The 66,520-nt window shown below is 63.6% G+C and overlaps 1 protein-coding gene across 1 annotated transcript; it reads left to right on the top strand.

Moving 5' to 3' along the window:
• The first annotated feature begins 9,017 nt into the window (after nt 1-9,017).
• TMEM132D (transmembrane protein 132D) lies at nt 9,018-59,839 on the top strand. The gene is made up of 9 exons (XM_045576117.1): nt 9,018-9,142; nt 23,705-24,637; nt 27,853-27,999; nt 45,718-45,898; nt 53,914-54,057; nt 56,010-56,215; nt 56,591-56,864; nt 57,362-57,553; nt 58,499-59,839. Exons 1-9 carry the CDS (start codon nt 9,018-9,020, stop codon nt 59,702-59,704), a joined length of 3,408 nt encoding a protein of 1,135 aa, XP_045432073.1. The 3' UTR covers nt 59,705-59,839.
• The last annotated feature ends 6,681 nt before the right edge of the window (nt 59,840-66,520 follow it).

Genomic DNA, 66,520 nt, shown 5'->3' with positions numbered 1-66,520 from the left:
TCTGTCTCTCTCTCTCTCTCTGTCTCTGTCTCTCTCTCTCTCTCTCTCTCTCCCCCTCCCCCCCCTCTCTCTCTCTCTCTCTCTCTCTCTCTCTCTCTCTCTCTCTCTCTCTCTCTCTCTCTCTCTCTCTCTCTCTCTCTAAATCAAAGGAGAAGTGCTCGCCGCTGTGGATGGAGGAAAAAGCCCGCTGGCCGCTGGGGAAGGGCTCACCTTCCCCCAGCCTCAGCCCCGGTGTGTCTGAGCCGCCCTCCCGACCTCTGAAAAAGTCCCGAAGGTGAAACTTCAGGAGAAAAAGCTGAGCCTGTGTCTCTCGCCTTTAGTTCCCTGTCACCGCCCTCCCACCGAGGCGAGGGGGCTCTGTCTCTCTCTGAAGCAGCAAAGCTCACAGGATCAGCCATGGCCCCAGCCCCCACCCCCAATCCCAGCCTCAGCCCTGGCCACGGCCACGGCCACGGCCACTGCCCCACCCCCAATCCCAGCCTCTGCCACGGCCCCGGCCCCGGCCCCAGCCACGGCCCCCACCCCCAATCCCAGCCTCAGCCCTGGCCACGGCCACGGCCCCAGCCACGGCCCCCACCCCCAATCCCAGCCTCTGCCACGGCCCCGGCCCCGGCCCCAGCCACGGCCCCCACCCCCAATCCCAGCCTCAGCCCTGGCCCCGGCCACGGCCCCAGCCACAACCGTGAGAACAGTGTGGGATCAGACAGCCCTTGGCTGGGCTCCCTGGCTGGCTACGGGAGCGTGGGTGCTGGGCGGAGTCTGGGCTCCAGGGGAAAAGGGGCAACGTGGTCACCCCGATTCCCTCAGACAGGGGGCCCCTCGTTTACGGCCTTTCCCGGCCCCCGAGGGCCTGTGAGTGCGGATCGTCGGGGCGAGAGCCAGCCCGCCCGGTTCCCTCGCCGCTGTCAGAGCCCCCGCCGCTGGGCGAAGGCCCGGAGCCGCTGAGGTGACCGGTCGCCTGTCCTCCTGGTTCCGATCATCCGATCAGCTCATCGGACCGGGCTCTGGGGAATCCCCGGGCGTCTTCCACCTCCCCCTGCCCCCCGACCTCCCCCTTCACCCCAGAGCCCTCCTCCCGTCCCCTCGTCTCACTCCTCCACTTATTTTACTTTGTTTTTAAAAAATATATTTTATTGATGATTCACAGAGAGGAAGGGAGAGGGATAGAGAGTCAGAAACATCGATGAGAGAGAAACATCGATCAGCTGCCTCCTGCACATCCTCTCCTGGGGATGTGCCCGCAACCAAGGTCCATGCCCCTGACCGGAATCGAACCTGGGAACCCTCAGTCCGCAGACCGACGCTCTATCCACTGAGCCACACCGGTTTCAGCTTTTTAAAACCAACCCTCATCCCAGGACAGGGTTCCCAGTGAATTTTACAGAGAGGGGAAGGCAGCGAGGAGGAAGGGAGAGAGAGAAACATCAGTGATGAGAGAGAATCATGGGCCGGCTGCCTCCTGCACACACACACCCCCCCTGGGCCTGGGCCCTGACCCGGGATCGGACCCGGGACCCTCTGGTGCCCAGGCTGTTGCTCTAACCACTGAGCAGTCCAGGGTGTTTGGAACTGGAAAGGCACAGGCCGGCCGGAAAAGGAGACGCCTGCCTCCTCCCAGCCCCGACAGCCGGCGCCGAGCCAGACACGGCGTCTGGGGAGCCTGTGAACCCCGCCCTCGGCCGCGGAATCTGCTCTTCCCCGTTTTACTTCGCGGGGCCTATTTTCGGAGCCAGATGTGTGCCTTTGTCTTGCGCTTCTGTCTGCTGTTCTGGGAAAACGCTGAGGTCGGCAGCCGCCGCGCGGGAGGGCCGCCCGCCTCGGCCGGGAGCCGGGCTCGGACCCGGGACCGCGGCGAGAGCTGCCCCGTCGGCTCGCAGAGGCCGCGGCCCTTGGGGTCCCGGATGGAAATGACACGGGGAGGAGCTGGGGCCTGGCGGGCGGGCTCAGGGGCTGACATCGGCCCGTGAACCAGGAGGAGGTGAGGGTTCGATTCCCCGTCAGGGCACAGGCCAGGACTGGGGGCTCCATCCAGTGGGGGCTTGCAGGAGGCAGCTGGTCCAAGGTTCTCTCTCCTCATGGATTTGTCTCTCGCTCTCTCTTTCTCCCTTCCTCCCTGACATCCACACAAATACATAAACGACAACAACAACAACAAACAAAACACCTGGAATCTCTGCAGTTAGACTGGGCGGTTCCCTGGTCACTTTCAAAGTCTCCTCGACCTTCGACCTTCGACCTTCAACCTTCCTGAGGACCCAATGGTGTCAGAGTCCCTCCAGGCCATGGGTACAGCTCTGCTTTTCCAGGGCGCAGAGGGAGACGCTGTGGCCTCTGGGCCTCGCTCTGTGTCTCCACCTCTGCCCTCCCCCCCTCCCCAGGGCGGCAGGACGAGGAACCATCGGTGCTGTCAACACATCACGGACGTTTGCACATCTCTCCCGCCCGGACCTCAGCGGCGCCCAGACTCCCCGGTGCGGCTCCGTGTCCTGTGGTTCCTGGGCGCAGCGTCCGAGGTCCAGCCTGGGGGGGGGAGGAAAGCGATCCCATGACCACAGGGGGAGATGGCTCAGGGCACAGGCCCGGGTTGTGGGCCCGGTCCCATGGGGGGCGTGCAGGAGGCAGCCGAGCCTTAATTCTCTCTGATCATGGATGCTTCTCTCCCCTCCCCCCCTCTCTGAAGTCAATAGAAATATATATATAAAATGCTCATATATCATCTGAGCCGTAAACTCAAACGCAGCCCTGGGCCTGGACGCGGAGGGCACAGGGTGGGAGCAGGCGGCCTCAGACGCTCACTTGGCGGCCCCTCCCAGAGGCCCGGGTGACCCAGGGGTCCCTCTAGGCCAGGGGTCGGCAAACCGCGGCTCTCCAGCCACAGGCGGCTCTTTGGCCCCTTGAGTTTTCAGCCAAGGCCAGCTCAGGAGTGCCCTCATTAAGGGAGTAACCATGTACCTGCCTGTACAGTTTCGGTTTCCAAAGTGTGGCATCGCCGTGCTGGTGGTGTTGGGCTCCGTGGACGGATGGGTTTGCCGGCCACGGCCCGGGTCCAGGGGGCGGGGACAGAGACGCCTCCTGTGGGCGGGGCTGCGGAGACCGCGTGGAGGAGGGGGGCCGGGGCGCAGGGACCGTCTGGGAAAAGAGCACCTTCCAGCCCAAACCGGCCTGGCTCAGTGGATAGAGCGTCAGTCTGTGGACTGGAAGGTCCCGGGTTCGATTCCGGCCAAGGGCATGTACCTTGGCTGCGGGCACATCCCCAGTGGGGGGCGTGTAGGAGCCCGCTGGTTGATGTATCTCTCTCTTCCATGTTTCTAGCTCTCTCTCCCTCTCCCTTCCTCTCTGTAAAAATCAATAAAATATATTTAAGGAAAACAAGAGCGCCCTCCTGTGAGCGCCCCGGTCTGCGGTCAGCGGGTGGGGAGCGGGGACACCGGCCGGGGGCCGCGTCCCGGCGTCCTGTGAGCCGTGGCTCCTTCCCTCGCCCCGGAGTCCTGGCTCCGACCCAGCCTGAGGCGGGTCCGGGCAGGGAGCTGGGGAGGAGGGCGGGGGGCGGGGGGACAGCGCACCTTCCCTGACCCGGGAGCTGAAGGTCGCCTCTGCCTCCAGGACCTCTCTCTGCCCCTGGATCTCCGGCGGGTGAGGGGCCCCGGCGTCTGCAGAGGGCGCCCCCCCCCCCCCCCAAGGAGCCGCCGCCGCCTCCGGGGCAGACGTGACACGAACGCAGCATCACCCCGAACTCGGCGTCTGACACCGCGCCCCGCGCAGAGGCGCCGCGCCCGGCGCTCACGGCACCGCAGGCGCCTGTCACGTCAGCGTTTCCCATGGGGCGCCGCCCCCGGGGCAGCCACGGACCTCCCGGCGCCCGCAGCGCCCGGAACGCGGCCGCCAGGAGGTGCCGGTGGGGGGAAGGTGTCGAGGGGGGGCAGGAAAGGAGAGAGATGTACTACTACCCTGTCTCCCCGAAAATAAGACAGTGTCTTATATTAATTTTTTTTTCTCCCAAAGTTGCGCTAGGTCTTATTTTCAGGGGATGTCTTCTCTTTCCATGAGCTAGGTCTTATTTTCGGAGGATGTCTTATTTTCGGGGAAACACGGTATTTGTAATCCTTCAAACAATGAAAAAATAAAAATAAAAACAATACAGGGAGAAAATACAAAAATGAAACAGGAGGTGTGGGTGGGGGGTTGTTACTGCTCCCCCTCCTCACCCCCCCAGCCCCGGCTTTCTCGGGGAGAAGAGAAAAGCGTTGGCCCGAGCAGAGCAGGTCCCTGTTTCGTATGAACTCGGAGGGGGGGAGGGGGAGGGGTTGCAGGCACTGCCCCCGGCTCCGGGGTGGGGGGAAGGTTTTAGGGGTTGTGCAGCTGGCGAAGCCTGTGCTTCTGAGGTGGAGTCTCATGGCTTTGACCTTGAGGGAAGGCAGTGAATCATGTGGGCGGGCAGCCAGGGGCCTGGGGGAAAGCACGTGGCATTAAAAAAATATTCTTATTGATTTCAGAGTGGCCGGGAGAGGGAGAGAGAGAATCCTCCGTGATGAGAGAGTCACTGGCCGGCCGGCTGCCTCCTGCACGCCCCCCACTGGGGATGGAGCCCGCAGCCCGGGCCTGTGCCCTGGCCGGGAATCGAACCTCGACCTCCTGGTTCCCAGGTGGCTGCTCCGCCCCTGAGCCACACCGGCCGGGCAAAGGGGATCGTTTTTAACGCCAACCGTATCCATGTTCCTTGGTGACAGCGGGGGAGACGCTGGTTCATTTGTTTTGGGACTGTGGTCGGCAAACTCATCCGTCCATAGAGCCAGCTATCAGCAGCACCATTGAAATTTCTTTGGAGACCCACATTTTTAAAACGTAAACTTCTTCCAACGCCACTTCTTCAAACTAGACTCGCCCAGGCCGTGACGTTTTGCGGAAGAGCTACACGCAAGGGGCCAAGGAGCCGCCGTTTGCTGACCACGGTTTTGGGAGCAGCTGGTGTCCGGAACGGCCACGCTCTCGCCACCAGGGGTCGCTGCAGGACAGCGGATGCCGCTGTCCACGGTACTGCCCGCGGTGGTCCGGCCGCCTGGGGCTGTCCCGGGCCTCGCCCTGGGGTTTGGGGGACCCGGTTCCGCTCCCCCACCTTCGATGCATGAAAACCGCCTCCCCTCCGCGCCCCAGAGTTCACCGTTTGGGGAGCAATTGGAAGGGATGTCCAGCCGAAACCGGTGTGGCTCAGCGGTAGAGCGTCGGCCTGCGGACTGAAGGGTCCGGGGTTCGATTCTGGTCAAGAGCACGTACCTTTGTTGCGGGCACATCCCCAGTGGGGGTGTGTGTGGGAGGCGACTGATTAATGCTTCTCTCTCATCTATGTCTCTATCTCTCTCCCTTCCTCTCTGTAAAAAAAAAAATCAATTAAAAAATATATAAAGAAAGTGATGTCCATTCCCTGTCTCTGAGGGCAGCAGCGTACCCCACAGACACCTCCGGGGATCCCCCTTGCCCCCTCAACCAAAAAAAAGGTGGACAAGCCAAAAAAAAGAAAAGAAAATCACAGAGGAAGAATTGAAAGTCTGGATTGAAGGATGGGAGAGCATGGTCTTGGGGCGCTGGCGCCGCGGGGTGAGGCCCCCTGTGGGGCGGGGCGGCGTCTGTGGTCGGACAGACATGGAGGCCGCGGGTCTGCGGCTCCAGATGGAAACCCCACGGGAGCCGGGGCGGCCAGAGAGGGGAGCCAGCCCTCGTGGAAATTCACAGCCCTCGCAGCCCTGGCTTCCTCGGGGACTCTCACTAAGAGGAAAGTAACAGCCAGGCCGGGGTGGCTCAGTGGTGAGCGTCGTCCTAGGAACCAGGAAGTCAGGGTTCGATTCCCGGTCAGGGCACAGGCCTGGGTGGCAGGCTCCGTCCCCAGTGGGGGCCGGCAGGAGGCAGCCGGTCTATGATGCTCTCAGGATGGATGTTTTTCTCTCTTTCTCTCCCTCTGCCTTCCTCTCTGAAGTCCATAAAAATATATTTTATTTTTTTAAAAAAAGAGGAAGAAGGAAGAGAGTTCTCCTAATCCGGAGGTTTTCCCAGCCAACCCGGCCCCCGGGGAGCCTGTGGGGATGTCTCCTGCCCCCACTCCCGACGTGGCCACTCCGCCCCCCCCGACCGCCCCCCTGTCCTCTCGGGTGCGAGTCCGGCGGTGACGGAGGGGGTGTGAGCCACACCTGGCCCGTCCCTCCCTCCGGCTGCAGGGCCCCCGCCCGCCCCCCGGCCCCGCCTCCGCCCGGGCCAGGCTGGCAGTTCTGGAAGCGGCTGCTCAGAACATTTGTTTTATCCAAAGACAGCAGCCCAGCCGCCGTGTCGGAGCTGGCTGCACACAGCACGACCAATTAGCGCGATTTAATTACTGACAGAACGGCTTCCAAATTGATTCCCGGCCGAGGAGGGAGCACGCGGCTCCGAGGGAGGCAGAGGGCTCGGAGTCAATGGGCGGGAGAGGGGGCGGGCGCGGGCGGGTGGGAGCCGGCCGCTGGGGCCTCCCTCTCCTGGGGCGTGTTAGGGTGCTGGTTCCCGAGCCCCCCCCCCCCCACACACACCAGGGGAATCAGAGACACTGGGGGGGGGGGTCCCCACTCCGGTATTAACACGCGTGCAGAGTGCGGGGGCGCTGGCTCAGGGTTCAGACCCCCAGGACACGGATCTCTTCTGTTATTTGCCTCACGCAGGCCGGGGAGCTTTTAGGGGAGATGCACCGGGAACAGGCGGGCGTTTAGGAAGTCAAAGGGAGCCGGCCGGGGTGGCTCAGTGGGTTGAGCATCATCCCAATCACCGGGAGCTCGAGAGGTCCCTGTTGGGTTCTGGGTCCAGACACCTGCCTGGGTTTCGCAGTCAGTCCCCCAGCAGGGGGCGTGCAGTAGGCAGCCGGTGGCTGTGGAGCGCTCACATCCATGTTTCTCTCTCTCTCCATCCCTCTCCCTTCCTCTCCCTCCTTCAAATCAATAAAAACTTATATATAAAAAAAAAGAAATAAAAGAAGAAACAGACACACGTACGCCCCACATCCAGGAAGGCCAGTCTGGAGCAAGCGGGGCTGTCTCAGCGGGAACGCCGGGGCCTCTCACTGGCCTTCCCCAGGCAGGCGCCCGTGTCTCCGCCATCGTGGGCCTGAGGGGGACCCCTGCCTCCCCCTCCGCCCCCATCACAGGCCCGAGGGACCCCTGCCTCCCCCTCAGCCCCCATCACAGGCCCGGGGGATCCCTGCCTCCCCCTCCGCCCCCATCACGGGCCCGAGGGGACCCCTGCCTCCCCCCTCCGCCCTCCGAGGTGGTCCCCCGGGCTCCTGGCAGCTGTCCGCCATCGTGGGCGCCCGCACCTGCTCTGAGGTCTGAGCTGCTTGGTTCAAGGCCCCGGAGGGACCCTGACACTCAGGCCGCTGCCCTGGCCCCTCCCTCCCCTCCCCTCCCCTCCCCTCCCTCCTCCCCTCCCCTCCCTCCCTCCCCTCCCCTCCCCTCCTCTCCTCTCCCCAATGCCTAAGGCAGTGGTTCTCAGCCTTCCCAATGCCTCAGCCCTTTATACAGCTCCTCATGTCCTGGTGACCCCAACCATAACATGATTTTCCTTTCTACTTCATAGCTGTGATTTGCTCCTGTGCATGCATCGTGATGTAAAATCTGTGTTTTCTGACGGACTTAGCTGACCCCTGTGAAAGGCTCATTGGGCCCCAAAGGGGTGCGACCCGCAGGGTGAGGGCCTGAGGCCCGGTGGCTCCCGGGGGAATTCCTTTTAAAAACGCGTCTGTACCCATCTCAGAGCGGGAGAGACACATCCATGACGAGAGAGAATCCGCTGCCTCCTACACGCCCCCGCCCCCCTCACTGGGGATCCAGCCCGAACCCGGGCCTGTGCCCAGACTGGGAATCGAACCCGGGACCCTTCAGTCCGCAGGCCGACGCTCTGTCCGCTGAGCCGCACCGGCCGGGGCTCCAATGGGGATTCTTTTAGGGTCGCTGACCCCGGCACTCATTCCCCGACGGGGTGAGGGGCCCTCAGGATGGCAGGCCTGAGGTCAGAGGTTAGACGCTCTGCCCAGAGATTGCTGGGCCTGTGGGGTGCGGGGTGAGGGCCCCCCGCAGAGATCCCTCCCCCGCTGCCCCCCTCATACGCCCCCCGCCCCCCTGCCCCCTTCCCCCCCGCCAGAGGACCCCTCCCCTGGGTCTGGGGGAGAAAGGAAGGACACCTGTTGGGGGCCCCCCCGGGGCTGACCAGGCCCCCCGCCCCCCGCAGCCCCTCCCGCCAGCGCTCCGGGGAGGGGCGCGGGAGGGGGGCGCGGGGGCGGGCGGGGGAGGTGGGTTCACTCTGCGGATTGGGGCTCCGGGCTGTCACTCCGGGAGGGTGGGGCTTTGGGGGAAGAAAAGGGCAATTTACCGCGGAGCGCGGAGCCGCGCGGGGCACTCGGGCGGGCGCTCGCCTCCGCGGCCGCGGCGGGTCCTCCTCCTCCTCCGCCGGCGCCGGGCCGCCGCCTCTGCCGGGAGCTCCGCGCCGGGGGCCGGGCCGGGGGGGCCCTGGGCTGCGCCCCAAACTTCGGCGTCACCCCTCCTCCCCGGGCGCGGCCGGGAGGGATGGGGCCCCGCGCTCCGCCCCGCCGCCCGGCCCGGAGCCCCCGCGCCGCCCCCGCCGCCGCCCGCGCGCGCGGAGCCGCCCTCGCCGGGCCCTCCGGGGGCCGGTCCGCGCTCCGGTCACCGGGGAGGGACCCGGGCCCGCGGGGATCCGAGTGAAAAGCCCCGGAGGAGCGGGAGCGGGTGGGGGTGGGGCTCGCCCGCGCGCCGGGCTGTGAGAGAACTCCCGCCCCCGGGGCCATGGACACGCGTGCCGGGCGCGCAGGGCCCCGCGGCCGCCCGCACCCCTAGCGCACCCCCTCCCTTCCTCCCGGCCCCGCACCCCGCTCCCCCCTCCCGGCCTCGCTCCCCCCTCCCGCCCCCAGCCCCGCGCGGGCCTCCGGGACTCGGCGGCCGCGTCCCCCGCTCCGGACGCGCCGGGGCGGCGGCTCCGCCTGCGGCTCCAGGATGCGCCCGCCGCGCCGGCCCCCCGCGCTGCTGGGCCTGGCCGCCCTGCTCGCCACAGGTGAGGCCCGCGGCCCGCGGCCCGGGACCAACTTCGCGGGGAGCGCGCAGGGAGAGCGCGTGGGCGGGTGCGGGCGGGTGCGGGGCCTGGGGGTGGCACCGAGGGCTCGGGGGTGCGCGCGCGTGGCCGGCGAGTCTGCGGCCCCTTTGCGGCAGGGGCGGCCCCTGAGGACGGGGAACCGGGGGGAGGGGAGACCTTAGTCCGGTCCCCCCAAAGTGTGATCTGCGTGGGGGCCCCGGAGGGGAGCGGGCAGGGCGGGCGGAGTGGAAGGGGGGGGAGGCACCCCAGGACCTGCAGGAGGTGAGGGGCTGCCCGTCCCGCTGCGGGTGCGGGTGCGGAGGCCGCCGGGCTCCGGGCTGCGGGACCCGCGTTGCTTAGCGCCCGGTGTGCAGCCTCGGGCGCCCGCTGGCCCCCCCCTCTCCCCGCTCCGCTGCAGCCGCCAGCCCCAACTTGTCCCCCGAGTTCCCAGCAGAAGGGGTGGGGTCCCCCTCAGCGCCCTGAGCCTGGGCCAGCTCTGCATTTGTGTGTGACCCCCTTTCCGACGGGGCCCTACAGAGAGCAGGTTCTGGGGGTCCCCGTGCGCCCCCAGTTCCTGGAAGCAGAGCCTCCCCGAGCTCCCGCGCAGGGTCTCACGTCGGGGGGCGGGGTGGGGGTGGATGGGGGGAGGCTGCTGCGGGAGGGACGGCGGCGTGGTCGGCGGCTCCGATGATGTGTTAGCGCCTCGGGACTGAGGGAGCCGGACCACCCGGAGGAGAGAGGCCATGGAGTCAGATGGACCCCGGCAGGCGGAGGTTAGAGACCAAGGCCACCCTCCCGCCGGCAGTGAGCGTCACCTGTGACCCAGGAGGTCAGGGTTTGATTCCCGGTCAGGGCACAGGCCCGGGTTGTGGGCTCCATCCCCAGTGCGGGGCGTGCAGGAGGCAGCCGGTCCGTGATGCTCTCTCATCACGGGTGTTTCTCTCCCTCTCCCTTCCTCTGGGAAATCAATAAAAATATATTAAGAAAAGCCAAGTGCACATGCCAGCAGCCTGACAGACAGACAGACACACACACACACACACACTCACACTCACACATACACATATGCACACACATACACACACATTCACTTACACATGCACACACACATACTCACACACAAACATACAGATACACACACACACACACACACACACACACACACGGCTCCCGGGCGTGTCTTACTGGCTGTCACGGCCTCTGGTTGTGAGGAAGGGACAGAACGGCTCGTCCTCGGGGTCTGACCGGGCCCTCCCGGTGGTGGAGGGGCTGCCGGCGGGGCATCTTCCGGAGACAGAGCCGTTGGAGGAGCCGGTGTCTCCCAAGTTCCCTCCCCTCCCCCGCACCTCCGGGCTTTTCCAAACGGAAACCCCGACCAGTCCTGGGCAGGAGGAGCCGTGACCCGCAGGTGGGCGCGTGGCAGTGACACGGAAGCCGGGACACGTGGCGTGGGACGTGTCGGTGTGTCCAGCTCAGAGACTCGGTGCCGCCGTGTGCACAGGTGTGACCGAGCGCGGTCCTGGGCCCGGGGAAGCCGTGCGGGGCCGTTCTCACCCCGCTCCCGCCCCTCCCGCAGCGCGGCACGGACTTCCTGTGCGGATGGCACTGCCCCAGGCCGGCCCGCCGCTCCCGTCCCGTGTGTCCGGCCGCTCCCCCCGCCCGGGCCTCCGCCGCCCGGAGCTCGGCGGCCTCACCTCCACTGCGGACGGATCGGAGGGTGTGAGGAGGCCGGTGCTGAACCGCCGAGGACACAGCTCCGGAAAGGGGCCGTGGGCGCTGGGCCGTCCTAAGCCGGCGTCCTCCCACGCTCCGGGGGTCATAATTTTCATTTATTTAAAAAATATTTATATGGCTTTCAGGGAGGAAGGGAGAGGGAGAGGGAGAGGGAGAAACATCGACGGGAGAGAATCATGGACCGGCTGCCTCCTGCACGCCCCCCACTGGGGATGGAGCCGGCAACCCAGGCCTGTGCCCGGACCGGGAATCGAACCGGGACCTCCTGGTTCCTAGGTCGATGCTCAGCCCCTGAGCCAGGCCGGCCGGGCACACAGACTCTTTCGGGTCTTTTTATCGGAAATTTATGAAAATCTTTGTGGTGATTTTGCTCTTGAGAGTCATTGCTTACACGCAGTCTCACACGGGGAGCGCCGGCGGTGGCCGGTTTGGAGGTCCGGCGAGGGCTGGCGCCTCCCTCGGCGAGCCAGGACGGGAGGGGGGCCTTCAGAGCTGGGAGCCCCCCCTCTCTCGGGCTAGAAAGTCCCCGCTCCGCAGCACCGCGTGGTTTGACTACGTCCTTCCTAACAACGGGTTTCAGTGCGGACGCTGCGTGACCGCCTCGGACCCGAGCCTCCTCTCTCCTGGACCCACGCCCCTCACGCCCCGCCCCCCACGGCTCCACGTTTTGTGTTTCTCCTGGCCATTCCCACCCCTTTCCTGTGTGATTACATAAGGGATTTGTCAATACCGTGCATTCTGGCACCTGGCGGTTGTCAGTGCATCGCTCCAGGGGTCTCTGTGTTCGTGCAGGGTTTGATTTATGTCTCGCGTCCCCAGGGGGTCTCAGTGATGTACGGGCTGGAGTCTCGCTCTGATCGCCGGCTGTTGCATCATAGTGAGAGTCCGGCAAATGTGTGAAAAAGTCAGTCTGGGTGGACTTCGATATTTTATTAACACCACGCTCTACCCCACTGAGCCGCTGGCCAGCTTAGACGTCAATCTTTTAATAAGAAGTCTTCTTTAAATTGTTTATTATTCAATCATACTCATTTTTTTTAAAGTGTTATTTTTTTATTTAATTCTCAAAAAAAAAAAGTCATGTGGAGTGATAGGGGGCGTGGTTTAGATCAGTCAGTCTTTGGAGAACCGTCTAAACGTGGTGTCTTCAGCCCGGCCGGCCTGGCTCAGGAGTGAGCGTCAATCTGGGAACCAGGAGGTCATGGGTTTGGCTCCCGGTGGGTGGGGGCACAGGCCCGGGTGGCGGGCTCCATCCCCAGTGTGGGGCGTGCAGGAGGCAGCCGGTCCATGATCCTCTCTCCTCATGGATATTCCTCTCCCTCCTCTCCCTTCCTCTCTGACACTCACACCGTGTGTATTTGAAAACGGCATTAACACAAGGGGCCTCGTTACTGCTGACGGGGGGATGGCGGCTGAGGCCAGAGGGACGCGCTCCGGGCGGAAGTTGGGGGGCGAGGGGGGCGTCTCCCCAGGAGCGAGGCGCAGGGCTGATTAAAGTGGGATTTCATCGCGGCTCCACTCCAATCCAGGGAAATCAGAGTCACCGACCTAATTAGACAGTCTGCTGGGGCCGGAGACGCCCCGGGGCGATGGCTCGCCCTCCTTCTCCAGCTCAGAGGCAGTCTGCGGTCTGCGGGACCGGCCCCCCTCTCCCCGCAGTGCCCCCTGCAGGGGGCTGGGCGACAGCACCCTGAGGCCTGCGAGGCTGCCAGGGCCTTAAACATGAACCTTTCATACGTGCACACATGCAAACGCATGGGTGTGAGCTCGTCCGTATGGCATATGCACGAGGCAACACACTATGCGTTACAGATGTACCCGCGTACGCACACGTGTACATACCGTGCACTAGCTGGTGCGATATGCATGTAAACATGTATACATATTTAACATATGATGTGCTGCGTGTACACGTGTGCATGCATGCGTGTCTATGAAATGTAATAGACCCATAGAACAGGTGTATGTGTGTGCATATGTGTGTACTAGTATATAGTGTGTTACATATGTATAGTGTATATATATGTGTATATATACATACATACTGAGTGGCCAGATTATGATGATCTCTGAACACAATAATCTGGCCACCCCGTGTCTATCCTATAGAATAAAAGGCTCATATGCAAATGGTCCCCTTGATCAGGAGTTCGACCAGCAGGCAGGCTGGCCAACCGTCCATGTCCCCTCCCCCGGCCAGGCTGGCCGACCCCACCCATGCACGAATGCATGCACCGGGCTACACACACACACACACACACACACACACACACTGAGAGGCCAAATTAGTATGCGTTCAGAGATCATCATCATCTGTCCACTCAGTGTCCGCACTGTTTCCAAATTTGAGCCTCAGCTCTGTGATCAAGTTGAATGAACTTAACCGATATTAAAACTTTTATCTTTAAAACATACTTTCATTGATGTCAGGGAGGAAGGGAGGGGGAGAGAGAGGAACATCGGTGATGAGAGAGCATCATGGATCGGCTGCCTCCCGCAGGCCCCCCGGGGACCAAGCCCGCAGCCGGGGCCTCCTGGTCCCTCGGCCGGTGCTGGGCCGCTGAGCCTCGCCGGCCGGCAGCTTTACAGATTCCTAAACGGAGCGGTGTGGACGGGGAGGGGAGGGCTGGGCCGCCTCACCTGCTCTGAGAGGTCAGGGCTGAGCGCTCACCGCTCGGCTGAGACGTGGGTGGTGGAGGCAGCTGCACCTTTGAGTCTCGGGATTGGCCGTGATTGGGGTCTCCCGCCCGCGGGATGAGGATGTGTCCCGTCACCGTGCTGAGAGGGAGGGCAGGGCGGGAGCCGGGGGTATCCTCTCCGGGGCTCCCGCCTGGCCCCCGTTCCCCAAACGAATGCTTTTCTAACGTCTCTTTTCATTTGTGTGCGGCCCTCTCTGGAACCCGAACCTTGAACCGGAGCCCTGAGCCACGGGGGACGTGAAAGGGGTTCCCACAAAACACTGACGGGTAACACGCTACACGCGTCAGGTGTGCCATTCCGGGACTCGCCACCACGTGTCCTCGGCGAGGCCCCCTCCCGCGTGTCCTGGGACCTGAGCATGGACGCCCGTGTGCACAGAGGACGACGTGCACACACATGTCGCAGACACAGGCCCTCGGCAGCCACTCCACGATTTTCTCTCCTCATAGGCGTTTCTCTCCCTCTTCCTTTTCTGAAATCAGTAAGATATATTTTAAAAAACAGACTAGGTCTGGAGCCAGGCTGTAGGCCCAGCCAATGGCCTCTGCCCCCAAATACCACGCAGGGAAGCGAGGCTGCGGGATTCCTTTTTCTTTCTTTCTTTCTTTCTTTCTTTCTTTCTTTCTTTCTTTCTTTCTTTCTTTCTTCCTTTCTTCCTTTCTTTCTTCCTTCCTTCCTTCCTTCCTTCCTTCCTTCCTTCCTTCCTTCCTTCCTTCCTTCCTTCCTTTCACATATTTTATTGATTTTTTTACAGAGAGGAAGGGAGAGGGATAGAGAGCTAGAAACATCGATGAGAAAGAATCATCAATCAGCTGCCTCCTGCACACCCCCCACCGGGGATGTGCCCACAACCAAGGTCCATGCCCTTGACCGGAATTGAACCTGGGACCCTTCAGTCCGCAGGCCGACGCTCTGTCCACTGAGCCACACCAGTTTCCGCAAGGCCGGGATCTCTGAGCGGCGTCTTTGTGGTGAAATGAGACCCGCTGTGAGCGATGGCGGCAATCACCCCGCACTCCCAGCAGACAGCGGGGCCTAATGATCTCTGAACGCGCAACAGGACACGGCGCGGCGTTTATTAATTGTTTCCGTCTGAGAACAGGCTCCAGAACATTCTCTGGCCCTGGGGTCTCCCAGACACAGCCAAGGGGGCGGGTGGGCTCGCAGAACCTCTGCCCGGAACCCCTGCCCCCGGCGGGGGCGTGGCCACGACACACACTTTGCATGTCATTTGCATGTCGTTTGCATACCAATCCTCCGCCCGGAGGAGGAACAGCGTTAATGACCGCGCCCGCGCCTGCGCGGAGGAAGCAGAAGCCCGTCAGTCAGCGGAGTCTGTCTCCCGGGGAATACATTAGCATCCGCTCATCCTTCGTTAGCAAGCCGTTAGCATCCATGTAAACAAATGCACGGCGTTTCCTCACTGGGGAGAGGAGCCGGGAGCCGGGGGCCGGACACATCGTATCCCAGACGGATGCGCCTGCCCCTTCGGACACATCGCATCCTTTTTAAAAATATATTTTATTGATTTTTTAGAGAGGAAGAGAGAGGGATAGAGAGAAACATCGACGAGAGAGAAACATCCATCAGCTGCCTCCTGCACACCTTCTACTGGGGATGTGTCCGCAACCAAGGTCCATGCCCTTGACCGGAATCGAACCCGGGACCCTTCAGTCCGCAGACCGACGCTCTCTGCACTGAGCCACACCGGTTTCGTCCACATTGCATCCTTGGATGGTTGCGCCTGCCCCTCTCACAGCCATCAGCCTGGATACATTGTGTTCCTGAGCGGCTGCGCCTGCTGCGCCTGCCCCTCCGCACACCGTCCTGCACGCTGGGAGGCGCCTCCTGGGGCGCGGAGGGGGCTGGGAGCGAGCGTCTCCCGGGACACGCAGCGCCTCCCGACAGCTTGCTCCGCGGAGGTCTTGCTCTGACGCCTTCGCTAAGGGCGTCCCGTGCAGGGCAGGGATGGCTTAACATCCAATTTACCGAAATGTCAGGAGAGCAAGCCAGGCGTGGGAGGGAGCTTCTCCGAGTCGCAGGCCGGGAACTTGGGTTCCAACAACTCATTTAGTTAGCAGGGGCCTGAGTGCCTGTGGGGCCGGCCGGTGGCTCAGGAGTTGAGGATCCACCTAGGAACCAAGAGGTCAGGGTTCGATTCCCGGTCAGGGCCCAGGCCTAGGCGGCAGGCTCCCTCCCCAGAGTGGGGCGAGCAGGAGCAGGAGCAGCTGACCGATGGGGCTCTGTCCTCCCCCTTCCTCTCTGTAAGAAATCAATAAAATGTATTTTTTAAAAAGCCCACGTGCCCGGTCGAGGGGGTTTTAACCACCCGCCCGCCTTCGTCTGTCCACCTGGAGGGTGTCCCGCTCGGGCGGGGATGCCCAGGGCTTTCCGGAGGTGATGGGAGTCCGCCTGGGGCGGGGCGGGGCGGGGCGGGGCGGGCGGAACCTTCGGTGTTGCTGGTGGCGCCCCGAATCCGCAGGATGTTGCTGGCTCTGCCTTCGGCGACAGGGAGGACGGAACCCAGAGGCGGGGGCTGCTCTGGACCAGCCAGACCAGACGACCCCGCAGGGGGGCCGAGGGGACCCTCCAGGACGGGACAGTGTCCCACACGGAGGGTTTTTCTTTGTCTGTTTTGTTGTTTAATCTATTTTTATTGATTTTAGAGAGGAAGGGAGAGGGAGAGACATCAAGGATGAGAAAGTCACTGATGGGCTGCCTCCTGCATGCCCCCTACTGGTGATCAAGCCCACAACTCTGACCGGGAATTGAACCCGGACTGCAGGCGGACGCCCCATCCGCTGAGCCACACCGGCCAGGGCTCCTGAGCCGGTCCCGGGAGCCGCTGGGGGGGGGGGGGGCACAGGCGCCGGACAGGAGGCCGGACACAGGCTCTTTCATCGCTGCGGGTGGCGCGGGGACAGACGCGTCTGTGGGAGCCGGCGCGCACACAGGCGGCCTCTCTGTGCTCGGCCTGGCCCGGAGCGGGGACAGGCTCCCCCCGCGGGCCCGCCCCTCCGCTGGGCTCCGCCCCGAGGAGACCGAGCAGAACACGACCGACTGCACAGCCAGGGGCCTGGGAAGGAGAGCTGGTCCGTCCTGGGGCCCAGGCAAACCCCATTTCTCCGTCCTGCGGAGCCCCGCCCCGGCCCCCGACTCTGATCCCCAGAACACACGGCTTCCGGCCAACGAGGAAGAGGGAGAGAGGTTCCTGAGGAGGAAGAGAGAGGAGGGGACCACACAGGAGCTTTGAGAGAGAAGGACCGGCGTCTTTAACAAAACAATAAAATAAAGAGGGTTCAGCCAGGCTGGGGGCTCCATGGTGCAGCGTCAACCTAGGAACCAGGAGGTCAGGGTTCGATCCCGGTCGGGGCACAGGCCCGGGCTGCGGGCTCCATCCCCAGTGAGGGGCGTGCCGGAGGCAGCTGGTCCATGATTCTCTTTCATCTTGGATGCTTCTCTCTCTCTCTCCCTCTTTTCTTTTAATCCTCACCAGAGGGTATTTTTCCATGGATTTTTAGGGGGAGCGGAAGAGAGAGGGAGAGACGAAGAGAATACATCAGTGGGACAGAAACACATCGATGGGTTGCCTTCTGCATGTGCCCGACCAGGGCCTCGGCCAGGGAGGAGCCTGTAACCAAGAAATATACCCTTGACTGGAATCAAACCCGGGACCCTTCAGTCCACAGGCTGACACTCTACCCACTGAGCCACACCGGCCAGGGCTCTCATCATGGATGTTTCTCTCTCTCCCCCTTCTTCTCTGAAATCAACACACACATAGTTTCACAAAATAAAGAAAGCAGGGGGAGGTGGTGGGGTTCAGAGGGGCGGGTGGGGGGGGAGGAGGCGGGAGGCCCAGGGCAGGTGGGGGGGTCCTGGGGGGACACGATGGGGCTTTCCCTGAGCTGGGAGTCCCATGGAGTCCTCTGGGCAAAGCTGGGCGCCATCCCATGTGCTCGGAGGAGAAAACGGAGTCTCTGGGGGCCGGGGCGTGGCGGAGGGAGCGGGTGACTCGGGGGCGATGTGGGCTGGGGGGGCGGGCGGGCGGGCGGGCGGGAGAGGCCCCGGCGGTGAGCGCGGGCGGGAGGCGGCGGGGACCAGATTGGCAGCCCGGAGACAGCGCCTCCGGGGGAGCAGGTGGCACCCGGCCAGGGTCTGGCGCTGGGGCGGGGTTTTGGCTGAGACGCCGTGGGTGAGTCACGGCGTTGGAGGTGGCATTTGGAACCAGAGACGCAGCCGGAGCACGCGGGACCTCCGACCCTCGCCAAACGCAGGAGATGAAGGAAAAAACCTGTAACGGCGATGGCCTGACACCACCCCACGCCCACCGGCCGCTTACCATCGTCCCCGCGGGCTGGCGAACAGGCCTGCGTGCACACTCCTCTTTTCAAGGATATTTTACTTTAGCCCTGGCTGGTGTGGCCCAGTGGCTAGAGCGTCAGACTGGGGGGGTCCCAGGTTCAATTCCGGTCAAGGGCATGGACCTTGGTTGCAGGCACATCCCCAGTGGGGGGTGTGCAGGAGGCAGCTGGTCGATGAGTCTCTCTCATCGATGTTTCTAGCTCTCTCTCCCTCTCCCTTCCTCCCTGTAAAAAAACACACAAAAAAACCAATAAAATCTATTTTAAAAATGTATTTATTTATTTATTTCAGGTAGAAAGGGAGAGGGAGAGAGAAAGGGAGAGAGATAGAAACACCCATGATGAGAGGGAATCATGGCCCGGCTGCCTCCTGCACACCCCCTGCTGGGAATGGAGCCCGCAACCCGGGCCTGTGCCCTGGACCGGAGTCAAGCCAGTGACCTCTTGTGGCCTCTTGGTGACCTTTTGGTGACCTCTTGGTGCTCAGAGTGCTGCTAAATCCATGGAGCCATGCCGTTGGTCTGCTGCCTGCTGCCTGGTGTGCGGTCCAGACCTCATTCAGCTGCACCGCCCTTTGCCCAGGCCCCTCCCTGCACCTCCTGCAGGACGGGATCCACACGGAAAAGCCCGCTTGGACGGATTCTTGGTGCGGGACCCACGGAGTCCCCAGAGATCTCTCCCAGTCCCTCCGGCTTTAAGACCCCCCCACGCCCGGGGGAGGGGTTCTGTCCTCCCCCTCCCCCCCCCCCTACGCCACCCCCAGACTCCCCAGGAGGAGCTCGGGGCAGCAGGCGGCGGGTGGAACCGCCCTCAGGGGGAGCCGGGAGCGCAGCGCCCGGCAGGGCCTGGGGCCTCGTGTGTCAGACACGGAAGCCTGGGGCCTGCTGTCTGTGTGTTTCCGCCCTGACCCCAGGGGCCCAGGCCCGGCGCCCACGGGGGCTGGGGGGCTGGTGCCGGAGGGGCGTCGGGCGGAGAATGAAGCCCAAGGTCAGGGCAAGTTCAGACCCGTCTGCCCGGCCCGCGTGGCTCCGTGGCTGAGCGAACACCTGTGAACCGGGAGGTCAGGGTTCGATCCCGGTCAGGGCACGCGTGTCGGGCTCAGTCCCCGGTGGGGGGCGTGCAGGAGGCGGCCGGTCCAGGGTTCTCTCTCATCATGGATGTTTCTCTCTCCCTCTCCCTTCCTCTCTGACATCAATAAAAATATTATTTTAAAAAAGGAAAAGAGCCAAAACCGGTGCGGCTCAGTGGATAGAGCGTCGGCCTGCGGACTGAAGGGTCCCGGGTTCGATTCCGGTCAAGGGCAGGTACCTTGGTTGCGGGCACATCCCCAGTGGGGGGTGTGCAGGAGGCAGCTGATGGATGTTCTAACTCTATCCCTCTTCCTTTCTCTGTGTAAAAATCAATAAAATATATTTAAAAAATACCCCCCACACCCCCACGGCCGCTCCCTTGGGGTTCAGAGATTTGCCCTCAGCACCTGGGGTTCCCCTCACGGAAGGATGGAACGCGATGAGCTTCCTGCCCCCAGCAACCAGGGCTCCTGTGCCCGTGACTGCACACACACACACATACACACACACGCACGCACACATATACACACAGGCACACACACACACACAGGCACACCCATACACACACGCATGCACACACACGTACACACATGCACACACACATACACACGCACACACATGCACGCACACACACGCACACACATACACACACCGCCGCTCTGTGGAGGAGAAAATGGAACATTCTTTGTTCAGACCACAAAGCGCACGCCCACCCCCACACCTGCAGCTCCTTCCCTCCCTCCCTCCCTCCCTCCCGGCCGCGCTCCTTCCGGCTCCGAATCCCCCGGCATCTTCCCGTCTCCCCTCCCCCCACCGGGGCCAGGGCCTGTGGGCTTTGTTCTTCCTGCGTCTCCTGATGCCCCCTCTCCTCCGCCCCCCTCCCCCATTCCCCTCCTGGCTCCTCACAACCCACCCCTCGCCCCCACGGGACAGGTCTGATTCTAAAAGCCAATGAGACCAGCCCTGGCTGGTGTGGCTCAGTGGTCAGAGCGTGGGGGCGTGCACGGAAGGGTCCCGGGTTCGATTCCAGGTCAAGGGCACGGCCCTGGGTTGCGGGAATTTCCGTCCCAGGCCCCGTCTCGGTGCGGTGGGAGGCAGCCCTTCGAGGTGTCTCTCCCCGGCGAGGAAGGCCGGGCTGGAGCCCGCGAGGTCGGGGGTGATCGGGGAGCCGACCGGCCGCTGCTCGGAGCGGGACGGGCGCCGCTGCCAGGGAGGGGGGACGTGCGGCGTCCGGAACGGCCGCCGCCGGGCGGACACCCTTTCTGTCTTCGCTTGAATTCCGGGCGCCTGACGTGATACATCACAGCCCCCCCCCGCCCCCCGCCCCGCCTTCCGCTCTCTCTGGAAAGCGAGGGGCAGGTATCCTCGGCGACGACTGACAAAAAGAAAAGAAAGAGAAAAAAAAGAAACATTGAATAAACGAGGGAGAATGCATGTCTCACGGATCATGGACGGCGGCGTGAAGGGAAACACACGCTCGAACCCGTAACCGATGCTGTGAGTGTACCTGAGCCAGCGGCCGGGAGGCAGGGTCTCCAAGGATGGGGATCAGGCTCGGGGATGTCTGCTTTTTTAAAAAAAAAAAAAATATATTTTATTGACTTTTTACAGAGAGGAAGGGAGAGGGATAGAGAGTTAGAAACATCGATGAGAGAATCATCCACCAGCTGCCTCCTGCACGCCCCCCACTGGGGCTGTACCCACAACCAAGGTCCATTCCTTGACCGGAATCGAACCCGGGACCCGTCAGTCCGCAGGCCGACGCTCTGTCCACTGGGCCGCAGGGGGCTCGGCTGTGTGTGTGTTTGTTACCGGGTGGTGGGCGTCAGCCTGAAGAGGAGCCGGAAGTGGCTGCAGGCGTCCATGGCGATGGGAGGAGGCGGAGCCTCAGGGCTGGACGGGAGGAGAGGGGAGGCACGTCCTCCTGTCGCTCGGGGGCGGCAGGACCGGGAACAGGCGGCCGTGGGCGCGGGGGGTGTGGGGTCCGCGGGCGGGGCCTGTGCGTGGAGGGCCGGGGGTGGGGGAATCACGTTCACGTTCAAAAGATCCGTTATCGTCGGTGGGAAAGGACCGCAGGCTCCGAGACGGTCAAGATGGGCCTTTGTCAGGGGAGATCCCGGCCGGGATCCTTCCGCCCGCAGACCGACGCTAGGCCCCGAGCCACGCCGGCCCCCGAGCCACGCCGGCCCCCGAGCCACGCCGGCCCCTGAGCCACGCCGGCCCCTGAGCCACGCCGGCCCCCGAGCCACGCCGGCCCCTGAGCCACGCCGGCCCCCGAGCCACGCCGGCCCCTGAGCCACGCCGGCCCCTGAGCCACGCCGGCCCCTGAGCCACGCCGGCCCCCGAGCCACGCCGGCCCCTGAGCCACGCCGGCCAGGGCCAGCAAACTGCTTTTCAATGAAAAGCTTTTCCTCTGGGGCCGTCCCCTGTAGCGACGTCAGGTCTGAGTTTGCAGGGCCGCCAGCAGGCCTCCCCGGAGCCCGGCCGGTGAGCACGCCGCCCCTTTCCTGGTGACGCCCTGACTCCGGGCCCCGCCTCCCGGGGGGGGGGGCAGAGTGACGGTTCCTCCCGCCTCGCGGGTGTGTCCACGTCTGGCTACAATGTACCGGGCGCTCCCTCTTCTGTAACCTCCGGCGCCTTGATATGGCTGCCTGTGAGACGGGGGTGTACATTGTTGCAATCACATAGACCCTGCTTCCTCCTGCTGCCCTCTCCTCTCTCCCCCGACCCCGGCCTTCCTCCCCTCTCCGTCCCCCTCCTCCCCTCGCCATCCCCCTCCTCCCCTCGCCATCCCCCTCCTCCCCTCGCCGTCCCCCTCCTCCCCTCTCCATTTCCCCTCCTCCCCTCTCCATCCCCCTCCTCCCCTCTCCGTCCCCCTCCTCCCCTCGCCATCCCCCTCCTCCCCTCGCCGTCCCCCTCCTCCCCTCTCCATTTCCCCTCCTCCCCTCTCCATCCCCCCTCCTCCCCTCTCCGTCCCTCTCCCTCCCCCTCTCTCCATCCCCCCATCCTCCCCTCTCCATCCCCCCATCCTCCTCTCTCCATCCCCCCTCCTCCCCCCTCCATCTCCCCTCCTCCCCCCTCCTCTTCTCCTGAGAAGTCCACTCCCTCTAGGCGGGAGGCAGGGCAGTCTGCTCAGACGCAGACAATAGATATTTTAATTCCGTTTACTCCTCCCGAGGCCTAATGGGGCCACTTAGGAGGAGCAGGGGGAACCTGGTTCCATTGATCTCGGGCCCTGGGGAGGATGTTACTGCTCGGCCTGTTAAGTAGGATTTTTTTAAACGAATACAGGAGCCATTTAATCTCCCTGCTTGTTCCGTAATAGCCGATCGATACCGCCAGCCGGGGACGTGCTGCAGGCCCGACTTCACCAGGGAGGTTACCTCGTAGGTTATATCAGGGGACGGCCATCGTTTTCTTAAAAATGTCACTTTGTAAAATGAAAACGTTTTTATTGATGTCGAGAGGGAGGGAGGGGGGAAGAGAGAGAAGCATCAGTGATGAGAGAGAATCGCGGGCCAGCTGCCTCCTGCACGCCCCCCACTGGGGATGGAGCCGGTAACCCGGGCCTGGGCCCTGACCGGGAATCGAACCCAGGACCCTTCGGTCCCCAAGCCAATGCTCTATTCCCTGAGCCAAACCGGTTAGGGTTTTGTTTTTGTTTTTTTTAAAATTATTATTATTATTGATTTCAGAGAGGAAGGAAGAGGGAGAGATAGAAACATCCATGATGAGAGAGAGTCATGGATCGGCTGCCTCCTGCACGCCCCACACTGGGGCTGGAGCCTGAATCCCAGGCCTGTGCCCCGATTCCTGGGTCTGACCTCCTGGTTCCTGGATCGAGGCTGAGCCCCTGAGCCAGGCCGGCCGGGCGTGCTCATTTCTGTCACTGACCGTTGGGTGACGTGTCTTAAACGCCCTCTGACGTTGTACATTCCCGCACAGTGAGCCCGAGACCCTGGCTCCCACCCTCGATCCCAGGAATAGCAGGACCCAGGCCCGCGTGCTGCAGGGCCCGCGAGCCATACACCCTCTCCCCTCAGCGCTGCCCAGTGGTTAGTGCCGAAGGGCGTCTTACAGTCGTAATGAAAGCCATTGGGGTCGGCCCAGTTGTCCCTGGTTTAGCGGGGGCAGGGGAGGGGGGGAGCTCACCTGCCCAGGAGAGTGTGGGCGGTTCTAGCCGGTGGCGTCGCCGTCCAGAGAACAGTGGTGCGTTGCCCTGAGACTAAGGTGACCAGACGCCCCGCTTTTGGCGGGACAGTCCCGGGGCTTTTTTAAAACGCCGCGGGACACAGGACAGATTGTTAGAAATCGGGGCTGTCCCGCCAAAAGCAGGGCGTCTGGTCACCTTACCTAAGACAGACATGACAGCGTTGGACACCACAGCGTTATGGCATGGCTCCGGCATGGCGCTACCGCAGGACGAGGTTACAGTATTGCGACTTGTAACAACATTGCAACTCTTGACAACATCGCAACTTGTAACAACATCGCGACTTTGTAACAAACATTGCGACTTATAACATTATTGCAACTTTGTAACAGCATTGCTGCTTACAACAGGAAATCACAGCGTTATTACAGGACTGCATTACCAAGCCTGCGGGATGGTGGCCCACAGCCGGTTTTTGGGTACAGCGTGTGGGGGGGCGGTGGCCTGGGGGACAGTGTGGGGGGGCGGTGGCCGGGGGGACAGCGTGGGGGGCGGTGGCCGGGCACAGCGTGGGATGGCCTGGGGCACAGGTGCCCCCTCTCACGCCCTGCGTTCCCCGCAGTGACGGAGGCCCGCGGCCTCGCGGACGGCGCCCCGCGCCCCTCGCCGCCCACCTTCCTGCCGGCGAGCCTCCGCGTGGACGCCGACGCCGCCCTCCTGCTGCGCGAGGCCCACCAGGACGAGATGCGCAACGCCAGCCTGCGGGCGCGCGCCGAGGCCTTCCTGGTGCTGCGCGCCCGGCGGCCGCCCACGCTCCGCGCGCGCTACGGGCCCTTCTCGGCGCGGCGGCCGGTGCCCCGCGACCTGCTGCTGCCCGGCCGCCCGGGGCCCCCGGGGCCCCCGCTGGGCTGGCGGCTGCGCGCCCACGTCCTGAGGGACCAGCTGGACCCCGGCCGGCCGGTGGCGCAGGTCCTGTTCCAGGTGCTGGGCCGGGACTGGGCGGAGCCGGAGCCCTCGGACCCGGAGCCGCTGCCCTGCCTGCGGGCCTTCGCCTTCCGGGAGACGCGCGAGGTGCGGGCCGGCTGCCGGCCGCGGGGCGCGCTGGCGCTGTGCGTGGCGGAGCTGCGGCTGCCGCCCGGCTGGTTCGGGGCCCCGGCCGCGGTGCCCGGACGGCGGCGGCCGGCGGGCCCGGAGGGGGGCAGCCCGGTGGAGCTGTACTATGCGGTGCACGCGGCGGACGGCGGGCCCGGGGGCCGCGGGGACTGCGTGCGGGCGGAGCCGGGGGCCCGGGCCGGCGGCGCGGGGCGCGTGGACGTGGACGAGGCGGATGAGGAGGGGCCGCCGCTGCGGAGGATCGGCCGCGTGTTCCTGCTGCCCGCGCCCCGCGGGCCGACGCTGCGGGCGCTGCGCCTGGACGACCACGTGGCCGTGCACTACCCGCTGCGGAGCGCGCGGCCCGGCGAGGTGCTCACCTTCCCCGTCTCCATCTCCGCCAACTGCACGCAGGACCGCTTCACGCTGAGGTGAGTGAGCTGGGGAGGAGGTTTGGGGGGGCTGTGTGCTCCCAGGCTCCCCATTTTCCCTGCAAATCAGGCCGGTTCCATCCGAGCGGAGCGGGGTGTCCCTCTGGCGGAGGGGATCCGATCCATCCGCCGTCTAAGCCCGGGATCGGCAACCTCATCCGTCCACAGAGCCAGACACCAACAGGACCACGATGGACATTTCTTTGGAGAGCCCCGTTTTTAAAACATAAACTTCTACTTTTTTTTTTTAAACACACACATATTTTATTGATTTTTTTACAGAGAGAAAGGGAGAGGGATAGAGAGTCAGAAACATCGATCAGCTGCCTCCTGCACACTCCCTCCTGGGGATCCAGCCCGCAACCTGGGCCTGTGCCCTGACCGGGAATGGAACTTGGGGACCCTTACGTTCGTGGGCCGGCGCTCTATCCACTGACCCACACCGGCTGGGGCGAGGCCAGGTTTTCATACCCGACGCGTCCCTCTCTCCGAGGGCCGTGCATTCCGTTGTAAAGTGGAATGACCTCTCGTCAGATCCCCGCGGTGTCTCCATGAGGAAGGAACCCGGGGCTGAAGGAGGGAGCGGGTCTCTCCACCGCCCGCCCACGGAGCCCTCGGAGCCGCGTCCCACGGGCCCGCGCCTCGCACGCCCGCCCGGAGCTGGCGAGGGCGCCGGGGGAGGAGCCGTCCAGCGAGGGGCATTCATTCCGGACGCCTTCCTTCCCCGAGTTAATTGGGTTTAAATGAAGCCATTTGGCGGCGTTAACACATCACACACACGGGCAGGGAGGGTGGCGGAGACAGACGGCGCCTCTGGAAGGGAGCGCATCGGGGAATTGGCAGAGCGGCTGGCCGGCGGCGGCGCCCGTGTTCACCGAGGTGACCGGCCTCTGCCGGAGGGATGTCCCCGCCGGACATCCGGTCTCCCTCCGCAGGCCCTGGGCCCCACGCGAGACACTGGCTGCTTGCAGGTGTACGCTGGCCCGCCGGCGGGGCTCCGGGGCTGAGCATTGACCTAGGACCCAGAAGGTCAGGGTTCGATTCCCGGTCAGGGCCCAGGCCCGGGCTGTGAGCTCGACCCCCAGCGGGGGGTGTGCAGGAGGCAGCCGGTCCATGATTCTCTCTCCTCATTTATGTTTCTCGCTCTCTCCCTCTCCCTTCCTCTCTGAAAAATAATTTAAAAATTTTTTTTAAATAAAAATATGTAATTGCACGTAGAGGCTTCTGGGCACAGGGAAAGCTGAAATCGAATTGTGTGCGTGTCTTAGTTAACAGAGGAGGGCGGCAGAGCGATCGATAAGAGACTGTCTGACCCCAAAACAGGGCGCGTTGGGGAAAAATTCTGAGGAAGGCCCCCAGCGGACCTGCGAGCTAACAGCGGCAGATAAATGGATAAATAAGCGCACAGCCCGCGCCCGGCGCAGAAGGGGCTGCGTCTGAATGTTTTAAAGACGCGTCACGGAGGGGGCCGGCCCGCGCTGGTATTTAGACTCCGGCGGAATTTTTAGGAAAGCCACAGAACAGTTTAATTTTAAAATGTCAATAGTTACAGGGAGCCGAAAACGCAACCTTTGCCGCTTGGGAGGGCGGGCTTTAAATGTCATCCTTAAAATGCGCCCGGGGATGCGGACTTCCGGGAAATTACTGCGGAGCGTCAACCGCCGGAGAAATCCTCCGCAGAGATGGCGTGGTTCGGGCCTGCGGGGTCCGAGGGGCCGCCCGGGCCGCGGGTTAGGTCCTGCGGGTGCCGGGCCCCAGGAGCCGGGAAGGGAGAGGGATAGAGTTAGAAACATCGATGAGAGAGAAACATCCATCAGCTGCCTCCTGTACCCCCCCCCCCCTTCCACTGGGTACATGCCCTTGATGGGAATCGAACCCGGGACCTTTCAGTCCGCAGGCCGCGTTCTATCCACTGAGCCACGCTGTCTGGGCAGCTGAACATCTTTAAATACGTGGTCATATCCCCGTGACAATCCCTTCTGCCTGACGCCGAGGCCGGCCTTGCTGGCCCCACACTCCGGATCCCGCTCTGGTTTTAGCTCATCCCTGGTACATTGGAGCGGGCTCAGGCGGCGGGGCTGGCTTCCGTCCGGAGCCTTCGCAGCCTCCGGTGCCCTGCTCAACTGCCCTGGAATTATCCCAAGGGCTCCATAAGCAACTGCCTTCTTCTTCTTCTTTAAATTATTATTATTTTTTTTAATCCTCCCCCGAGGTTATTTTTTCCCTTGATTTTTAGAGAAAGTGGGAGAGGGGAGAGACAGAAACATTGATGTGAGAGAAGCACATCGATGGGCTGCCTCCCGCCCAAGCCCTGACCAGGGCCAGGGTGGGGGAGGAGCCTGCAACCCGGGCATGTGCTCTGGGCCGGAGTCAAACCCAGGATCCTGCTGTCTGCAGGCCGGTGCTCTGTCCACTGAGCCACACCGGCCAGGACTAAACCTTCACATGTTTAAGTCATTTCACTTTTCTATCTGGTCTTCATGGTCTGGGGCCTTCCAGGTGTTCATGTTTAAAAAAACAAACACAGAAAAAATAAAAAATAAAAACCCAAACAAATTGGAGAGGATTATGCTAAGTGAAACAAGCCAATCAATGAAAGAAAAACACCACCTGATCTCACTCATTTGTGGATAATAAAGAGCATTACAACCTGATGAACAAAAAGATAGACACAGAGGCAGTAAAGCACGGAACAGACTGTCAGATTTCGGCGGGAAGGCTGGGGAGAGGAGGGGGCGATGGGAGATCCACCGGAGGACTGGTGTGCGTGCATGTGAGCACACCCAACCGATGCAAAACTCTGGGGGGTGAGGGCGTGTGCGGGGGCGGGGGAGGGGGCAATGGGGAGAGATGTACACATGTAATACCTTAATTAAAAAATGGGGAAACATCACATTGAAAAAATAACAAAACAAAACAAACACACACAAAAGCCCTCCAGCAGGCGCATTGCTGCACGTCTACGCATGTCCGCGGCGCTTGCTCGGGTTATGCGCTGTCCTGGCGCCTCCGTGAAAAGTGGGGGAAGGCGGGGGACAGGGCAGGGGCACTGGGAGGCGACCCCGCGGTCAGTTGGGATGCAGTCACATTGTATCCAATCACAGTTACATTGTATCCAATCGCAGTTACATTGTATCCAACGGGAGCTCCCAGCTGCGGGGCAACAATGTCTCCCCGGCTCCTTGGCCTCAGCCCCGCCCTGTCTCCCTCCGCAGGGCCAAGGCCAAGCGGGGCGTGCACATCGCCGCGGTCCGAGCCAGCAGCCCGGCCGCCTGGGAGGTCCAGGCGAGCGCGGACCAGGCTGGCAAGGTGGCCCCCGCCGTCGTCGTCTGCCGCAGGAAGGCCCCCGGCCCGGCCCACGGGTGAGTCCCCCTCCCTGGGCTCTGGCCCCAGGTCCACGCGGGTCCGCGGTGGGTGCCACGGTCTTGGGGGCGCGCCTGGGGAAGGCGGAGGGACAGGTGGATGGAGCCTTCTCCCTCTGAGTCTCCCAGCCGGGACCCACCCGAGTTCGGGCCGGTTGTCTGCGGTCGGTGTTCTCCCCGCGTGGGCTCCGTGTCCCTGAAAGTCCCCCTCGTGAGCGTGGGTCCGAGTGGAGCTGGGAAGAGAGACCTGGGAGGCAGGAGGCAAGAGGTGCCCCCCCCCACGCTGGGCTGGCTGCTCAGCAGAGACCGGGGCGTGGCCCCCATAACCTAAGCGGGATCCGGAGTGTGGGGCCCGCAGGCCGGCCTGGCGTCAGGCAGAAGGGACTTGTCACGGGGATGTGACCAAGTGTTTAAGGATGTTCAGCTCTGCCGGGCTGGCGTGGCTCAGGGTTGAGCATTGACCTAGGAGCCAGGAGGTCCCGGTTCGATTCCCGGTCAGGGCACAGGCCTGGGTTGTGGGCTCGACCCTCAGTGTGGGGCATGCAGGAGGCAGCCGGTCCATGATTCTCCCTCATCATGGATGTTTCTCTCTCTCATACCCTCTCCCTTCCTCTGTGAAATCGATACAAATATATGTTTTAAAAGAGATGCTCTCGCCGATACCGGTGTGGCTCAGTGGATAGAGCGTCAGCTTGTGGACTGGAAGGTCCCAGATTTGGTTCAGGTCAAGGGCATGTACCTTGGTTGCGGGCACATCGCCGGTAGGAGGTGTGCAGGAGGCAGCTGATCAATGACTCTCTCTCAGTGATCTTTCTAACTCTCTATCCCTCTCTCTTCCTCTCTGTAAAAAATCAATAAAACACACTTTTTAAAAATAATAATAATAATAAAAAGATGCTCTCGTGGATTACAACGCGTGACGCTGCGTCGGAATGGTCCTCCCCGCGGAGGGAGGCCCCGTAGGTTCAGGCGCCTACGTGCCGCCGTCTCCCTCCGCCGAGCGGTGACGAGAGGCGAGACCCCGTCTTCTGTCCTCGGGCCGGCGGCGGCCTCCATGGACGCTGTGAGGCCCCACGGGGACCGGCGAGCGGGCAGACACACGTGTGGAAACGCGGCCTCCGTCTGCGGGCGGCTTTTGGGGGATTAAAACAAGGACTGAGTTCCGTGTGGACCGGCAGCCCCCAAGGCCTCGCCTGCTGAGCCGCGGCCCCCCGGGCGCGGGCGGCCACGGCGGCTGCCGGGAGCCCCCCGGGCGCAGGCGGGCCGGGCTGCGGGTTTCCTCGTTGTTGGTGGAGTTACGATCTGTCAGGAGCGCTTTCCCGCCAGCGCATTTTTTTTTTTAATATATTTTATTGATTTTGTACAGAGAGGAAGGGAGAGAGATAGAGAGTTAGAAACATCGATGAGAGAGTCATCGATCAGCTGCCTCTTGCACACCCCCTACCGGGGATATGCCCGCAACCAAGGTACATGCCTTTGACCGGAATCGAACCCGGGACCTTTCAGTCCCCAAGCCGACGCTCTATCCATTGAGCCAAACCAGTCCCGGCCGCCAGCGCATTTTAATAACTCCCGCATCAGGGCCGCGGCAGACCTGGCGCCGCCCGCTCCAATGCGTTTCTCTCCTCCGAGGGCCACAAACAAAGATGCAAAAATGGCCCGTCTTCCCGGGAAGGAGGGGCTGCGGGGCCGCTGGCGCCCTGCGGGGCGGGGCGGGGCGGGGGCTGGGAAGGCTCGCTCCCCGTGGAGCTGTGTCCGTGGGTATCTGGCCGATGGGTCTCACCCCTGCCTGCGCGTGACCCTCACACACGTGCCTGCACGTGACCCTGAGGTCACGGGTCTGGGGGCATCTCCTCTGCTAAACGCTTCAACACAGACGTGGAGAGTGAGCAAGCGTGCGTGCATTTTTATTAGTTTCTATGCGCACCAGAGGCCCGGTGCGCGAAGATTCGTGCCAGAATGGGCCCTCCCTCCCCCGGCTGCCTTCCCGCCTTCCCGCTGCCCGGAGGCCCGGAGTGGCCGGGGGTGAGGAGGGGGTGCAGGCGGCGAGCGGGCCAGGCTGGCTCCCCCCGGAGCCCTCGTGTTGTGCCCGCTGCTCGCGGTCCCGCCTCCGGTAGAAACGGGACGGAGCCGGGAGGCCGCGGCAGCGCAGTGACGGGAATTATGAGCCAATTCCGCGGAAACCGCCCCTCGGGCGGCCTCGTTACCGCGTCCGACGGCCCTGCAGCCTGCAGCCCGGCGCGGGGGGAGGGAGGGCGAGGGCCTGCCTGGGTCTCCCCGCTCCGCTTCTATCGCCTCATCTATCAGGTGCTTAGCTCCGTCTCCGGCGAGCCGCTTAGGATGGAATTACGTCCGTGTTTAGGGTGGAATTATGTCCGTGTTTAGGGTGGAATTATGTCCGTGTTTAGGGTGGAATTACGGCGCAGCCGCCCTCGGCTCCCGCGGGCTGGGTGAGTTACTGCCCGCGGCTCCCCCGCGGGAGGCCTGGCTGCTGAGCGGCCCCCAGCGCGGCTTCCCCGCTGCAGCTGCGGACACGGCAGCACGGACGCAGCCTCAGCCGCGCCTGCCCCAAACGCCTGTGGGCGTGGCCGAGGCCGTGACGTCACCGAGGCGCAGGGAGAGAGAAAGCCCGTCATTCCTCGCGGTTACCCAGCAGTCCGCGGGAGCCAGCTGCGGGTGGGACCAGGCATGGCCCTGAGCGGACCAGGCTGCTGTGCGTCTCACGTGGGTTTCTGGACCAGCAACTTCGGTGACCGTGTGTGAGATCATACAGGCATGTGCTCACGTGTGTGCGTGTGTCACAAGAGTATGCATGGGTGCACACATATGCGTAGCCCTAGAGACCCCCGCAAACATGGAAACAACAGTAAGAGCCCTGCAGGGGAAAGATGTCCGCATCATTGTAGCCGTCCCGTAGCTTAATCTCTGTCGCCCTGTCCGCCTCCACATCAGAGCAGGTCTGTGTTCACATGTACACAGGTAATCACGACACACACATGTACACAGGAAAGCACGACACACATATGTATCGCTGTCCCGCCCTCAGCCCCCCGACCTGCCTCCCTTCTCCGCCCCCATCTCTGCAGCGAACCCGCCGGCCTCCCGGGCTCCTGGCCCCCAGGCCGGGCTGTGCGCGATCGTCTGTCTCTCAAACGCCGGGGAGCAGCTGGGCGGAGAGCGGTGTTTCACGGAACATTAAAAACAGAAGCAGAAGCGAAACGGCAGGTCCCCCCGGGAGGCGGGATTTACGGTCCCACTGGAGCCGCGATGCGGCTTCTGAGGTTCCTCGCAGCTTCGCTCGGCGTTGCTCTTCCCGCCAGCGCCTCGCGTTACCAGGCGGCCCGTGCGGCTGCCCCTTTGTTTCTGAAAGTTCCTCCGGCCGCTCCCGGCCGCCAGGCCGCGCGGTGAGCCCACGAGGTTCCCCCGCGACGTCCTCGTCCCCGAGCCCCGTGGCGGACCTTGTCGCCAGCTGGCCCGGCCCAGCTGCTCTCCCAGGGCCCTTGTTGAACTTGGACATCGTTGGAGAAATGAGCGACAGGTCCTGGGCCTCCTCCTAGCTCCTGCTGTTCTCCTTTTTTTTTTTTTTTTTTTTTTTTTTTTTTTAGGATTTTGAGTGATGACTCATAGCCCCCGACAGACACCAGCGGACAGTATGCAGCTGGGTGAGTGGTAGGAAAAGAACTTTGTGGGTCAAGCATCACACAAGCTAGTTCGCAACCCTCCACCACTGGGAGCGGTCTCCCGGGCGGGAGCTAACCACTGTGTTACCAGCTCAGATACAAAGCTGCAAACGACAAACTAAGCTACAAAGCTACAAACCACCAGCTCAGATACAAAGCTGCAAACGACAAACTAAGCTACAAAGCTACAAACCACCAGCTCAGATACAAAGCTGCAAACGACAAACTAAGCTACAAAGCTATAAACCACCAGCTCAGATACAAAGTCGCAAACCACCAGCTATGATACAAAGTTGCAAGGGAGCACGTTGAAGCCTTTGAGAAAGGCAACAGGCAGCCTGCCTTCCACCCGAAGTGAACACCTGCTTGTCACACCCCAGCGAGCCGGGTTCCTGGTCCCCCTGCAGGCCGCAGTCTCGGCGACCTTTCCGGCTCTCGGGTGACATTTTACAGCAAACAGAACTGTCGCGCGGAAATGCTAATCAGGGAGGAGGCGTTGCGTGGCCGTGGCGTGTGCCTGGCGCCGGAGGACACGGCAAACCTCCCGCCCCTGGAGACGGGCTGGTCCGGGCGACACACGGCGGGCAGTCGTGGCAGCCAAGTGCCCAGGACTTTGCTTTTAAAGACCGAGAACCGAGCCTGGCCGGCGTGGCTCAGTGATAGAGCGTCGGCCTGCGGACAGAAGGGTCCCGGGTTCGATTCCGATCAAGGGCATGGACCTTGGTTGCTGGCACATCCCCAGTGGGGGGTGTGTACGGGGCAGCTGGTCAATGTTTTTCTCTCATCGATGTTTCTAGCTTTTCCCTTCCTTTCTGTAAAAGATCAATAAAATATATATATATATTGATTTCACAGAGGAAGGAAGAGGTAGAGAGAGAGAGAACAACATCCATGATGAGAGAGGATCATGAATCGGCTGCCTCCTGCACACCTCCCACTGGGGATGGAGCCCGCAACCCAGGCCTGTGCCCTTGGCCAGGATCAAACCTGGGACCTCTCAGTCTGCAGGACGACGCTCTATCCACTGAGCCACACCAGCTAGGGCATCGCTGCTTGCTTTCTGTGTTGGATTATAACCACGGGCGCCTCTTTTCATGCGAATTCTCACTTGTTCACTGAATGCGCGTTTTTAGGTCATACTGAGGCCCTGTCAGCACCCGGGACAGCTCCCAGCCTCAAAGGGCATTTTCGCCAACTCCAGGGCGAGGTGTGCACTGGGCGTATCTGGGCGGACTGCCCGGAGGCGGGGACACAAGGGCTGAGTGTGGAAGGAGGAAGGGACTTTCCTCCACAGGGGCGGCGGGGAGGGTTGGCGAGCACTCCAGGCTCGGGAATAACGTGTGAGGAGGGGTGAGAGCCAGCACAGGGCCTTAGGGCCGGGGGTGGGGCGGGGGCTCCTAACTCATCGGCTGGACGGCCGCCCGCGCTCCCTGCAGAGCTGGGACGGCGCCCGCGGCCCGCGGCCCCGGGGGCGGTGATTGATGGTGTTGGCGGACGGAGGGAGGTGATGAATGGACGGCGCCCGCGGAGCTGTCGCAGGTGGTTACGGATGCGTAGCGGCTGCCAGGGGAGGTGGTGGATGGCGGCGCGGCCAGATAAATTGTCATTAGAGAGAACATCGCCTGGCTGGACCGGGCGGCCCGCCGAGCCGCTCTCCGCTGGCAGGCTGGGGGCGGGGGGACCCGTCAGTCCTCGCCGTCCGAGGGTGCGGGCGTGGGGAAACGAGGCCGGGGGACAGCAGGGGGCCCCCTCGGTGCTGGGGACGGTGCTGAGCCATCCCTCCCACGTGTCAGCCACTGATATGGAGGGCTGAGGGTGGAGGGGTGGGGCGCCCTGGCCAGGTCCCCTCGGCTGGGGTGGCCCTGCTCACTCAGAGGCCGGTGCCAGGCAGGACTCTCTGTCCAGGGCTCTCGCCCAGCCCGACCCACCGTCTTGGGAAAAGGTGACACAGCTGAACCCGGTTTCCCTTTAAGTGAAGGATCTCAGGCCAAAACCGGTTTGGCTCAGCGGATAGAGTGTGCACTGAAGGGTCCCGGGTTCGATTCCGGTCAAGGGCACAGGCCCGGTTTTCGGGCTTGATTTCCAGTAGGTGGCGTGCAGGAGGCAGCTAACCCATGATTCTCTCTCATCATGGATGTTTCTCTCTCTCCTTCTCCCTTCCCCTTTGAATGGATAGAAATATTAAAAGAACAAACAACAGTAAAGATTCGGCATGTTGCGCATGGTGACAGAGGATGCCTAACCCAGCCTTGGCCTATCAGAACAGCCCACCCCCTGGGCCGCAGGGATTGGTTGAGGGAGGGTCATGTGACATCAGCATGGCCAATGGGATTCCTTCCCAGGATTTGGGCGGAGCCATTGGGAAGGAAGCAGCTGCTTTTCAGGGAGGGGGTGGAGCCGAGCTCACCTGAGCCTGAAGCTGGGCACCCGGGGGTGGGGTGGGGGAGAGTCACGTGGAGACAGAACCGCAGGCCCTGAGCCCGTCCTGACTACAGAGCTTGCACCTGGGTTCTGCCCGGTCTGGAGGGAGACCCCATTGGAATTGGACGCCAGAGGAAGGCGATGTGCCCAAGGTCACACAGCTCTTCAGAGGACGTGGGTCTCTGAGCTACATGACACGGTCTGCCAGGAAGACTCAGCCAGGGGACACATGGAACACGCATGTTGGAGCCTGGGCCAATTGCTTATTCTCTCTGTGCCTCAGTTTTACCATCACCACCATTACCATCATCCTCACCACCACCACCATCCTCACCATCACCATCACCACCATTACCATCACCATCATCATCACCATCACCACCATCACCACCATCATCATCACCATCATCACCACCATCACCACTATCATCACCACCATCACTATCATCACCACCATCACCATCATCCTCACCATCACCATCATCACCACCATTACCATCACCATCTCCATCACCACCACCATCCTCACCATCCTCACCATCACCATCGCCACCATCACCATCACCATCATGATCAAACTGTTTATCACCCAACAAACACAATACTCATGGAGAAGAGCACATCTTTGAAGAGACGATTTAAAGCCAGCTGGAAACTTGTTTTAATTTCCAAAGATGTCAGCTATTTCCTCAGCCCACGCCGCCCAGGAGACCCGCCCAGGAGGCCGTGTCGGATGCGCTGTTTAATGAATCGGGCCTCACGCCTGGAAGGGTGATGACCGGGAGATGTGTTTGTGAAAATTAAGACGCAGCGGTCTTGGCTTGTCAGAGGCAGTGGCGTGTTTTTACTGCTCATCGGCGCAGCACCACAAATGGCGTCCGGCCCCGTGTGCCTGAGAGGACGCCCACCGTGCTGGGCCGCCCCCTTTGGGACGCGGTGTTCCCGTTACCCGTCACGGAGGGTCTGTCGGGAATGGCACCTCGAAGTGGGTGGGCGGGCGGCCTGCTGGCGGGCTCCAGTGCCAGGCCCCGCCCTCGCCCGGGGAGACACTGATGTGAACGGGGACGCTTCCCGGAGCCCTGGCCCAGCCCCGGCACCCGCACCCACCAGCCCGAGGCAGCTCCTGGGTGAAACCCATCTGCCAGCCTCGCTCTAGATGAATCAGGTGGATAACGACAAGGTGACCAGCCATCCCGCTTTTATCGGGACTGTCCTGCCAAAAGCGGAACAGGGGGGACAGTGCCTCCTGTGACCAGAGGGGGCAGACACTCCTGGCTTCACCGGCGGACAGACTACAGCACAGCCGTCACGCTGTCCCTGTGGCTCTCCCACGCGTGGCTTGATTCTCTATTTTATTTTATTTTTTAAAAACACACTTTTTTTTTTTTTTTATTGATTTCAGAGAGGAAGGGAGATGGGGAGAGAGAGAAAGACATCAACGATGAAAGATGCATCATGGATCGGCTGCCTCCTGCACGCCCCCTACTGGGGACCGAGCCCACAACCCAGGCATATCCCCTGAGCAGGAATCGAACCCTGACCTCCGGGTTCACAGGTTGACGCTCAACCCCTGAGCCACGCCGGCCAGGCTGACTCTCTCTTCACAGCACTTTTTCACGCAGAAGAGGGAGAAGGGAAATGACAGCCACGCCTGCCTCAGTGTCTGCAGTGCGGGGCGTTAAAAAAAAAAAAAAGAATAAACTGAGATTTACTTTCATTTTTTTTTTAATCTTGAAAACACGTCCTGTATTTTCTTCCAGATCAATGCCTATCGATCGGAAGCTTTCTTTGTTAAATATCTGCATAACAACCAACCGGCCGGTTTTACCATAATTTATTCCACCAGAGCGGATGGTGCCTCGCAAATATTGTCGTGGCCATGAATAATTCCGCACACACCCCCGACGCCCGAGGCTTTATGCCCGGAGACGGATTCCCACGTGGGATTTACGGGCGGAGGACGGGGCGAGTTTTACGACGGACGCCCGGATTCATTTCCCAGACGTGGGGCCCATTCATTGTTCTGACGGCAGCTGGGGAGGCACCGACTGCCCGCGCCCCACTCCCCTTCCGTCTGCGTCTCCTGGTTAGGGATGAAGGACACCCCTTCAGCCCAGGCGGGGCTCAGGGGCGGAGCGTCAGCCTAGGAACCAGGAGGTCAGGGTTCGACTTCCGGTCAGGGCACAGGCCCGGGTTGTGGGCTCCATCCCCAGCAGGGGGCGTGCAGGAGGCAGCCCATCCGTGATTCTCTCTCATCATAGATGTTTCTATCCGCCTCTCCTTCTCCCTCTAAAAACATATCCTATATAACACAAGGCTAATATGCAAATGGACTGAACGGCTGCCCAACCGGTCGCTAGGATGCCCACTGACCGCCAGGGGGCAGAGGCTCGAGGCAGGAGCTGCCCCCTGGCGGTCAGAAGCCAGGCTCACAGCTGAGGAGCACAGCGGTGGTGGAGCCTTTCCCGTCTCGGTGGTGATGCTGAGGATGTCCGCCGGCAGCTTAGGCCTGCTCCCGGAGGGGCCCGGGCTGGGAGAGGGCAGAGGCCAGGCTGGGGGCCGCCCCGCTGCCCCGAGTGCAGGAATTTTGTGCACCGCGCCTCTGGGATTTTAGTAAACAAATAAGCCAAAGCACAAGGCAAAGATGCCGTTTCCAATCGGAACGAATGTTATGGCGTCAGGAGGAAGAGGCTCCACTGGGTTTCCACTAGCGAGGCCGGGGGCCGGAGGCCGGGATTGGGGGTCGGAGGCCGGGATTGGGGGTCGGAGGCCGGGATTGGGGGTCGGAGGCCGGGATTGGGGGGCGGAGGCCGGGGGTTGGGGGTCGGAGGCCGGGATTGGGGGTCGGAGGCCGGGATTGGGGGTCGGAGGCCGGGATTGGGGGGCGGAGGCCGGGATTGGGGGTCGGAGGCCGGGATTGGGGGTCGGAGGCCGGGATTGGGGGTCGGAGGCCGGGATTGGGGGGCGGAGGCCGGGGGTTGGGGGTCGGAGGCCGGGATTGGGGGTCGGAGGCCGGGATTGGGGGGCGGAGGCCGGGGGTTGGGGGTCGGAGGCCGGGGTTGGGGTGGGGGTGCTGGGAGGCCGGGATTGGGGGGCGGAGGCCGGGATTGGGGGTCGGAGGCCGGGATTGGGGGGCGGAGGCCGGGATTGGGGGTCAGAGGCCGGGATTGGGGGTCGGAGGCCGGGATTGGGGGTCGGAGGCCGGGATTGGGGGTCAGAGGCTGGTGGTTGGGGGTCGGAGGCCGGGGGTTAGGGGTCGAAGGCCGGGGGTTGGGGGTCGGAGGCCGGGATTGGGGGTCGGAGGCTGGTGGTTGGGGGTCGGAGGCCGGGGGTTAGGGGTCGAAGGCCGGGGGTTGGGGGTCGGAGGCCGGGATTGGGGGTCGGAGGCCGGGATTGGGGGTCGGAGGCCGGGATTGGGGGTCAGAGGCTGGTGGTTGGGGGTCGGAGGCCGGGGGTTAGGGGTCGAAGGCCGGGGGTTGGGGGTCGGAGGCCGGGGTTGGGGGTCGGAGGCTGGTGGTTGGGGGTCGGAGGCCGGGGGTTAGGGGTCGAAGGCCGGGGGTGGGGGGGGGAGGCCGGGGGTTGGGGGTCGGAGGCCGGGATTGGGGGTCGAAGGCCGGGGGTTGGGGGTCGGAGGCCGGGGGTTGGGGGTCAGAGGCTGGGGTTGGGGTGGGGGTGCTGGGAGGCGGTGGGAGTGAGCCAGGCTCACAGGTGCGGGTCCGGTGAGGACAGCGGGCGGCCGGCCGTGGGACGGGAAGGAGGACGGAGGGTGGAGGGGGTGGGGGTGGGATGGGGGTGGGGAACGGTCGGAAGGAGCCGGGCGGCAGGCGGGAACAGCTGCGCCCGCTCGCTGGCGGCCGTGGGCGTCCTCCGGGGGCCGGCGGGGCCGGTCTAAATAACCGGGTATTTTTAAACGCCTCTCCCCTGGCATCTCGCTGGTGTGGCATGGCAGTCCACACTCCTCCTATGGCCCTGGCCGTGTGGCTCAGTGGATAGGGCGTCGGCCTGCGGACCGAAGGGTCCCGGGGTGGATTCCGGCCAAGGGCATGGACCTCGGTGGCAGGCTCCTCCCTGGCCCAGGCCCTGGTCGAGCACACGCAGGAGGCAGCCCATCGATGTGTTTCTGCCACGTCGATGTTTCTCTCCGTCTCTCCCTCTCTCTCCCACTCTCCCTGTAATCAATGGGAAAATACCCTCAGGTGAGAATTAACCAAAACAAACAAAGAAAAACCCTGCTCATCCTGTGCTGTCCAGTGTGGATGCTGCTGAAGACTAAGTTACAATTAAATTTAAGATCCTGCCTCTCGGCTGCACTGGCCACATTTTAAAAAATATCTTTTTATTGATTTCAGGGAGGAAGGGAGAGGGAGAGAGGGAGAGAGGGAGAGAGGGAGAGAGAGGGAGAGAGGGAGAGAGGGAGAGAGAGAGAGAGAGAGAGAGAGAGAGAGAGAGAGAGGAGAGAGGGAGAGGAGAGGAGGGAGAGAGAGAGAGAAAGAGAGAGAGAGAGAGAGAGAGAGAGAGAGGGAGAGGGCGCACGTCACGGGAGAAAGAGCGGGAGAGGATCTCCGCAAGAGATCGACGAGAGAGATATAGATAGAGATCGATAAGAGATATGACTGGCCACGTGTTAGCACTTAGTAGCCACACGTGGCGAATGGCAGTGTGATAGGAAAACATGAAGTTCTGAGTTCGAAGTTTAGGGTCAATTCAGGTCTCTGACACGGACATGAACAAATCTAAGGCATCTTTCCCCAAAACAGTTATTCTGGAGAGACAGAGAGAGAGAGAGAGAGAGAGGATGAGAGAGAGAGAGAGAGAGAGAGAGAAAGAGAACTCTTGTACTGAAGTCCTAAGACATTCTTTTTGCATTGTGACATTTGAGTTTGAACACGTACCAAAATGTTGTGGTTTTTGTTTTTGTTTTTTTAATGCATAACGTCTGAGACAGCAGTGCGAGGGAGAGGAGAGTCTGGCTGCTCCTGTGAGCGAGGAGGACGGAGAATTCCGGAGGAAAGGCTGCTGGGCAGAGCTCGTGGGGAGGAGCGAGCATCGCGCACACCCGCCGCCCTCAGCGGGGACACGGGGACGTGGCCGGAGCGGGAACCACAGGCATTTCCAACAGATTGGGGGGGGGGGGGATGGCGGGGCAAAGTCTTCATCCTCATTCCTGAGCCAACGATCCCGCGACCGCAGACAAGCCTCACCCCATTCCGCACCAAAAGCAAGCCAGGCCCGGCCGCGGGGCTCCGTGGCTGAGCGTTGACCTGGGAACCTGGAGGTCCCGGCCGGGGCACAGGCCTGGGCTGCAGGCTCGATCCCCAGTGGGGGGCGTGCAGGAGGCAGCCGATCATGATTCCTTTATCAGGAATGTTTCTCTCTCCCTCTCCCTTCCTCTCTGAAATCAATAAAAATACATTTTTTAAAAGTATCCTATCTAATAAAGAGGTAATATGCAAGCTGATCCTCCTGCCCTCACACAAGATGGCCTCCCCCGTGTGGTCAAAGATGGCCGCCACAAGATGGAGGACAGTTAGGGGCGATCGGGCGGGCAGAGGAGCAGTTAGGCATCGATCAGTTAGGCTGGCAGGGGGGTGGTTAGGGGGTGATCAGGCTGGCAGGGGGGTGGTTAGGGGGTGATCAGGCTGGCAGGGGAGTGGTTAGGGGGTGATCAGGCTGGCAGGGGGGTGGGTAGGGGGTGATCAGGCTGGCAGGCAGGCGAGCGGTTTGGGGAGCCAGCCATCCTGGATTGTGAGAAGGATGTCCGACTGCCGGTTTAGGCCCAGTCCCCAAGGAGTCCCAGATTGGAGAGGGTGCAGGCTGGGCTGGGGGACAACCCCCCTCCCCCCCAGTGCACAAATTTCATGCCCTGGGCCTCTAGTTTGAAAACAAAAAAGTACAAAAACCAAACAGGTGTCCTAGAACCTGCCAGCAGTGTGATGGAGGAAAACCGGTGTTCCAGCTGCCGGCGTGCTGTCCGTGTGTTCACGGGCACCCTCAGCGCCCGGCGCCGGCCGGCCGGCGTGTTCCCGTGGGCGCCGAGGCGTGTGCCTGCGTGGTGTTTACTGCTCTGTACGTCCCCGAGCTCCCGGGCGGAGCTCCCTCACACCTGAACGGGAAGTCCCTCGGCCTCCAGTGTGTGTGGCTATTTGCGGGCTCGCAGCTCTTCTCACTCCATATGTTTATGTTATGGCCGCGCTGCGTGGGAGCGCCGCCCGCTGTTGGCGACACATTAGCTTCGCGAGGCGCTGGGAGGGTGATCCCCAGTTCCCACGGCGAGCCACCCCCGCCCGGCCCCCGCGGGTGGCGGGGCCTCTCGCCCGGCGCTTGTCGCTGGCACTGAAGTGGCTGAAGACGGGAAGCGTTCACAGCCCCTCCGAGAGCATGCAGCGGCCCGTCCCAGGCCACGCGTGATCGGCGTGTGCTGTCGTGTGCGCCCTGAGCGGGGTGGTGTGTGTGTGTGTGTGTGTGTGTATGTGTGTGTATGTATATGTGAGTGTGTATGTGTGTGTATGTATATGTGCGTGTGTATGTGTGTGTGTCTGTGTGTGAGTGTGTGTATGTGTATGTGCGTGTGTATGTGTGTATGTGTGTGTATGTGCGCGCCTGTGTGTGTATGTGTGTGCGTGTTTATGTGTCTCTGTGTGTGTATATGTGTGTATGTGTGTGTGTGTGCGTGTGTATGTGTGTGTGTGTGTGTGCATGTGTATGTGTGTGTGTGTGTGTGTGTGTGTGTGTGTGTCTGTGTGTGTGTGTCTGTGTGGGCACGTCTTTCTGCTTACACAGATTCCAGAAGGCGGCCGTCACATGAGGGGCATGCACACACGACATATTTCTCTCGCCGGTGCCTCCCTTTCTGGGTAAAGCCGGCCGCCGGCTGCCTCTCAGACCCCGTGCTCCCCGGGGTGTTTCTTTCACGGAGGCTCGCCGGGGCCCCACAGGAATGGGAATCGGCGTGTGTCCGTGCGGCCACAGGTGTTTCTGGGAATGTGGGTTTGGTGAGTCATTCTCAGGTTCAGCTGTTGTGTTCTCCTTTTTTTTTTTTTTTAATATTTTATTGATTTTACACAGAGGAATTGAGAGGAATATAAAGTTATAAACGTCGATGAGAGAGAAACACCGACCAGCTGCCTCTTGCACACACCCTACTGGGGATGTGCCCGTAACCAAGGTACATGCCCTTGACTGGAATCGAACCTGGGACCCTAGAGTCCACAGGCCGACGCTCTACCACTGAGCCAGACTGGTTTCGGCTGTGTTCTCCTCTTGTTAATCCAAGTGCCTTGTCATTTATCCATTCAGTTGTTCATTCATTCATTCATTCATTCAATTCACTCATCATCAAGTGGATCATTCACTCCCTCCCTCCCTCCCTCCCGGAGTCATGGCCGCCCTCCAGCTGGCGGGTGCAGCTCTGACAACACCGCAGGGACCGTTTCCTTGTTCCCGTTCCTCCGGAGCGCGCACAGCCTCCGCCGTCACCGCCCTTGTGTGTCTGTGTCTGTGGGATTGGCAGCCGAGCTACGGCCGCATTCGGATGCCAGCCAGACGGGCCGCCCTGCGTTTCCAGGGCGTGAAATCTCAGCCAGAGCGGCCGCCTCCCAGGACGGCGCTGTTTGCCGTTTATCAGCGTCACCAGGCTCGGCGAGCAGAGCCGCTGGTTGAACGAAAGGCACGGGCCCCGGGGGCCGGAGTGAGGAGTGCCTCCTGCTGGCGCCGAGGCCCTCCGTGAGCAATGACACCGCTTGGCGCCCACAGGTGGTCCGTCTCAGAGTTCATCCTGTGGCCGAGGCCGTGCGTCTCCTGCACTCCCCCACGGTTCCCAGTCTCTGGGAGTGGCGTTGGCGAGGGCTGTGCTGAAAACGGCTCAGTGGATTTCAGAGAGGAATGGAGAGGGGGAGAGATAAAAACATTGATGGGAGAGAGACACATGGATGGGTTTACACCAGGGTCTGGGATGTAAAGGAGCCTGCAACCGAGGTACGTGCCCTGCACCGGACTCGAACCCAGGACCCTTCGGTCTGCGGGCCAACGCTCTACCCACGGAGCCACACCGGCTGGGGCGCTCTTGCATCTTTCATTAAAGTGCCCCCTGAGACATGGGACGCCCTTTCTCCAGCCCAGACTCTGCGGGGCTGGGACACAGTGTCTTCAGCACCTCGGACAGCGCCCCCTGCAGCCACGGTGACCCCAGCACCTCGGACAGCGCCCCCTGCAGCCACGGTGACCCCAGCACCTCGGACAGCGCCCCCTGCAGCCACGGTGACCCCAGCACCTCGGACAGCGCCCCGAGGCCTCTGTGACCGCAGCACCTGGGACAATCCGCAGAGGCCTGACCACATGTCTAGGAGATGCAATGATTGATTGTTTTCAAAGCTTTTTTTTTTTTTTTTTTAACTGGTTTTTATTGCCTTTGAGAGAGAGAGAGAAGCATCCATGATGAGAGAGGACATCCATCGGCCGCCTCCTGCACGGCCGCACTGGGGTTGGAGCCCACAACCCTTGACCACGGAATCGAACTGTGACCTCCTGGTGCGCCGGGCGGCGCTCAGCCACGGAGCCGCGCGTTCAGGTTGAGAAACCAGAGGCTCCCGGAGACCATGAGGTCACGTAGCGGGTTCCCTGCTCCGGGTTCTCTCCGGCGGTGGTTCACCCACAGCCTGTTCTCCCCGCCAGGCGTCCCGCTGCCTTCAGCCGGCGTCCCCCGGAGAGAGCGGAGGGGGCCGGAGGGCCTTCCACGCCGTAACTTCTCCCCGAGGCCCGCGGGCGGACGTTCGAAGGCTGAGACGGCGTCAGGAGAACGGCTGTTTCGCTCTCCCGCCTCGAACCCGCAGCCCTGGGGGCAGGCGCGCACCGGTGTGCGGACCGGACCGAGGCCGGGGCTCGCGCACGCGGGCGCTCCCCGCCCGCCCCGCCCACGGACGCAGAGCCCGCCCCGGCGGGAGGGCTCCCCACAGACACATCGGAATTACGCTTCATCGCGGAAGAACTCAGCGCCGGAGCCGCCTCCCGGGCCTCCCATTTGTCACGTCAGGAGGGAGAGGAGAAAGCCGCCAGGAGACGGGCAATTATCAGCACGATCGATGGATGAGTCATCCTGTTTGCGTCTTCAAGCGAGTGTGGAACCGCTCGCTCACAGACACTCGCCCCCGTGGGCCCCGCGCCGAGCGGGGTCCCGGCAGGCGCCGAAGGCCTCGCCGGCAGCTTCGCTGTCCGTGGGGCCCCCCGGGGGCGGCCGCCGGCCCTCCGGCCCCGGGCGCCGCGGCGCATCCCTGTCCACAGGCCCGGAGCCGCCCGCCCGCGCGTCCGACCGCGAGGGAGGCTCCGCGGACAAACACCGCTCAGTCTTCGCTCTTAAAACCGAATAGACGGAGGGGGCGGCCCCAGGAGAGGCCCCGGGCTGCCGATGTCGCAGGGACTTTTTAAAAACATGTTTTAAACATTGGTGTTAGAGAGAGGAAGGGAGAAGGACGGGGAGAGGGAAACATGGATGGGTGGGCTGCGCGCCCCTTGCCAGGGACCGAGCCAGCAGCCCGGGCGTGGGCCCAGGCCGGGAATCGAACCGGGAGCCTCTTGGTTCATGGGTCCATACTCAGCGGCTGAGCCACTCCGGCTGCCCTCAGACTTTAGAGAGGAAAGGAGAGGGAGATAGAAACATCCATGACGAGAGAGAATCATGGATTAGATGCCTCCCGCACGCCCCCTACTGTGGATGGAGCTCACAACCAGGCCTGTGCCCTTGGCTGGAATCAAACCTGGGACCTTTCACTCCGCAGGCTGGTGCTCTCTCCACTGAGCCACACCAGCTAGGGCCTGAGATGTTTTTTAACAATTGGTTTGAGAGAGGGGGGGGGGAAAGGGGGTGGGTGGTAGAGAAACATCGATCGGTTGCCTCTATGTCTGCATCCACCGATGGCTTCTGACTGAGGTCGACCCCACAGCCTGGGTGTATCGGGACGACACTCCGCCAGCGGAGCTGCCCCGGGGCCCCGAGGGGACGCTGTGAGCGAGGGATTCCCCGGCACAGCCCACAGGGACGCGCTCCACCTGCAGCCGATCCGCTCGGAGGTGGGAGGGCCCACGGGGGACACGCAGGAGCCGGGGTGCAGGACCGCTCTGCCCGCCCGCCCGTCCCAGGCGGGCTCCGCGGGTGCCGGGGCCTCTGAGCCCCCCGCCCCCGTCACCTGTGGGCAGACAGGAGGAGGGGCCGCCGGCAGCCCTGGCAGGAAAGCCAGCGTGTCTGTGGCGCGCAGATGGAATCCCTTTTAAAGAGGAAGAAAAGCCAAGAAACTCCCAATAGAGAGAAATGTTTTAAAATAAAGTCGCTCTCAGGTCCACGGGAACGGGTTTAGGGAAATGTCAGGGCGTGGGGCTGAGAGAGCAGCTCCGTTTCCTTCCTATTTTCATCCCCACAGCCGCTCCGGCTCCCAAGCAGGAGGCACGGTCCCGGGGGGAGAGGGGGACATGATCCTGTGGAGAAAGGGACAGGATCCGGGGGGAGGGGGACGAGATCCTGGGGGAGTGGGACAGAATCCTGAGGGGAGGGGGGACATGATCCTGGGGGAGGGGACAGGATCCCGGGGGGGAGGGGGACATGATCCCGGGGGGAGGGGGACAGAATCCTGGGGGGAGGGGGGACACGATCCTGGGGGGAGGGGGGGACATGATCCTGGGGGAGGGGGACAGGATCCCAGGGGAGAGGGGACATGATCCTGGGGGAGGGACAGGATCCGGGGGGGGGAGGGGGACAGAATCCTGGGGGGAGGGGGGACATGATCCTGGGGGAGGGGACAGGATCCCGGGGGGGAGAGGGACAGGATCCTGGGGGGAAGGGGACAGAATCCTGGGGGGAGGGGGGACATGATCCTGGGGGAGGGGGACATGATCCCGGGGGAGGGGGACATGATCCGGGGGGAGGGGGACAGGATCCCGGGGGAGGGGACAGGATCCCGGGGGGAGGGGGACAGGATCCTGGGGGGAGGGGGGACATGATCCCGGGGGAGGGGACAGAATCCCAGGGGGAGGGGGGACAGGATCCTGGGGGGAGGGGGACAGAATCCCGGGGGGAGGGGGACAGGATCCTGGGGGAGGGGGACAGAATCCCAGGGGGAGGGGGACAGGATCCGGGGGGAGGGGGACAGAATCTCGGGGGGAGGGGCAGCCAGGGGAACAGATTGTGCCATTTCCGCTGCCCCAGAACAAAGGCCTGTGTGTCTCCTGATTCTGCACCCCTCCCCCCACGTTCCTCCCTTCCCTGTTACCCCGAAATGCTGGGCCTGTCTCACGGAGGGGAACACCCCCGCTTTCAGAGGTCACTGGCGCCATCCCTGTGAGGCAGGCTGGAGGCCGGCATCGGAGCAGTGATAGTGAGGGGGGTCGGGAAGGAACCCCTTTTTTATCCTCATTCCAGAGAGGAAGGGAGGGGGGGGGAAAGGAGCATCCCCGAGGAGAGGGAACCTGGACCAGCCACCGCCTGCCCGCCCCTAAGAGCCCCCCCTCTCCCCAGCCGCCACCTGCCCGCCCCTGAGAGCCCTCCCTCTCCCCAGCCGCCACCTGCCCGCCCCTAAGAGCCCTCCCCCTCCCCAGCCGCCTGCCCGCCCCTAAGAGCCCCCCCTCTCCCCAGGGCCGGCGCCCCCCAGGAGGTCATGCAGGTGGACGTGGAGATCGAAGCGCCCGGCGACCCGCCGGCCACGCAGCTGGTCACGTGGCAGGTGGAGTACCCGGGCGACGTGGTGTCGGACCTGGGCGTCTCCAAGATCTACGTGAGCCGCCAGGACCTGGTGGGCATCGTGCCCCTGGCCACGGTGAGCGCGTCCCCGGGCCGGGCCCCGGACTCCGCGTCAGGGACGCTCCACGGAGACCCTGGCGGGGCGGAGGCGTCCGCGGGAAACGGGGGGCGGGGCCACGGGGAGCCAACCCAGAAACGCTTTCTCCGCCTTGTGAGGGAGGCGACCAGACTCCAGGGGTGAGGGCTGGGCCTCCTGTGGCGTGGGAAGGACCGATAATGAGTGGATATCTGCGTCACGCCACGTGACTGCATAGGGGCCTCACACACATGCACCCGAAGAGGCCAAGCAGCCTGTGACACTCGCAGTAGGCGTGGCAGTAGGCGTGGCCTGGCCTGGCAGGAGGCGTGGCCTGGCGTGGCAGGAGGCGTGGCCTGGTGTGGCAGGGTCGTGGCCTGGTATGGCAGAAGGCGTGGCAGGGTGTGGCAGACACCAGCCAGGGGTTGCCATGCAGGAAACCCATGCTCTGAATTCCTAGAATCTCCTGTTGTTTCAAGAGAAGCCAGACTATTGTGATCTCTGAATTCATAATCACCTGGCCACTCCGTGTCGATCCGATAGAATAAAAGGCTCATATGCCAATGGTCCCCTTGACCAGGAGTGCGACCAGCAGGCAGGCCGGCCGACCACCCACGTCCCCTCCCCCGGCCAGGCTGGCCGGACCCCGCCCACGCACGCATTCATGCGCCGGGCCTCTGATACACACACACACACACACACACACACACACACACAGAGCGGCCAGATGGTTATGCGTCCAGAGATCATCACCATCCGGCCGCTCCGCGCATTGATTTCAGGGGAAATGTCTTATTCCTGTGAGAACTCCCTTTCTCCTTGGGCTCCCAGGTCATCCGTGTGCGCGTGTGTCTCCTCCGAGAGGCTCCGGCCGTGGTCTGTCTGCCTCGGGGTGTTTGTGCCACACGGAAGGGCTCGCCCTCCGGGGCCCACACCGCGGTGTCTGTGCGGACAGCCCTGCCTTCCCCACGGGCTGGAGCGGCAGGAGGGGTGATGGACAGCTGGAGTGACCTCTCCCGGCGCCCGATCGGCCAGCCCTTCCTCCAATCTCGGCTCGTTTCCCGTGACCTGTGGGGCTCCCCGCCCTGGTGTGTCCGCTGGCAATGCCGACGGGGTGACCCTCAGGGGCGAGGGGTCGCTGGGAGCTCGTCTCAGGGACAGGTGCGCTCCCGCGCTGGTGGGGGAGAGGAGAAAGGGGGAAGGGGGAAGGGCGGAGGGGGGAGGGGGAGTCCGTGGCCCGGGGCTCCCGCTCTGTCCTTTCCCGGCAGAGGCGCCTCCCGTCCCTCCTCTCACGGGGACCGTGGCGCCCGCCGTGGAGGCCGCGGTGGGTCCTCCACCGCGAGGTGAGGCTGTTTCGAACGAGGAAGGACCCCAGTCTGCTCCTCTGGGCACCCCGGTCTGGGCGAGATTTGGCATTTCAGCACAGACACCTGTGCACCGTCCCTGATGGTGGGAGGGGAGCTTGTGCGTTTGAATCCAGGGAGGTGGTCTCAGGACTGCGACGCTGGAACGGTGGTTGGTAACGGTCTCCCCGCGCCCGGCCGCCCGCTGTGGATGATGGGAGACGCACTCAGCTGCAGAGCGGACTGTTACCCACAATTCACATCGGAGCGCGGCCGCGATTCCCCCTCTCCGTCCCATCACACGCCCTTAAATTTCCTCCTTCGGCGTTCGTTCCGAGCCCACTTCCTTCTCCGGGGGATGCACGTTCCCATTACGCTGTCATACGAAGCCTGTTATTTCGCGCTGCGCTGACAGCCGCGCGAGGAGGGACGGCGGCGGTGGTCCCCGCTCTTCACACCGCGGCTCCAGAACCTTCTGTCCCCGGCCGGGAAGCCCTGCCCCGCCCAGCCCCGCCCCGCCCTCCGCAGCTGCCCTCTATCTGCTTCCGGGTTCCCCACACAGGAGATCCCAATTTTTTTTAAATACTTTTTTTTTTTTTTAAATTGATGTCAGAGAGGAAGAGGGAGAGAGAAATGGAAATATCCAGGAGGAGAGAGAAATGGAAATATCTAGGGGGAGAGAGAATCATGGACCAGCTGCCTCCTGCACGCCCCCCACTGGGGAGGGAGCCTGCAGCCCGGGGCCTGGGCCTTGACTGGGAATCGAACCCTGACCTCCTGGCTCAGAGGCCGATGCTCCACCGTGGAGCCGTGTCCCGACCTCTTTTCAGCTGCAGGACTTTCCCCGACGGGGCGATCCCAAGGGGTAACTTCTTCCTCCGTCATCTCCCCGCCCGGAGGGGATGGCAGCCAGCGCTCCGGGGGTGGCCAGCAGGTCCCGGAGGCAGACGCAGGCAGACTCAGCCGCGCCCTGTCCACCCCAGGCCCGGAGGCACCCACGTGGGGCAGCTCCCCGCGGGGCGGCCCTGAGCCGGCTTTGTCCAGGGGCGGCCGGGGCTGAGCAGAAGCCGGTCTGAGGGCCAGGCCGCTGGTGCGCCCCGGGCTCGGGGTGGCATTCACAGAGGGCCTGGGGCCCGAGGGCCCTCGGGGAGCTGTAACCGGTGCCGGCTGGCAGCCCTAATCCTGACCTCGCGCTCTGCTGTGTCTCTCCGACATGACACGGGTTATTTATTTCCTCCGAGAGCCGCGGCCAGATGGACCGGTTCCGGGGTGAGCCCTGCTCCCCGCAGGGAGGGCACAGGCCGGGCGCTCCCCAAGGTCACCCCCACGCCGCCTTGAGGAGGGCTTCTTGCGAAGAGGACTCGTTTCATTTTCTTTTTTAATTAAAAAAATATATACTTTATTGATTTTTTTTTTAACAGAGAGGAAGGGAGAGGGATAGAGAGCTGGAAACATCGGTGAGAGAGAAACATCCATCCGCTGCCTCCTGCACACCCCCTACTGGGGATGGTGCCCTGATCAGGAATCTAACCGTGACCTCCCCATTCACAGGTCAATGCTCAACCACTGGGCCATGCCGGCAGGGCCAGAATGGGTTTTAAAAGTATATATATTATTGATTTTTACAGAGAGGAAGGGAGAGGGACAGAGAGCTAGAAACGTCGATGAGAGAGGAACATTGATCCTCTGCCTCCTGCACACTCCTTACTGGGGATGTGCCTGCAACCAAGGTCCATGCCCTTGACCGGAATCGAACCCGGGACCCTTCAGTCCGCAGGCCGACGCTCTACCCACTGAGCCACACCGGCTTTGGCCAACTGCGTCCTCGTAAACCCGGGCTGAGGAGGTGTCACGGGCGCTTCCTTTCTGCCGGCTGCCTCGCTGCGTCCTAATGAGACCATTAAACATGCCGCCCGCCCGCCTTATGGCGCCGGCGGGGTTTCCTTACGGGGCGCCCGGCCATTACCGCCGCTAATGGGGGAGGCAATTAGCGGCGTCTGGAGGCCAATCCGCGCCGCCCGCACCCTCGGGGCCGCGGCATCCCGCTCGGCAGAGCCAGGCCTGGCTCGCATCCTCGCCGGGAACATCCATCGGCTCCGCGAACGGACCCTCCCCCACGCGGAGGGGGGGGGGGCCTGCCAGGCCCGTCATCCTTCAGCGCGGACCGGGACGGGTGTTCCAGATCCTGCCCCGGAGCCGGGGGAGGGCACAGCCCTGCTTTAGATGGCCGCTGGAGGTCTGGGGCATGAGGTTCGTGCTCAGGGTGGGGGTGGGGGTGGGGAGTGTGTCCCTCAGCACAGCCTACACCCTCTCCAGCCTGGGACCCCTCTCACAATCCAGGACTGCTGGCTCCCAACACCTGCCTGATGGTCCCTGACTGCTTCTGCCTGGCAGCCTGATGGATGCCCAAATGCTCCCATGATGGCCTGAGTTTTGTTTCCTGACTTTTTATATTGATTGATTGATTGATTGATTGATTTCCGAGAGGAAGGGAGAGGGAGAGAGAGAGAGAGAAAGAGAGAGAGAGAGAGAGAGAGAGAGAGAGAGAGAGAGAGAGAGAAACATCCATGATGAGAGAGATCACGGATCGGCTGCCACTGGGGATGGAGCCCGCAGCCTGGGCCTGTGCCCTTGATCGGGAATCCAACCTGAGACCCTTCAGTCCGCAAGCCGATGCCGATGTTCTATCCACTGAGCCACACCTGCCAGGGCTACTGTCGCCCTTTAAAATACCCCCCACCCTCTGAGCTCAGACACACAGACACCCCCAGGGAGCGGCTCAGGGACCCCCTGCCGGCGGCTCGGATTGGCTGACGGCGACCTGAGGGGACGGGAAGGGGCTGCTCAGAGCGCGTTAAAAGACTCTCCGGGCGGAGAAAAGAGACTGAGAAAACCCACATCGCCCAGGGCGTGCTCATCCTTTGAGAGCGGCTGCGCGCAGACAGAACAGGCTCGCGAGTAAACGTTCCTCCAGTCGCGGGCCAGCCTCGGGCTACGGCGAGGGCGCGCGGCGACGGCCCTCCCCGCGCCCAGCAGCGAGGTCTCGGCCGCGACACCCTCGCCGGCAGCCTGCGCGGTCTCCGCGGGGACACGGGCCGTCCGCCATCTCTCTCTCCCTCTCTCTCTCTCTCTCTCTCTCTCTCTCTCTCTCTCTCTCTTTAAAAAATATTTTTATATTTTTATAAAATATAAAAGGCAGGGAGAGGGAGAGAGAGAGAGAAACATCAATGATGAGAATCACTGACCGGCTGCCTCCTGCATGCCCCCCCCCCCCCACTGGGGATGGAGCCCACAACCCGGGCCTGTGCCCTTGACCGGGAATCCAACCCGGGACCCTTCAGTCTGCAGGCCGATGCTCCACCCACACAGGCCAGGGCTGTCTGTTTAAATTCTTAGAGATGGGACACGGCCGGCCAGCTTTCCTCAGGGACAGCCGTGCAGAAGCCGCTCACAGCATCTGGTCACAGCGAACCCGCCTCGTCCGGGAGGGGGGAGGGGTCCAGAGCCACAAGCCAGGGGGCGGGCGGGCGGGCGGCGGGGCTGCGAGGGGCAGATGGGGTGTCCCTATCCTGGGCCGTGGGGCTGTCAGCACAACCATCTAAATTCATTCAAACTCTCCGAGGTGTGAATAAGACAGTGACTCTGTAAAACGCACATTACACCTAACGAAGCAGCTGAGAGGGCGTAGCGTGGCCAGGACTGTTCTTAGGCGGAGGGGGGGGGGGAGGAACTCAGTACCCAGTTCCGCTCTCAGGGAAAGTGAGAGTGGCCATCAGTTTGAGTCTTAATTGGACCGAGCATGTCATTAACATCAAGTGTCTCCACTACGGCTTAACCACACACTTAATGTGCGTCTAACGAGGTTCCCCGTCCCACTAACGACTGAGCCTGCGTAATGGGCCTGAACCGTGGCAGGCCCTCCCGCCCCAGAGCCCTCCCGGGCGACACAGAGACCATCTTTCCAGAATATTCCACGGCGTTTCTGCCTGCTCACACCGGGCCCCGCAATGGGCTTCCCCCACACCCACTGCCGCTGTGAATAAAAACTATTCTGCTCGCCCACCCTAAGCGCTGTCCTTGTAGGGTCTGTGTGGGATGAAAAACCTCTTTCAGCCCTTGTCGGTGCCCGGGCGGGCAGTGGGCTCCGGGGAACAGAACTCGGAGCAGGAGCAAGGGGGGTCCCGTGGCCCCGGGACACGGGGCTGACGAGGTGACAGCAGAGGAGGTGGAGGAGGAAATGGCAGCGCACTGTCCATGGTGCTGACGGGACGGGGCACTGGGGTGCGCCATGGGGACCCGGAAGGACACGTGAATGATGGCGCCCGTGGTCCTGTGCGCGGCCCCAGGGCACCCACGGCGCCGGTTACGGTTCGGGGCGCTGAGAGCGAAGCCCGTGGCGGGAGGAGCCCCGCGGAGAGGCCAGGCGGGCGGGGCGCCTGGGTGCTCCGGGGAGAGACCGAGCTGCTGGGGGCGATCTCACCGGGGTGGCCCCCGCACGTCCTGGTCACCCGCTGCTCTGCTGGACACTCGCCCCTCCAGCTTCACCGGCGGCAGGGGGTCCGTGTCCCTGAGCGCGGCCCCTCGGCAGGGCCTGGCAGGGCTTCCCTTCCCGCCGCGCTCCCGCGACCCCTCTCCGCCCGACTCAGCGAGGGCAGGGGCCAGCCTCAGGGGCCAGCCCGCTGGGACCCCGGAGACGCGGCCCTGACCGCCGGCTGAGACAGACAGGCTGCCGCCTGGGAGCAGCCACCACGCCGACCTGCCCCCTGCGGGTGGCACCCGTCCCCCCACCCCCAGGAGGCGGAGGACAGACACGGAGCACGTCCCTGACCAGGCGGGCTGGGCCGGGGTCACCGCAGGGCGACCGTGTCCGGCCGAACGCCAGGGGGGACGCCCCGCCTCCCAGAGCAATCTTCACGCATCCCTCCCCCCTCCTCATTAGCGTGAACTCCGGGCATGCGAATCCGCCCTCGCATTAGCCCGAGGACAACATAATTAAGAAGTTGTCTGGCGGAGGAGAGAAAAAACTCATCCTGTATTCCAGGGCGAGCCTCCGGGGCCCGGGTCCGAGGCGCGGGCCGGCTGCCGGCATAGATAATCAGACCGGGCTCCCGGCCGAGGCCTCAGGTCAGGAGAGGGCTCCGCACCCAGCAGGCCCTCTGCGGGGCGGGGGGGGGGGTGATGGGGGAGTGTGAACCAGGAGGACACCCCCTCCTGGGCCCACACACCGCTCCATGCAGGAGGAGCAGCCCTTTGATGTCGGTTCCGGTCCAGCTGAGTTAATTTCTCATCTCCGTGCCTGGGAAGCCGGCGGCCCCCGGCTGCTCCCCTCCGGGGGGCGGTTCTGTCTCCTTTGACAATTGGACATGCCTGTGCTGCGTGACAGGACAGGGGGGCAGCCATGTAGGGGAAGAGACAGGCAGGACACCCCCCTCCACACCCCGGGTTCAAAGAGCAAACACCCCCGAGACCGGTGTGGCTCAGCGGATAGAGCGTCGGCCTGCGGACGGAAGGGTCCCAGGTTCGATTCCGGTCAGGGGCATGGACCTTGGTGGCGGGCACATCCCCAGTGAGGGGAAAGGGTGGGGGTGCAGGAGGCAGCTGGTCGACGATTCCCTCTTATCGGTGTTTCTGGCTCTCTATCCCTCTCCCTTCCTCTCTGTAAAAAAAAAATCAATAAAATATATATATTTTAAAAATTTCACCCAAAGAGGAAACACCCAGGAGGTGCAGACGCCCCCACACGCCCACGCGCTCGCACACTCCCGCCGCGGGGCGGGCGGGCGGGGGCGCCGCTGCTGTCAGCGCCGTGTCAGCGCGGTCCTGGCCGGTCCCGGCACACGCCGAGGGCACGCACACGCGGTGTGTGTCACTGGGCACGGGCACGGAGCACGGGCCTGCCGCTCCCGACACGAGGGAGGAGCGGCCGGCGGGGCGCAGGGGCTGAGCATCCAGTTAGAAACCAGGTTCGATCCCGGCCAGGGCACAGGCCCGGAGGCCGGCTCCACCCCCAGCAGGGGGCGTGCAGGAGGCGGCGGTCAGTGATTCTCTCACACCGTTCAGCCACTCGGGGTCAGCCCGCTGTCTCCTGAGGAGAGGAAAGTCTGTGAAAATGATCAGCCGCCGAAAGAGGACTCCACAGATATGTGATACCTTAATCAATAAAGAACTTAAAAATAAAAGAGAGAGAGGAGAGGGAGAGAGAGAGAGAGAGAGAGAGAGAGAGAGAGAGAGAGAGAGAGAGCACTCCAATCCAGGACCTGGTCATACCGGCTGAGATGAGAGAAAGTGGCCCCCAGTGAGGGGCCAGGGGTCACCTGTCCTCCCTGAACACCAGGGGGCGCTGTTGAACCCTAGCGTCCCACGAGGTGTCTGATGGCATGTTCTGCAGGGTCCCGGGGACCCTCGGGCATCGTCAGCCGCATAGGAAGTGTGGCCTGAGTGGAACCGGTGGCCACGGGGGGTGGGGTGTGACCTCGTGTGCATTTGTGACCGGCCCTCTCTCCACTGTCACCCGCTCTCCGCGGGCTGTGACCGAGGTAAGGCCATCCATTCCTGTGGAAGGGGAGAGCGCTGGCTGGCAGGGCTCAGTGACGGAGCATCGAACCAGGAACCGGGGTCAGGGTTCACGGCGGGGGTCAGGGTTCACGGCCGGTCCTGTTCTTGGTCTTCCAGGAGGCGGAGATCCTGAACACGGGGGGCCTCACGGGGAGGGCGGTGGCCCTGCCGGTGACGGTGGTCTCGGTGGAGCAGGACGGCACCGTCGCCCCCCTGCCGCGCGCTGTGGAGTGCCGCTCGTCCGACGAAGGCGTCATCAAGGCAGGTGCCGCCTCCCTGTCCGCTCGGAGCCGTGACTGTGACCCTGACCCTTAACCCCACCCTAACCCTACCCTTAACCCTACCCTAACCCTACCCTTAACCCTACCCTAACCCTACCCTAACCCTACCCTAACCCTGCCCCTAACCCTACCCTAACCCTAACCCTAATCCTACCCCTAACCCTAACCTTAACCCTAACCCTAACCCTAACCCTAACCCTACCCCTAACCCTACCCTAACCCTACCCTAATCCTACCCCTAACCCTAACCTTAACCCTAACCCTAACCCTAACCCTAATCCTACCCCTAACCCTACCCTAACCCTAACCCTAACCTGCCCAAACCCTAACACTAACCTGCCCAAACCCTGCCCCTAACCCTGCCCCTAACCCTAACCCTAACCCTACCCCTAACCCTACCCTAACCCTATACTAACCCTACCCCTAACCCTACCCTAACCCTACCCTAACCCTATCCCCAACCCTACCCCTAACCCTCCCCTGCAGGCCTGGTTCCCCCCCACACACACTAATTACCCTCCCTTGCTGGCCTCATGGCCCAAAACTACCCACCCCTGCCGGCCATCTTGTGGCAGCCATCTTTGACCACATGGGGGAGGCCATCTTGTGAGAGGGCATGATGGTTGATTTGCATATTACCTCTTTATTCACTAGGAGGCTATTTTATTGACCTCAGAGAGGAGCTGAGAGGGAGAGAGAGCTGGAAACACCCTCTCGCGCACACACAAACGTTCGCAGGCGCCACGGGGGAGGCAAAGTCGTCTCGTTCCTTAGCCGGTGGGACACGTCCCTGACAGGGAGGGGCCTTGTGCCTCAGCTTGTCGTCTGGAAGATGGGGTCACTGCGCCTCCCCCCAGACTCCCGGCGAGGATTCGGCGGGCGCGGCGTCTGAGCAGGTGCCGAGCGGGGCTGTGGGCGCGGCACCAGGTGCCTCGCAGTCGGCGTTCCTCGCCGCCACGTTTGTGCCGTTACTCGTTTGGCCCTGTTAAAAACTGATTCCGAAGAGGCGACGCCGAGATGGACGCACATAAATATTCCCGGAGGCTGCGGTGACGTGGGGGGAGGGCGGGACGCATTTCAATATCCTTAGCTCTCGCTGGAAAAAAAAAAAAAAAAAAGAGCAGAACACGAGAACATAAATTTCCCCACAAGTGTTGGCGATGTTTAACGAAGATTTATACTCATGCGGCATTCACACAGAAGAAAGGAGATGGCGTTAAATTCTCATAGTGCCGGCCGTGCACGTCGGAGTCAGAAACGTCGGCCGCGGTTCTGGCTCGGGCCTGGGACGGGCGGGGAGCTGGGACGGCCCCTTCCCACCGTCGGCATGGTGACATGGGAGCGAGGAAACCCTTGGCTCCCACACTGGGCGTATTCCTTTAAGAGATGTTCATGTTTGTTTCCGAGAGGAAAGGAGAGAGAGAGAAACATCCCTGAGGAGAGAGAATCACGGACCGGCTGCCTCCTGCACGCCCCACACCGGGGACGGAGCCCGCAGCCCAGGCCTGGGCCCTGGCCCGGAACGAAACCCCGACTTCCTGGTTCCTAGGACGATGCTCACCACTGAGCCACGCTGGCCTGACTACAGCTGGTCATATTGGAACAAGAGGGGAGAAGCTGGCCTCAGGGGCTCCACCAGACCTTGTATTTCTCCATCTCATCCCTGGGTTGGAACCTTGAACCCGGGAATGAGCGGGTGGCCAGGGGCTGGAGGAGGAGGGTGGGGCCTGGACTGGTGTTCTGCGCGCGGCTCCCGCGGGGACCACTTCGCTGTCTGTCCGCCAGGATGTGCTGGGGCCCGGCCCCGCCCCGGCGGCGGCGCCCTGCGGACAGGCCCCAGGACAGACCACAGCAGCGCCTCCCCTCATGGCCGTGGGCCATGGCCGTGGCCGTGGGACGGGGACTCACGGCCTTCCGCACCACCACCCCCAGGTGTCCGACCGCTGCGACCAGGTCTTCGTGAACGGGAGGGAGATGAAGGGCCAGGTGGACGCCGTGGTGACCTTCGCCTACCAGCACCTGAGCGCGCCCCTGCACCTCACCGTGTGGGCGCCCCGCCTGCCGCTGCACATCGAGGTCTCGGACCCTGAGCTCAACCAGATCAAGGGCTGGAGGGTGCCCGTCGCCCCCAACAGCAGGTGGGCCCCGTCAGGACCCCAAGTCAGTGCTAGGGGCTGATGGGAGCAGGCGGAGGGGGACAGCGGGAAGGGGGCGACTTTGGGCGCCACTGAGTCCCTCCACCTTCCACACAAGCTCCTCTGCCCTCCAGCCCCGCCCACACAAGCCCCGCCCCATGCACAGCCCCGCCCTCCATGCAGCTCCGCCCTCCACAGCCCCGCCTCCATGCACGGCCCCGCCCCCACGCACAGCCCTGCCTCCTGCAAGCCCCGCCCACACACAGCACCGCCCCACCCACACAAGCCCCGCCCTCACGCACAGCCCCGCCTTTCAAGCAGCCCTGACCACTGGCCCACGGAGTCCGGACCCACTAAACTGAGCGGACCCTTTGCCAGGCCAGCTCGGGACAGCGAGGAGGAGGAAGAGGAGGAGAGGCGGGGCCGGGGCTGTGCCCTGCAGTACCAGCACGCCATGGTGCGCATCCTGACTCAGTTTGTGGCCGAACCGGCTGAGCCTGGGGGCCCCCTGGCCCACCTGCTGGGCTCCGACTGGCAGGTGGACGTCACGGAGCTGGTGCGGGAGTTCATGCAGGTGGAGGAGCCCCGCATCGCCCGGCTGCAGGGCGGGCGGGTGCTGGTGGGCCAGGAGCTCGGCATGACCACCCTGCAGGTGAGACGGCCCCCGGGTGAGGGTGCTTCTCCCTTCCCTGTGTTTTAAATATTAGGTTTGTATCGGAGAGAGAGAGAGAGCGAGAGAGAGAGAGAGAGAGAGAGAGAGAGACACAGAGACAGAGAGAGAGAACAATGAGGGAGAAACATCGAGCCTCCTGCACGCCCCCTACCGGGGACTGAGCCTGCAGCAGGCCTGTGCGTGGGGAATGGAAGCCTGGCCTCCTGGTGCGTGGGGTGCTCACCCCCTGGGCCCCGCCGGCTGGGCCTCCGCCTCCTTCATGCGGCAGGTCCTCTCCTGGTGCGGGGGCATGTCCCCCGTCCAGTCCTCCCATCTCGCTGGTATTCACAGAGACGGGGGTGTCCCAGGCGGGTGCGGTTTGGGGGAGCAGACCCAGAAAGCGCAGATCCCCGCGTCCCGCTCTGGCCCCGCCCCGTCCTCCGGCCGCTGGGCAGCTGCGGCGCCAGAGGCTCCTCCGCTACGGCGTCCCCTCCCAGGTCCTGTCGCCCCTGTCGGACGCCATCCTGGCGGAGAAGACCATCAGCGTGCTGGACGAGAAGGTGGCCGTCACGGACCTGGGGGTGCAGGTGGTGGCCGGCCTGGCGCTCTCCCTGCAGCTCAGCCCCGGCAGCAACAGAGCCATCCTCGCCACGGCCACCGCCCAGGAGCTGCTGCAGCGGCCCCGCCAGGTACCGGGGCAGGACGCCGAGGGGGTCCACGGGCAGGCCACCCCAGGGGACGTCACCCCCAGGTGAGGTCATGCCCAGGTGAGGTCATCCCCCAGGTGAGGTCACACCCAGGTGGGTCATCCCCCAGGTGAGGTCACCCCCAGGGGACGTCACACCCAGGTGAGGTCACACCCAGGTCTGGTCAGAGTGCAGGTGGGGTCAGAGTGCAGGTGGGGTCAGAGTGCGGGTGAGGTCACACCCAGGTGGGATCAGAGTGCAGGTGGGGTCAGAGTGCAGGTGGGGTCACACAGTTAACAGGGGTTTGCACACGTGAGAGGCCTCTCTCCTCAGAGGTGAGACCCATTGCCTCCTGGGAGAACATGGAGTTTGGGTGACCCTCCCTGTGCACGCAGGTAGTGGCCTCATGGTGTGGGGTGTCCCCGGGGCCCTGGGCTGTCGCTGCCAGTTCAGTGACCTCGTGTGAGAGTGGACTTTCCTTCCTGCTCTTACATCTGCTTCCGCACGGCTCACACGCCTCCCCTTTGCTGTCAGGTTGTTTGTGCACCGTGTGTGTGTGTGTGTGTGTGCGCGTGTGCGTGTGTGTGTGTGTGTGTGTGGTGTGTGGGGTGTGTGGGTGTGTGTGTGTGTGTGAGTGTGTGTGTGTGGTGTGGGGTGTGTGTGTGTTGTGTGGGGTGTGTGTGTGTATGTATAGGTGTGGTGTGTGGGGGGTGTGTGTGTGTGTGTGTGTGAATGTGTGTGTGTGTGGGGGTGTGTGTGTGTGAGTGTGTGTGGGGTGTGTGTGTGTGAGTGTGTGTGTGTGTGTGTGGTGTGTGTGGGGGGGTGTGTTGTGTGAGGTGTGTGTGTGTATGTATAGGTGTGGTGTGTCGGGTGTGTGTGTGTGTGTGTGTGTCTGTGAGACGCGGTGCCCGCGGAGCCTGGGCCGGGCTAACGGGTGCTTTCCCCCAGGAGGCGGCCCTCAGCTGCTGGCTGCAGTTCAGCGACGGGGCGGTCACGCCGCTGGACATCTACGCGGCAGGAGACTTCGCGCTGACGGCCACCTCCGCGGACCCGCGCGTGGTCTCCATCCGCCAAGACCCCGGCGCCCAGTGGCCCGTCGTCGTGGCGGAGTCCGAGGGCCAGGGCGCGCTGGTCCGGGTGGAGCTGTCTGTCAGCGAGTCCTGCCAGCGGGCCACACGGAGGGGCGTGCTGGCCGTGGGCACCGCCGCTGTCCGGGTGAACTTCGGCCAGACGGACGCCGCCCGCCCCAACGCCAGCCGCGGCGGACACGCGGGGGCCGGCGCGCCCCTGGACAACCACGGACCGGCGGACCGGCGGCCCCGCGGGCCCCCGCAGGAGCCGGACGGGCCAGGGGGCCAGGCGCCCGGCAGCGGGTCTGCCTCCGTGGGCCCCGCAGGAGGGAGAGGGCCCGCGACCACGGAGCGGTCGGCCTTGCGGAGGGACCAGGGCTGGGAGGGCTTCTCAGAGGGCCTGGGCAGCCTGCAGACCGCACCCACCCACCTCCCCGGCTCCCCGGCCCAGGCCGAGTCCCCCGGGAGCCACGGCGACACGAACACGGACGCGAGCGACCCGGCGCAGGCCTCCAAGGGGCTGGGCGACCTGGAGATCGGCATGTACGCGCTGCTGGCCGCCTTCTGCCTGGCCATCCTGGTTTTCCTGGCCAACTGCGCCGCCTTCGCCCTCAAGTTCCGGCGGCGCAAGCAGCTGCCGCTGGAGGAGCAGGAGGGACTGAGCCACGCGCACGACTGGGTGGGGCTGGGCCCGGGCGCGGGGCTGCTGGAGAGCCGCCTCCCCTTCGCCCCGGACGCGCCGCTGGTCAGCACCGCGGACAGGGGCCTGGACGCCGAGGAGAGCCGGCTCCTGCTCAGCACCCTGGACAGCGCCAACGGCCCGGGGCTGTGCGGGTCTGGGCCCGCGGGCGGCACCCACGGGGGCGACGACGGGGAGAGCGGGCCGCCCGCGTCCCCCACGTCCAAGCGGAGGAGGGTGACCTTCACCACCTTCTCCTCCGTCGCCTCCCCCGAGGACAGGGGTCCCGCGGGCGCCCCGGGGACCGGCGGCGAGGAAGGCGCGGCCTGGGTCTGCAGGGCCCTGGACGCTGCGGAGCGGGACGCAGGGGGCCACGTGGACGGGACCCTCCGGGAGGACGCGTAGCCCACACGCGTGTGCGCGCGCGAACAGCGGTTCTCACTCACCTTTTCGCCTTTAATGGGGGGACGGGCGGGCGGCCGGGGTGCCCCGCCAGCGGGAGGAAGGACCGACAGGACCAGACCCAGGCCTCACTGTCCAGAGGCCTGGTCCCTCCGGACGCCCGGGTCCCCCTGTCCAGCGTCCCGTCCGTGGTGAGGCGCAGGCGTGGCGGGATGGTTGAAACGGGGGAGAGAAAAGCATCCTGGATCTCTGAGCGTCTGGGAGCCTCCAGGGACGAGCGCCTCCCCCCCGCCCCCGCCCTCTAATCAGGGGATCGGGTGTGAAATCCGCGCGGGCCCGCCGCTCCGTGTTGGACGATGGCGGAACGCTGACCTGGGGTCGAGCAGAAGGGGTCACTGGGGACGCGGGTGGTGGGACCCGGGGGGCACGTCTTGCTAGGAGGGGGGCCCGCTGGCCTTGGGAGGCAAGGTCAGGGGCCATGATCTCCCAAAGGCAGGGCCAGCGGGGCCGGCGGGTCGGCAGAGCCAGGCAGAGGCACCCCAGGGCGCGTGGCAGCCACGGCACCTTCGTAGCCGGTGCCCAGGACACACAGACACACAGACGGACAGGGCGTCCTCCCCTGCCCGCCGGGGCGCGGGCCCAGACCTCACTCAGACCCTGAGAACCGAGGTTTCCCTGCAGCAGCTGCACCGTGTTCAGAGGCGCCCTCCCGCCCACGCCGCTCCAGGGGCCGGTCCCTGCGGCCGCGGGCAGCTCCCAGCATGCACCGGTCTCCCGGGGTCTCTGCGGGCTCCCAGGTGGGGGTCCCGGAGGAGGCCCCCGGCTGCACTGCAGGCCGGCTGCCCGGAAGGAGCTGGTCTGAGCGTGGACAGTGGTCGCGAGGATCCATGCTGACCTCGATCCCAAATTCCCCGAAAGGAGGAGGCGGACAGCGATGTCGGACAGGGACGCGGGTCCCCGGCCGGGGCCGTGGACACGGCTGCCCTGTGGCCTGGGCAGGGGGAGGAGGGCTGGGACTCGTTGTGCAGGGCGGTCGGGCAGGGAGCCTGTGCCCGCTGCCCCTGGCACACGGGAAGAATGCACAGCCCGCGGCCTCGGAGAGCGGGCGGGGCGACCACAGCTCCTGAGGGGGTCTGTGCGCACGAGAGCCTGCGAGGCGGGGGTGGCCCCGGACGCCTGGGCGTCCCTCAGGGGCCAGGCTGTGCCCACCGAGGGGAGAGGGACTTGGCGGGCAAACGGGGGGGAGGGGGAGGGGAACGCAGCAGGTCCGGCCACACCTCACACCAGGGCTGTCTCCCTCCGCCTCCTCTGTCGCTGGCTCTCTCCAATTCCCTCTCTAGTTCCTCCCGCCTCTCCTCAGTGTCTCTATGTGAGTTTCCCTCCCGCCCCCCATCTCCCTCCCGCCCCCCATCTCCCTCCCGCCCCCCATCTCCCTCCCGCCCCCCATCTCCCTCCGCCCCCCATCTCCCTCCCGCCCCCCATCTCCCTCCGCCCCCCATCTCCCTCCCGCCCCCCATCTCCCTCCCGCCCCCCATCTCCCTCGCTCTCTGCCTGTAGCTGAGCTCTGGGCTTGCCCCTTAGGCCCCCCCAGCTGCCTCACTCCTCCGCCTGGGGGTTCACTGTGGCCCCTTTGGGTGTCGCGGTCCCCCTCCTCCTCCGGGCTCACCCACGTGCTTTCGTTCCCCCCCCCCGCCCCCCCCGGAGCAGACACTGTGCCGGGCAGGCCGCAGGGCTCACATGTGTTTATTTGTAAACCCTCTGGCTGGCGGGCGAGTCGGCCCCCGCGGGTTTGTGGCTGACCCTGCGGGGCTGGCGTGGGGCAGGCGGTCCCCAGGGTGGCCACACTGTGGCTTCCTCAGCCCGACCTCCCGGCCGCAGGGTCCCGGAGCGCAATGCAATTACCCCCGCGCCCGGCACCGCGAGGCGGGTGACAGGCCGCATCCTCCCGCCCCAGGGTCTCTCGGATCAGTCCCGGGGCTCCGCTCCGCGCCGGCTGAGGGACGGGGCTCGGAGAGCCATGGCGGGCGGCCCCGGCCTCTGTCTGGCCGGCAGGGACGTGGCGCTGTCCTGCCTTGGGCTCTGGCGCCCTCTCAGGGGCGGCTTCCTGTGTGCCCCTGGCCGGGTGCTGATCCGGGCGCAGACGCCGGACCTCAGTGTCCTCTGGCAGTGCGGCCGGGGCGGGGCCACAGAACAGGCAGCTGCGCCCAACGCCCTCCAGGTGCGAACGGCTCCGCGTCTCCCCAGGGGCGCTGCCTGACCACCTACTGTGTGCCCACCTGTGACCGGGACAGGCCCGGGCCTGCGCGCTGCACCTGCAGCCAGGAGGGGGCGGCGAGGGGGAGTAACTGCGCGGGGGTCCTTTCCTGGCTGTCGCTGTGAATTGCAGAAAGGACGAGCCAATGTCGAGCACCTGGCCCATTTCACCCCCCAAAAAATAAAATAAAATCTGGATGTGGGAGCCTCTGTAACATTCAGACACTCCAGCCAAAGGGCGCTCCCACCTGAGCGTCCCTGACTGAAGACAGCGGGTTTGCTGCCGCCACCTCCAGGCAGGATGCCCGGATTGCTCCCACACTGGACCCAGAGCGCAAGCCCCGCCCCTTTTCTTAAACTGGGGGGATAATTCTCCTGGCCACGTCTCCGGGGGGCGGGCGGGGGCCGCGGTGTGTCCCCAGGACAGTCAGGGATGTGGGGGAGGACGTCCTGCCCGCAGCCTGTGCCCAGAGGGGAGGAGGGGAGGAGGGGAGAGACTGGGCCCGCCGCGGCTCCTCCAACAGGGCGCCCCTCCCCGCCGATGAGGCCGGCGCTCTGCTGTCTCCCCACCTGCCTCGGGCCCTCATTGCTGCCACCTGGGGCCTCCTGCCGGGAGGTGAGGTGCACCTGTCACCTGGGACCAGGCCCCAAGCCCGTGGGAAGGAGGCCGCCAGCGCCCCCCAGTGGCGGCCCCAGCTTCCCGCGGCCTCTCCTTGCCCTGAGCTGCCCACACCCTGGCCCCCCACGGGCATCGCTTCCCTGGGCGCCCCACCGAGGCCCACGCCCCGGGGCGTGGCCCATAGACACCCCCCCTTGGAGGCTGGAAGTCGGGGGGCGAGGGCCAGTGCGGCTCCATCGGAACGGGTGCACCCGCGGAGGCCCCGCTTCCAAAGAAGGACCCCGGAGCTGGGGCTGGGCCTTCGGCATGAGGTTTTGGGGGCGCCGGGGACCCCAGGGCCACAGCCTCTGGGTGAAGGCCCCGGGCAGCTAAACTTACAAGGGGAGCCCTAGCCATGTGGCTCAGGGGCTAGAGCGATGGCCACAGACTGAAGGGTCCAGGGTTTGAGTCCAGTCAAGGTCACTGACCTGGGTTGCATGTTTAACTCTGCACTCGAGGGGGAACCCGTCATATGTCTCTCACCTCCATGTGTCTCTCAACAACAACAACAACAACAACAATCCTACAAGGGGACCGGCGGGCGCTGGGCTGCTAAAGAGGTGACCGAACTCCCCCCCCCAACATGTAACCAACTCGAAACCGTAACACACCCAGGCCATGCGCACCAGCCCCTTCCCTGACCGTCCCCAGTGCAGACAGAGAGAGAGAGAGAGAGAGAGAGAGAGAGAGAGAGAGAGAGAGAGAGCGAGCGCAGGGCAGACCCATCAGCCTCCACACAGCCCTGGCCACCCCTTGGGTCTCAGCGCCCCTCCAGGCAGGAGAGGGGCTCCCCGGAGGCAGGGCCGCGGGTGACCTGCGGGGCCCCTGCCCGCACTCCTCGGGGAAGTGGTGCGTGGGGTGGGGGGGGGGGGGGGGGAGGGGAGGTGCTGTCCCCGTGTCCCCCGCCAGGTGGGGCGCTCCCAGCCCAGGGGCCTTCCCTCTCCCCCCAGCACTTAGGACTGAACACTCTGCGGGCTTCGCAAACAGTTCCCTGGCCTCCAGGCCGGTCGGAGCACAGACACGGTCAATACGAGCCATGGGAATTCTCCGCCCGCTGACGGCGACGGGGCGGACCCGTAGCCTGCGGCGCGCATGCTGATATGTAGATCCGGCCCTGAGCGCAATCCGCCCCCAGCGAGGAGCTCGCCCCCCACCCTGTGCCCCTCACTGCATCCGGGTAACCGCAGCAGGAGGCAAGTCCCTAGAGGCCCTGGTCCCTCAGAGCCTTTAGTCTCAGGCCCCAAAGCCAAAGGGACCTGCAGGCGTGGCTCAGGGGCTGAGCATCCACCTAGGAACCAGGAGGTCATGGTTCGATTCCCGGTCAGGGCACAGGCCCGGGTTGCAGGATCGATCCCCACTTTCTCTCCCTCCTCTCTTCAGTCAATAAAAATATATATTTTAAAAATAGTAATAAGAGCCCCCTCCCCCCACTACCCTTTATTCCGACCCGCAGCCGGGCCAGGCAGCCGGCCACCCCGGGGGGAGGCTGTGGATTCTGACTCCGCGTCCCAGGCCATTAATAAGCATTTACGACTCCGCCGCCGCCTCCCTGCAGGCCTGATCGATCGCCGTCCTCGCAGCGTCTGGCACCCTCTGTGTCTGCTGCGCGGCCGCCCAAGGTCAGCTCTGGGTAAGGCAGCTTCGGGAGGACTCAGGGCCTGCGGGCCGGGGCTCCCAGGACGCAGCCCCTGCTCTGCACCCTGTGCCCCGGGCCCCCGGGAGCCCGCGGGCGCCATGCCGCCGCCGTGGCCCACGCTGACCGCCGGCCGGCCGGCTGCAGAGGGGTGTGAGCAGCGGGGCCAGAGCGGACACCGCTGGCCGGACACTGGGGCTCCGGACACGGAGCCGGGAGCCCAGGCTTGCTCTGTCTCCTATGGGGTCAACACGTAGCGCCTTCGCCCCCTCGCTCAGGGGCCCCAGAGAGACGGACCCCCCTCGTGGCAGCACGCTGGGGGACACGGGCTACGGGGGGGCCTGCATGTTGGTGGCAGGAGCGCAGGGGGGCACACGCGTGTCCTGCCGGGCTCCGGAGTGACGGGACACGGGAGGCGGCCCCGAGGAGCAGAATCGGGCCTGGGCGCGGTCCACGGGCCCATCTCCAGGCTCAGGGCCAGCTTCTCCGGCCCTGAGTGGTGAGGCCAGGCTGGTGGGGTCCCAGATGTGTGTCTCAGTCCCTGTGTCGCTGGTGGGACAGGCTGAGCAAACGGCGGGCTGTGTCTCCTGCGAGCACCACCTTCAATAGGATGCCAGCTCCTCCTCTTTTTTATTTTATTTTATTGATTTTTTACAGAGAGGAAGGGAGCAGGAGAGTTAGAAACATCGATCAGCTGCTCCTGCACACCCCTACTGGGGATGTGCCCATGGTCAAGGTGCACATCCTTGACCGGAATCAAACCTGGGACCCTTGAGTCCGCAGGCCGACGCTCTATCCACTGAGCCACACCGGTTTCGGCTCCTCCTCTGACCTGACCCTGGGATGCAGGCAGCTTCATCACCTGGGTTAGTCCACGTGGCACTGGGTCAGGTGCACCTCGGGCTGGGGTTCCCGTTCCCCGCCAGCAGGGGGCGTGCAAGAGAGCCCTGCCCCTGCTCCCCCGCTTGGGGGCGAGCCAGGTGGAGAACAGTCCCGCACGCAGTAACAGCCACCAGGTGTCCTGCAGGGACCAGGCCCTGGAGACACCCAGGCCAGTGAGAGTCTGTTCAGGTTCCTTTCTCCCCGAGGGAAATGGGGGAGGGTGGCAGGGTGGGAGGGCGGGGTGCTCTGCCTGCCCAGGACTCAGGGGGCCCCTGAGCCCAAATGCGAGCTCCGAATCCCAGCTGTGAGACTCCGAACGGCCCAACCACCTGTCTGGGAGCGGCTGCAAGTTTGTATCCCTTCGTTCACAGATACAATGTATCATCGGCCCCACCCGGCAGCGCTAATCATTAAGTCCCTGGTTACAGATTAGACACCAAAGCAGAGAGAGGCCCTAACCGGTGTGGCTCAGTGGATAGAGCGTCGTTCTGCAGACTGAAAGGTCCCAGGTTCGATTCCAGAGTTAAGGCATGTGCCTTGGTTGTGGGCACATCCCCAGTAGGAGGTGTGCAGGAGGCAGCTGATGGATGTTTCTGTCTCTTCAATGTTTCTAACTATCCTTCTCCCTTCCTCTCTGTAAAAAACCAATAAGATATATTAAAAGAAAGAAAAAAAAAAGCAGAGAGAGGGTGAAGCACGGGAGAGTTTAGGGTCAGAGCTAGGCGTGCAAGCCGGCGCGGCACCTGGCCCCAGTGTCTGCCTTTCCCCGGCCACGGCAGCTGCTCAGTCAGACACACGCTGTGCCCGCGGGTCCGAGGTCTCTTCCTGTGGGGCCACCAGAGCAGCGGGGGGTTTGGGGGCTACGGCTGAGTGCGGGCCCCCGGGGGGATTCCCTCGGCATCTCTCCTTGCTCCGTCCCCGAGGGCAGGTCTGCTTCCCGGTGGCCAGCGTGTGAACCCAGGCTAAGGTGTCATGGAGGCAGGGTGTCTGCAAAGCGCAAAGCCCGTGGCGTGTTCCGCTGAGAAGCTTGTTGGGGGCGGGCGGGCGGGTTTCTTGGTCACAAGCAGCAGAAACGGACCCGCTGTCGGGGAGGCCCGAGGAGCTCCGAGAGCCCACGGCGGCCGGAAGGGCCTGGGCAAGGAGCTGCCACAGCAGACCCCAAAGCCACCCGCGGCCCTGCCACTGGGGCCGCAGATTCAAAATCCCTGCACCGAGAATCCCCTGGACCAAGCCCAGCCGCGTGCTGCCCCCTAGCGGCGAGAGAGAGAATCTCACCCCCTTCCCAGCAGAGACTCAACACCCGAGGGCTCCCCTGGGCACCCGAGGGCTCCCCTGGGCACCCGAGGGCTTCCGAGGACACCCGAGGGCTCCCCTGGGCACCCGAGGGCTCCCC

Source organism: Pipistrellus kuhlii, unplaced genomic scaffold (assembly GCF_014108245.1).
Source record: "Pipistrellus kuhlii isolate mPipKuh1 unplaced genomic scaffold, mPipKuh1.p scaffold_m20_p_74, whole genome shotgun sequence".
Taxonomy (NCBI): domain Eukaryota; kingdom Metazoa; phylum Chordata; class Mammalia; order Chiroptera; family Vespertilionidae; genus Pipistrellus; species Pipistrellus kuhlii.
This window is presented reverse-complemented; position numbering and strand designations above follow the sequence as displayed.

Excerpts from the sequence above, each read along its gene's own strand:
- TMEM132D (XM_045576117.1), top strand. The coding sequence starts at position 9,018 with ATGCGCCCGCCGCGCCGGCCCCCCGCGCTGCTGGGCCTGGCCGCCCTG. Across the intron at positions 56,216-56,590 it reads CCCGTCGCCCCCAACAGCAG|GCCAGCTCGGGACAGCGAGG; the intron begins GTGGGCCCCGTC and ends ACCCTTTGCCAG. Across the intron at positions 57,554-58,498 it reads TGCTGCAGCGGCCCCGCCAG|GAGGCGGCCCTCAGCTGCTG; the intron begins GTACCGGGGCAG and ends GCTTTCCCCCAG.